Source organism: Pseudonaja textilis, chromosome 1, assembly GCF_049901715.1.
Source record: "Pseudonaja textilis isolate UNSWEBS1 chromosome 1, rPseTex1.2, whole genome shotgun sequence".
NCBI lineage: Eukaryota > Metazoa > Chordata > Lepidosauria > Squamata > Elapidae > Pseudonaja > Pseudonaja textilis.
In genome coordinates, this window is record NC_141990.1 from 111809124 (window position 1) to 111881212 (window position 72089).

The 72089-nt window shown below is 37.5% G+C and overlaps 1 protein-coding gene and 1 long non-coding RNA gene across 2 annotated transcripts; one reads left to right on the forward strand and one right to left on the reverse strand.

The window, feature by feature from the left end:
* Positions 1-8703: 8703 nt before the first annotated feature.
* On the forward strand, positions 8704-34613 carry TBX18 (T-box transcription factor 18). Its single transcript, XM_026726538.2, has 8 exons — positions 8704-9390; positions 12057-12234; positions 14870-14971; positions 20116-20287; positions 27953-28120; positions 29479-29543; positions 31381-31475; positions 33778-34613. The coding sequence occupies exons 1-8, from the start codon at positions 8967-8969 to the stop codon at positions 34500-34502; spliced, it is 1929 nt and encodes a 642-aa protein (XP_026582323.2). The 5' UTR covers positions 8704-8966; the 3' UTR covers positions 34503-34613.
* LOC148127772 (uncharacterized) lies at positions 15816-31459 on the reverse strand. Its single transcript, XR_015739776.1, has 3 exons — positions 31356-31459; positions 19004-19094; positions 15816-15938 (listed from the first exon to the last, which is right to left on the reverse strand). It is a non-coding gene; the product is annotated as an uncharacterized LOC148127772 (long non-coding RNA).
* Positions 34614-72089: the final 37476 nt, after the last annotated feature.

The window sequence follows — 72089 nt, forward strand, 5'->3', positions numbered from 1 at the left end:
TTCCTGCCTCCTATTTACTGCGGGAGATCTGTGCAAGGAGTTCAACGCGGCGAAAAAAACAAACAAACACGAAACCACTCACACCTGCCCTGTAAAGAGACACAGCCGTCATTCAATCAAAGGCCCGATGTTAACATTAAGCTACCGTGTATACTTGTGGCATGCATTATAGCCATACAGACCGGAGTGGGGAATGGGGACAAAACACTCGTGGGAAATGCCTAGAGGACACTTCAGGTCCTGAGCTGCAGGTGGAACTTTGCCGGAAACCAAGCGGGCTCCCTCCGCTATCTGGAGCTCTAAAAAATGACTTGGTTTGTGGGGAAGAGTTTGAATGTCAGAATAAGAAGGGCCAAGCTCTAGTCTGCATCACCCACCCACTCACCCCTTCACCCCACTTATCCGTGAAATTCACCGGGTGACTTTCGGCTTATCTGCAATAATTCCCAGGGTTTGTGTGAAATGAAAATGAGGAGAAAAGGTGGGGAGTGTAACCTTAAACCTTATCCCTTTATCTCTAAGCCACGTAAGACAGGGCTCTCCAACTTTGGCAACTTTAAGCCTGGCGGACTTCAACTCCCAGAATTCCCCAGCCAGCTTTGCTTTGCTGGCTGAGGCATTCTGGGAGTTGAAGTCCGCCAGGCTTAAAGTTGCCAAAGTTGGAGAGCCCTGGTTTAGGGCATGCCTGTTGGCTTGCTTTCCAATCAACTTAGGGCGACTGTTATCTAAATGGTGCTGCGCGTTCAGGCTGAGGTTTTAGACAACGCTTTCAAATGCATATACGGGTAGTCCTCGACTTACGACCACAGTGGAGCCGGGCATTTATGTGGCGAAGTGAGACATTCATCAAGTGAGCTCTGACCCCCCTTCAATGATTTTTCTTTGCCACCGTTGTTAAGTGAAGCACCGCAGTTGTTCAATGAGTAACATGCTGGTTAAGGGAATCTGGCTTCCCGGTTGACTCTGCTTGGCAGAAGGTTGCAAAAATGGGGATCCCGTGATTTGTGCAAATGTCATAAATGTGCATCGGTTGTCAAGCAGCTGAGTGTAAATCACATGACCATGCAGTGCTGCAATGGTCATAAGTGTGGGAAACTGTCATAAGTCACTTTTTTCAGTGCCGTTGTAACTTTGAATGGACACTAAGTGAACTGTTGCAATTCGAGGACAACCTGTAGAGCAATTTACATCCACACATCAAAAAGCAAAAGCTCTTTTAGAATTGCCTTAGCCAACAGACGGTATGGTGCAGCTTTTCTAAGCATGGTATTTAGCTGTTACGGGTATGAAATGCAGCCACCCATCCCACTCTGTTGCTGTGAATTATCTCTTTAGCAAAAAGCCATGTCTAGATGCTTGCTTGCTAATGGTCATGCAGCCTGAGACTGGTGGAAGTTGCTGTCAAAAATATGTGAAGGACACCAGATTACCTACTTCTTAAAGTTGGGTGGTGGGGGGGAGAAATTATTTATTTTCCTAATGAAACTTAATAGCCGATTCTCAACTGAGGTATGCCTAAGTAAATGTGTGCAAAAGCAACTGGATGTTGGATCACCTGGGGCAATATAGGATAGGATAGGATAGGATAGGATAGGATAGGATAGGATAGGATAGGATAGGACAGGACAGGACAGGACAGGACAGGACAGGATAGGATAGGATAGGATAGGATAGGATAGGATAGGATAGGATTCTTTATTGGCCAAGTGTGATTGGACACACAAGGAATTTGTCTTGGTGCAAATGCTTTCAGTGTACATGAAAGAAAAGATAAGATCAAGAGTCAAAAATCATAAGGTACTGCACTTAATAACAGTCATAGGGTACAATAAGCAATCAAATCATACTAGGAAACAGTCAATATCAATTGTAAGGATACAAGCGACAAAGTTACAGTCCTACAGTCACAACTGGGATGGGATGGGTGATAAGGAGTGATGAGAAGATTAACAGTAATAGTAGTGCAGACTTTGTAAATAGTTGGACAGTGTTGAGGGAATTATTTGTTTAGCAGAGTGATGACTTTTGGGGGAAAACTGTCCTTGTGTCTAGTTGTTCTGGTGTGCAGTGCTCTATAGCGTCGTTTTGGGGGAAGGAGTTGAAACAGTTTATGTCCGGGATGTGAGGGGGTCTTGTAAATATTTTCACAGCCCTCTATCTATCTTAACTCCTCTTGCGGAGGAGACGACTTGAGCCGAGGCAATGGTGACATTTCGGGAGTTCGCTTTTACTTCACCCACTTTAGTCAGAAACGGTCCAGTTTGGATTAAAACTTGCTCAAGTAAGAAGCCACCGCTACAGAGGAAGCCTTCTTTTTCCCTTCCCTCATCTTACTCTCTTCTCTCCCGAAGTAACATTGCAACCAATCCGCGCAGGGCGAAGGCCGAATTCCAGGGAAGCGAGGGGACGCCGATATAGAAACGAACCTGAAAGCGACGTTTTCCGGCGCTGCGCTGTCGAATACCGGGGACACTTTTCACTACCCAGGGAAATTTGCAGCGGGCGGTGCAGCTCGGATTTGGCTGCTCGGCGAGCCAGCGCAACTCAGCCAGACCTACAAGCTGGCTTGGGGTGAAGGGGGTAGGGTGGGGGGGTTAAACTGCGATCTAGCAACGAATGAAGATGCTCCACGCAGTTCTTGAATTGGGCGCTCCCCTCCGCTTGCCCCGTCTTTAGGGAGACAACAGTCCACCAGAGAGAACAAAAAATCGCTTTTCTGCCTCTTTTTCCTTTTTAAAACGTCGATCTCCTGCATTTTCCCCCAATACCTTTTAACTGAGGGGGGTTTAAATTGCTATTTTGGGGGGGGGAGCGGCGATAGGGACAGGAAAACAGACGAGATGGAGGGCAGGCGTTTCAGTGGTTGAGAAGGAACCATTTTCATATTTGCTTGAAAACAGGCTGAGATTTGGATGAGGTGGGCGGAAAAAACCCTCTGGTCGCCCGCTGAAAGCGTTTATCTCTTATCCTAGATTTTTGCTAGCAATACTTAGGGTGTGTCACAATGGGGCTTATTCCCAGGCATTCCGCGGCTAAATTTATTTTCCTACGGTAACAAACCGAGGGAACTAGAGAGCGATCTATATAAAAGAGTTCTCTCCATTTTGGGCTAAACTCAGAATAGATGGTGCTGATGTGGAATATTCTCATAAAAACCCTAAAGGCTACTACAGCGAGCGGTTTACCTGCAAGCCACCTCCGTGAAACACACGACTATCTTTTGAAGTGGTTTCTTCCCTTCCTACTTTCCTTCTGTCCTCCCTCCCTCTGAGTCCAGAGCGGCTTATTCTGTTACTCTAGAAATGCATCAGATGAACACAAATGTTGGTTTGAAGGTAAACTTCCCAAGATAAATCTACTTCCAAATGAATTTATATAGGATCAAAAACAGAAATCAATAATTATTCCCAAGAAATGGGAAGTAGAAGAAAAGGGATTGTTTTATTGTTTTACAAAGATTAATTTTAGTCCCCTGTCCTTCGCACAATTAGATGGTAGACAACTAAATAAAGGGGTCACTAAGGAGAGAAATTGCATTGGGTAGTTTTTTCCCAGGCAGAGAATCCTTGATGACAGCTGAACCAACTTTCAGATGAAATAAATGAATATATGTTTTGTATGGCCACTATCCCTTTGGGCAACCATTTAGAGCTCAGAGGTCCTTGATTTGGAGCAGTTTTTGCAATGGGTTCCACACCCCCAACAATGTACCTCTCTAGGGACATAAGAACATTAGTCTTTATTAGCAGAACAGAGATCAAGAATGAATTCTTAAAATATCTCTCCTATTGCCTTGACCGTGGGAAATTATTTTAAACCTGTGTGAAACTTTTTAATTCCCTCTTCATGAAATCCCATCAATAAATTTACAATGCTTTGATCCTAAATTCATTCCACAAATATCCTTTCTTGTTTATTTTCAACTACTATTATTTTAGCACTTTACACTTGCTTACTTAGAAGTGGTTGGAATTCACTTCTGTTGTGTGTGTAGAAAGTTGTGGCAATAACAATGCTTGACAAACACTCTTACTTTTCTTTCTTGACTGAAACAAAATCAAGGAGCAGTACAGACGTGCAGTTGCAAAGACCCGATGAAATCCAGACACACACAGGGAAACAAAATTTTTCCGTTGACACAAAGAAAATCTTTGTAATCCTCCCACAATTTGCCATTCAGAACTGACCTGATGGATCCAGAAGATTCCTTATATTGGATTAGGCTTGTTTTCAATTTATGCAAAGGCTTTCCAATTTTAGGTTTCTTTTTTCCTCTGGAAACAAAAGGAAATGTTTTTCTTTAATAGTCCTACCTTTTCTCTAGGGCATTTCCATAGTAAGACACAAACTGAAGAAACACATTTACTTAAGAAATCTATTTATTTATTGAGCATAACATGTTCTATTGCTTTTTCATAGAGATCCTCATGGAAATGTACAAGGTTGAAGAAGAAAACCAAAAGGAACACTGAAAGACATTTAATGGTGAAGTTGCAAAGATGATGAACATGAGTGGAACAGGGTATAATCTTTCCCAACTTGGTGCTTCAGATATGCTACACTACTAACCTCTTATTATAACCAACCTTCCTAACAGTCTTCATTACATTGAAGCTATTTTCTTAGACTACAAAGCCCATTGTGCTCAGTGACATGGTGGTTGGAGGTGATAAGAGTCAGAGTATACTGGATCCCAGATTGGTAAAGCTTAAATGTTAATGGAAGTAAATCCTCTCTCTTTCTCACTTGGCTTTGGTCCCCAAATAGTACAGACTGAGGTGGGGGTCACAGTTAAAATAAGGGAGGGTAAATAGATTGCACATATGCAGCAATTTCAAGAATGATAAATTCTTCTGGCCATTTAATTTAAAAAAAAAAACTGCACTCGCTTGCTCAGAAAGAAATCTATAGTAAGCAGATGGCTTGTACGAGAATAACTAAATTCAGCCGAGAATTTATTAGCAGAACAATCTTTCTTGTCAGCCATCTCTACATAGACAGAAGAGTATGGATAACTCATTGAAATTACCAAGAGAGAAGAGAATATTTGTAGCTCGGGTTGAAATTAGGAGTCCTTGGTACTTTCTGCTTTGTTGTTTTCGTGCAGATGTTTCATTACCTAGTTTGTCCACTGAAACATCTGCAAGAAAATAACCAAGCTCAGAGGGCACCAAGGAACCCTCACTGAAATTATCCTCATCCAAAGAGAAAATGTCCCTTTCTTTTTTAGGGGGTTGTAGGGAACCAACAGCTCACCTGAGAACAGGTCATCACATTTCTTAAATTCAATACCTGGCATCTCTGGAAGGGTCAGAGAAAGGGGGCCAGACTGTATAGAAGATTGTCTGTAAGGCTAAGGGAAAGTGCGAGGCAGGAAGAGCAGATAGCTGGAATGACTCCAGATGCTTCCTTCCCTTTTCTGTAAAATTTCCTAGCTTTGTGTGGTGGGATTCTGAATAGCTTTGAAATTTTTTGGGCAGAGTGGGGGGAGCAGCATTGGGGCTGGCTGGTCTGATTTTGGAGTCATACGTTGCTTTGTCCTTGTTGCCAAAATAGGAAGATGGGTTAAGAGCCACGAGTAAAATGAAAAGTAACACAAAAGCAATGGGCTTTAAAAAGTTGAACTTTTTTCTCTAGTACATTCCTTCTCTTAGTACACTTCTTAGTTCCATCACTGTTGCCACTGAAGCTGCAAATGCGTTGTGTTGGTGTTCAATGCTGTCCCTGAACTTTTAAAGTTCTCCTTTGCAGGATATTAGAAAAAGCACCTTTTTTTGCCAGAATCCCAAAGCAAAAAGCAAAACAGACATGTAAAACTTAGGAAATTTTACGGGTTACTGATTTTTAAATTAACCTTGCAAAGGGATTCCTTATTCAAAGAGAGTAAAATAAACCAATCAGTGATTTACAAAGGGGGCCGGCACTGAAACTAAATTGCAATATACAAATGAACAGTTACATTACAGAATAAAATGAATTTTAAGAGACTATTATTATATTCATATTTACAATGTCTTAGGGCACCATAAACTGCTAATTTTAATTGCTGTTAAATCTTTTGAGGTTTTTTTGGGTTTTTTGCTGCAATAAACTAAAACAAGTGACTCTTCCAAAAATGTTCACATTTATAGAATTTGAATTATGGTATTTATTTCAAAGTTCAACCAAATTGGGTATATTCAGGTTGGTTGTTTACAATCAGCAACCAGATTGCTTATTCAGGAATAATCTATTTCAAAGGGCTCTTTTTGGAATGACACCTCAGTATTTCAATTCCCTCAAAAATGTATTTTATTTGAAAAACAAAAATAAAGTATTAGGATGGGGTGAAATTATAAAATGGATATTGAGATGAAGCTTTTGTGAAAATCTTTTGTTAATGATAAGTAAACTTCATTTTCTGAACAAAATACAGAGCCCCTCAGAGCAAAGTTGGCAAGCCTGTATAATATTAGAAAGGGATGGTTTTTGTTTGTTCGTTTGTTGCTTTGGATCTGAGGAATTTCTTTCAAGGGATGCACCAGTTCATTAGGCAAATTAACTTGGCAACAGTTCCATAATATGTGCATGTTTATTTTGAGAACATTGCTGACATAATGAATTTGATTTCAAGCAAATATCAAAAACTCCATCATTCCATTTCAGCAAAAGTATTTACAATCCGGCACATTCAGGTTGGGCTTTTTTTTCCTCCTTGATATGCATCCCCATCACCTGGGAAATCATCATCGAAAAGTTTGCTATCAAAAGACACAAGTAGTGAAGGGAGATACTGAACATTCAGTTAAACAGACCAGCAATCAATGCTCCCTCCCAGCTGCGGAAATAGTTGCACAAAGTATGTCTTCTGAGCAACAGCTGGATTGTCTTGGACCCCCTGGTTGCTTCTACAGCATGTATCTGGATCATCTGGAGTCAAACAGGGCTTAGAAAGGGAGGACCTGAAACAGGGACAGTTTGGAAGTGATGTGAGCAAAAAATACATGCAATCACTGCGTGTACCCTATAAAAATAAATTTGCGTAGAGAGGCCTCTCCATCATGTTAATCTTTGCTAGCTGAATTGGATCTTCCGTGTACAGGAGCAGCTCTGGATTGACGCTGCAAAGCTGCTGGCCTCTTGAGTCATAAATGAGGTTGTTGCAAGCCTTACTAGGCTTAACAGCTTTTGCAAGCAGGTTGTCTAGGTAAATTCTGGTCCTAGTCAAGTCCCAGCCTTGGGTTAGGATATTGGAGGAAGTCACTTTTTATAGCCAGAGCTCATGCTTCCATGCCTTGGAAGGGCTCTTTTGGGGAGACGACCTTACCAGCATGGGACAGGGTTGGGTGCTGCGGAGGTTCTGGAAGGCTCAGTGAGCAGCCGTTCCTTACTGTTCCTAGTGTGGCTCTTAGAAGAAGCAGTGGCTTTTTTCAGTGATGGGTTGGGGTAGTGGGGGAAAGCATGGATGTTTCTCTGTTTATAGATACTGAAAGGAAGAGCTTTTTTGGGTACTGCAGGCCTGTAAAATTTTGGCTAGTTCCAACATCAAAGTTCTCCAGCTTGGACTGTCATATTTGGGGATCGATAAAAAGGGACCCTAATATATCTCTTTCGCATACACAGACGTGGAGATTCCTTACGTTTTCTCCTCAGCAGAAAAGTGGTTCTTGAGTGGACAGCTGCTCACAATACAGTACCCGAAGCTGACCCTCTGCTGCAGGGGTGAGGGAAGAAGCAAAGTGAGCTCAGATAGCAAGTCAGCAAGTTTCATGCACAAATATATAGGCGGGTTGGAGGGAAACATAGCCCCCAGTTATGATCTTAAGAGGAATACGTGCTTGGAAGGCCATGGCATCCTGTCCCTATTGCTTTGGGACACCTTGTCCACATTAGAGACCTGGAATGAAAGAAATGCCTATAGAAATAATGGGAAGAGGAACAACAGAGAACTAGGTGGCATCTTACTGTAAAACTTTAATTTGGCATACATTTAACGTCACCACTGTTAGTGGCTTTGGGTTCCAGGGAAAAGCTTTAATGTTCAGCCAGTCAGGATGAACGTTGTCTCAATACATACATATATATATACATACATACATACATACATACATACATACATGCATACACATATAGGTTAATATAGAGACAATGATATACTCTTATCATTTGGCATATGATAAATTGGCTTTGGAAACGAGTAAATAATTATTTTTAGGGGATACGTCTACTAAAATAGTTCATTTGCTCCTATGGAAAAAAATTATCCACAGCAACCTGTATTTCTTGGGTAGACAGGCAAACTAAAACTGGTCTCAGCTATTGATCAATGACCTATTTGAAATGTTTACTTCGTTTAAAACTATCGATATTTCTGTTTGCATCATTCCCATTTTAGAGAAAGAGAAAGAGCCAGGACTTGGTTTTCAGTTCTCCCGTCTGCCTGTCGTTTCGGTCGGGAGAAAGATGAAAAGGCTGTAACGGCCTGAAAGCGAAAGTCTTGCTCGGAGGGTCCAGTCAAAGAAGCACAAGAAGCCCACATTTCGGCCTCTCTAGTCAGGCACCTTTAGGACCCTCTAAGGAAGAAGCAACCGGGGGAAAGCGGTTGGTGAGGCTATTCCTAATTTCTGATTGGCCAAAATCTTCATCTTGACGTCTTGATTGACAGCCCTCCTCCTCGCTGGGCTCCGCCCCGTCCCAGCCACTTTACTGACACTAATGAGCAAATTCTTCCCACCGGTCTCCTGCCTGGAAGTGCTGACAGATCAAGGCAACAAATTTCAATTCCAAGCCCTAATTCGTGTCCGCAGAGCGTTTGTTACCCATGTCAGAGCTGTTCGGCCCTTCAGACGAGGCAGAGCTTGCGGGAGGAGAAGGAGGAGGGGAGGACGGGAAGCCCCGCTTTGGCACACCGGGATCGTCTGGGCTTGCAAAGGGAAGAAGAGGAGGGGGGAACGCTCGGCGACCCACTTCAGGCTGCTAGAAGGTGGATGCAAAAGGAGCGGCGAAGCCAAGCGAAGGCGAGCGGCGCGGCCTGGAACAGCAAAGCAGCCGAGAGAGAAGGCGGGAGGCTTCCAGTTGGCCGGTCCGACATGGCAGAGAAGCGGAGAGCCTCGCCTTGCACCGTGCTGAGCCTCAAGGCTCACGCGTTCTCCGTGGAGGCGTTGATCGGAGCCGAGAAACAACAGGAGCAGCCGCGGCAATCGCAGCAACATCCGCCGCCGCAGAAGCGACGAAAGCTGGCTGGAACCAACGGGGAAGAGACGCCGTCCGAAGGCGGCAGCCACGGGAATAGCTGCGGCACGGAGACCGGCGAAGGCGCCGGGCAGAGCGCCACTTCGCCCTCCAGCGCTGAGACCTGCTCGGCCGCGCCTGAAGCAGCGAAGACTTGTGGCGCCCGGGAGGTACCTCCCGGTAAGTTCTTGCGTCCTCTTGCCTTCACAGCCCGCTCTCCGCTTAAGAAAGACCTTCCCGCCCCCCAGTTTTCCCTTGCCTGGTCATAACTGAAAAATGGAGACGTTTTCCCTCCAAAAGACTTCCAGTGGTACCAATCCCCAGGCTGACCTCTCTTCTCTGACTGAGAGAAGGCTGTCATAGCTCGGCTCAGCGGCCTGTCCTTTCCCCTCAGTTTATCCCGAATAAATCAGACCGAGCTGTTCCTGGGTTTTCAGAAGCATCGGCAGAGTCTGGCCGTAGTAGCAGAAAATGCAGGATTTAAACAAAAACAAAAACCGGGCAAAGTTCTAATGCTCTGTTGCGTCTTTACGCTATAACAATAGTGAAGCACTGATAAAAGAAGTGAAGTGCAATTTTTATTCTATTTTGTTTTTTGTTTTTCTGGAAGGAATTGGTTTATGTGGGATTAATCCCAACTGAGTATACAATACTAGTATGTTTTAGTTCCAGTACCACTGCTTTGTAAATTCCTTTCCCCAATCTAAGAGTTCAGGGGACTTAGCCCCCAGGAGCTTTGCAGAAGGAAAAAAAGCATGTCCAATTGGAAATAAAGGGGACTAAAAATCACACAAGGATTGCCTTCACCCTAAAAATAAACCTGGTTATTGAATAAATCCATTTGCTTAAATTTGTACAATACAGACAACCAAACTTGAAGATATTGTACTGTCTAAGCTTAATATCTCTATCAATTCTTGTGGTTAAGCATTTTGCATATCAGAGCGAGTGAAATAGTTATATAATCATTACTGGTGGGTAGAGTTTTTAGGCTGCAGTCTTCTAAACTTATCTGATGGTGAATACCATTGAACTAAAAGGGAATAAGCTTTATTCAATACCCCATAACATGCCTTGAAAGGTCATTCACTTGTGGGTTTCTCAAGTGAACTACACATGATCTCAAACTGAATTAGTTCGACTTAAAACAAGATCATCTTTATATTTTGTGGACAGACATTACATTTTAATTTCCAAGAAAAATAATTCCATTTGCTCTAAATCGCTAGTAAGAAAAAACGATTTATATTAACTTAAGCATGGATGGGATGCACTTTTAACCAAATAATCTTTACTGCTTTTCAGCTTCTCTTTTAATTGGACTGAAATGTTTATGACAATGAGACTCATTTTTTTTCTCTTGTTAGTTAACTACATTACTTCAAAAATATAGATGTTAATATTTTAATGCCCCAACAACTGCATTGGATTTAATTAATTAGTGTCCAATTCAGGTATGTAAATCAAAATACACTGAATATATATTGTAATAATTTTTTTACACCCCTTTAAACTGATAAAATATATTTTCCTTCAAGTGAAAAAAAAATATGGGTGACCACAGATTTTCTTACAAACATGAATTTGGTATTTAAGCTAACTGAAATTTACAGATTTATTTTCAAATATACTTTGGATTGGATTGCCAAATTCATTTGCTTGGGCAACTAGTCGATGTAATCGGTCCCTGCAAAATAACGAAGTTCATCTTGGTGTTTTTGCTTATTTGTTTGGTGATGACATTTTTGTGGGACGCATCCAATAAAGAGGCCTAAAGCCCATGAACCTTTATTTTACAATATATCCGAAAATGAAATAATACTAAGGCTCTTTGTTGTCTCAATTTACTTCCAAGTCAGTACACCCAGGGTGGCCTTGCATGCCTGGTACTAGGCACAATCAATGCAGAAGCAGGTCTGGATTTCAGTTAATACTTCCTTTCTGCCGCCTTTTAAGTAGGATTTGGGCCTAAACAGTGAAGTCTCCAAAATCAGCTTCCAATCCATTCCAGAAAAAGAGCCCGCAATTAAGACATGTAAAGCATTCAGCATGGCGAAGCTGTCTTTCTTAAATTGAGGCCGACTTCAGTTCAAATGGCCTTGGAAAAAGGACGGCTGTCTATAATCGTTAAAAAATGAGTGAACGTGAAACCAACTAGACTGCTTCTGGTTGAAGGCGATTTATTATTTCTAGGAAGGACCTCCTAATTGACGTTTAAGCCACCGATGCCTTTTTGTTGCAAGGGCGAGACGACAGGTCGCACGTACGCGCCGCGGCTTTTTAAACATATCTCGCCGCCCCTGGTGGCCCTCGCACTATTTTCGCATAGGGACGCTCGCGGGGGCGGGAGAGGGGAGGGATGAATTCCCGCCTTTTCCCAGCAAGATTTAAAAAAAAAAAATTCCGAGCCTTTCACCTCGCTTCTTTTCCCCCCAATTGTTGCCCGTTTACAAATACCTGCGTGGAATTTAGGCTGAGGAGTTATGGCCGTAGCAAAAAAGCAATTTGGGGCGAGGGCGAAAAGCACGCGCCCTTTTCTAAGGGAGGCCCATGCGCATGAAGCGCGCGGGAGCGTTGTCAGGAAAGAACAAGCGAGTCATGCTTCAGGCGCCTTTTCCCATTGAAAAACAAAACAAAACAAAACAAGGCGCTGGTTTCGTGGTTAAGATTTATGTGGGATTATTATTATTGTTATTGTTGTTGTCCCTTTCCACACGGGAGCGTAGAGAGTAGCTACCGTAGTCGCCTCTCCCTTCGGATTAGGTTTAGCGTTTTTTAGGCTGTTTTATTTGCCCTAACCGCCCTCTCGTATCTTTCCTCCCCCCTCTCTGTTTTCATTCCTACAGGTGGGTGTGAAGAGGGTTTCTTAAACGGTACGTCGCCCACTCTGACTTCTGCAGGCCCCGCCAAGGCTGCCTCGCCTTCACTTGCCCCGCAAGTGCCTCGGGTGGACCTGCAAGGCGCGGAGCTCTGGAAACGTTTTCACGAGATCGGCACCGAGATGATTATTACCAAAGCGGGAAGGTAAAGGCAGGGAGAATCATTCCTCCGATTCAGTGGGGTTGGGGGGAAAAAAAGGCAGTGCCGCTAAATCTGAGAATCCCCGCAGCTCCGACATTTACTATGGGATTTCCGTTTGGGTAGAGGTTTTACGACCGAATTATATTTCCTTAGAATATTGGTGGTTACATGTTACTCTTCAACATGCGGTCCCAGAACCGACCCCGTTCCCCCCGAACGGTTTTTGCTGGTGGTTGAGTTTTCAAATAAATGGATAATCAATCATGGGGTGTTTTAAACGTTAGCGTCCATCCCCTCCGTGTTAATTTGGAAGTAAATCTTAAAGTCAGAATATGTTTTGGAATGACATACCAAATCGAAAGGCAAACTATCTCCACGCGCATATATTCAGTATTACAGTGATTGTATGTAAATCAGTTAGTTTCCATGTTCTTATGTGGCAAGATTTAGAGATACATTTTAAAATAAGGGGCACAGTTCTTTCTTCTTTTCCAGCTAATTCCTTGGAAAGGCTATTGGTTTGAAATTAAATTGTTTATTATCAATAATGATCAGTCTATTTTTAAAAAGCCTAATATTAGGTATGGCTTGAAATGTTATTATCTGTTGTATCTATTTTTTGTTTATAATAGTGAAAACATTTCAGGTACTGTTTCTAGCAATCTGAAGGATGAATAAAATTTCTCTAAATGTTTTCTGATAGAAAATCAAAATATTAGATCAGAAGCAAAATATTCAGGAGAGACCATTGGTTGCCTTTGGTTTTCTGCTTCAGATAATTTGTATTGTCTCAAGCATTTTTCATGTTCAAACTTTCACCATTATGCTAATTAAACAAACATTTACTGTTGTGAAAATAGGAAGTTTAAATTATCTCTAACATGTAATAATATTTAAGAATGGTGGGTATGGATTCAAATTGGTGATATGTCAAAATAATTTAGCAAATTATGGAGCTGGAGAAGCCATTAGAATTATAAATGAGGCAGAATGTGAAGAATGGTAGGTTTCCTGTCCATTATTTTAACAAAACTACATTCTCCTAAAAATAACTTTCTTATTTTCTAAAGAATGTATGCAATATGATAAAAGTCTGCATTGTAGAAATGTATCTGAATGCATTAAAATGACAGAAACACATTTTATTGAAGCCATATGTTACCTTCTTTATTTTCAGAGAGGTTTTGTTAATGATTGAAATGCAGTATTAAAAAAACACAAGGGAACGTTTGGCTTAACAATTTTCCTGTCATTTTTTCTTTATTTTACAGATTAAAAAATGTTAAAAACTAGTTAGCCACAGCTAGTTTTGCTTCTTGGTTTTTAAAAAAATGTTAATTTTATTATTTCTAGAATGTAATTTAGATTTCATATTTTTAGAAAAGACTGAGAATTTTAGGAAAGTAGAATATCTTTGCCCTTTATATGAAAATAAAAAAATGTTATGAAATTCCTTTAATGCTAGGACAGTTTTTACCCAAGAGTTAATTTGAGAAATACATTATAGTACGTCATAAATTTCTATGTAGTGATTTCAGTTAGACAGTAGCAAAATTGCTGCATGGATTTTTTTATTCTTTTAATGAAGTAATTTTTGAGGTAATTTTTGAAGTAATGTTTTCTCTCATTGAGGGAGATGGGCAGTTTAGAAATGTGAAATATAAATACATTTTATATACCTATTAAATACCTATTAAATACTATACTTAGTAAGTCTTTTTACTTACTTAGTAAGTCTTTTTACTTACTAAGGGAAGTTACTTACTGGGGGAAATAATTCATAATTGCCTTTATACAGAAGTAAATCCTATTTGTATATTGGAATTTGTTTCTAAATACACATTTAGAATTGTACCTTTATGGATAGATATGTGTCTATATACTATATGTATATAGTTCAGATGTAACCATGATTTGGAGGTTATACATATACACACTTGTGCATACATATGCGCCCCCCCCAATTATAAGTAATATAACCCTGTCCTGGGAAATTCACCTCTAAAACCATGCTTATTGTTTCTGTAACATATATTCACTGCTGAAAAGGTGACAGATGCTATAATCTCTCATTATGCTAATTATTAGAAGCAGCTGATAAAGACATAGATTTTTTTTTCTCTTGACAACTGCTAGTTTTGACAATCTGTTTACATATCAATTTAGGTATGTGTGCATGTATGCACGTAATGGTGGAGGGAAAATGTTTATGTTCAGGGCTCTAAGACATGAAAATGAGCTGTACCTATTTACTTTTGAGGAAACAAAATTGAGGACCAGAATGGCAAACTGAAAATCGTATTTCTGAGTGGCTGCAGCTGTTACTTCAGCCTGGGATATGAGTTTTAAAACAGCAACAAATTAAAGGCAAAAAATAAGCTTGCTAATTCACATCTATACTTAAATGGGATTGAGTTTGTTCTTTGAAGGAATTTCACTAACAAATGAAATACATGTAAAAGTTGTTGAGACAATGTGTTAGGATTGTTGTGTTTTAATGAATTGACTCTGATGATTTAAAAAGAAAAAAAGTCCTGCAGATAACTTTCAATGAGAAAGAATTTAGGGTTTTACTTCAATCATGTTCCTGATTTTGTGTCCAAATCTGTTTTTTATTAAATATTCTTTTTATATTCAGGCGGATGTTTCCTGCAATGAGAGTGAAAATTTCAGGCCTAGATCCACATCAGCAATATTACATTGCTATGGATATTGTCCCTGTAGACAGCAAAAGATACAGGTAAAGTAGCATTAATAATGGGATGAGGGAAATATAGTTTATCTGGAAAATAACAAAGATTGTGCTTAATTCCCTTCCAAATTCCTATCTTCTTTTCATCCATGAACAATCCCAAAGTTGGTGATTGTTTTTTGTGTTTGAGTTGCATTATACATTTGGTTCATATATTGAATATCCTCTGTTATCAATTTTTTTTTTCATCTTGAAAGTAACAGTCTTCAGCTCCTTACTTGCAGATAGGTTCACCATAAGTAGTAAGATTGAAATGAAATAGATTGTCTTTACTGTGTGCAAATCACTTTGCTAGCCCAATTAAGAACAACACTGTGCATGAATATGGAACTACTCAATAGCTAAAGTTACAAGCATACAAGGCAGCTGTAATTTTTCTGTGTCACCATGGAAATTATGTCTTTACCTAGTCAAGAGGCAAAGGTGATGTGGTATGTCTTATTGGGGTCTTGACATTTGATTAGCAGGTCCACTAGCGGGGACAGCACAGAAGCCTCTTCCAGCTAGTGGAAATCCTGGAGGACACCACAAAACTAAAAAAGGAAATGTACTTGCTTTGCTTTAGCCATAAAGAGTTGGTGGGATGGAGTTTGTTTCATGAAGCACTTATGATAAAGCATCACCTTTAAAGCTCATACCTGGTATTTTGCTCAAAAAGAGAAGGAAATAGAAGAAATACTCAGCAATTTTCATACCCTAGATCTTGAATTATTTCAAGATGGGATATTATTGCATACATTTTACTAGACTGAATACATTTTCAAGATGGATGCTACATGGCCATCATAGAATTATGATTATTCCACAGGATGTTGGTCGTCCTTCTCTCCTTGGTTATTTCTTTGTAGGATAGATGCATAGCAGTTGAATTTCATGCCACTTCCAGTAGCAAAGATGTAGCAAAAATAGTTGCTCAATTATTCCTGTGTATACTTCATGAAGCTAAACAAATGTCCTGAGATAGATATATAGATAGATTAGATTAGATTATTACATTAAATGAATGTTGAAGAGACGTTAATGAAACACTTGAGAAACTTCTATGGAATGTAGGACAGAAGCCTATTTTAAAAATATTCCATAAGAGAAATGAAACAAAGATAGTTTTCTTCTCCATTATCATAGTACGTGTACTAGTTAAGTAATGGACTTTTTGCTGGTATGCATAGGTCTATATTTGGGTTTTGAAAAAATGAGGCTGGCTCAGTAGATCACTACATCCAGTTAAACAAAGGATTTTGCAGATAAATTCATTCATACCCATTAGATTTGAATACTATCATTAATGGAGTTCTGTTCTCCAATTTTGATGGATATTTTTCAGTTTATATAGCCCAAAGTGAATAAAATTATGGGAAATTAGCATACACCATATGTATTCTTAAATGATTCAACCATATTCTCTTGGTTTATAAAACCTAATAGAAGGAAGCTAGCCTTGAATTCCATTATATTGTGTGATTTCCAGATTTTAGTAAAACATACATATAATGGCATGTAAAATACATTTCCCTCCTTGAGAATATTGTACAGCTTATTGAGATTCACTTGAATATGGGTTGATAGTTATTATGGAATCAAAACTATTTTGATTCCTCTGAGAATTGGACATTTGATAAGAGAATTTAAACAGCATAGCTTCCTTTTGAAGATTGTCCCTTGCTTTTCACCTTGGTGTTACCACAAATTGGATGATTCCTAGTTCTATCTGTCATAATCCAAAGATAATGTTGATTTTTTTTAAAACTACAGTTTGGTATGGATTGGATGAGAGCAAACAAAATGAAAGGATCTAACTGATCTTGGCTGGTAAAAAGATAAGCGAGTTGGAATTCAGATGCTTAGTTTGAGGATATCTCTAGATTTAATCATAGTTTGGCTACTTCCCTTTCATTGGTAGCCAGGAGTCTTCCTCGGCTCCAAATATGCCCGTTTAAGGTGTCTGACTTGGCATTGGTATAGTTACATCTGGATTAGATCACTTCCATACTATCGGAGGATTGCTTTTGAAGATTGGAAATTTCAGCTAACTTAAAATGCTGCAGTCAGGTTGTAGACTTAGACCAGTTATAAACAGAGTGTAACTTTTTGACTACAATATTTATATGATTGGTAGTTTGTCAATGGGTACAATTCAGAATGTTTGTTATAAATTCTTAGATAATATAAGGTCAGTTTATTGAAGAATTGTCTTCTCTGAGATGAGCTGCCCAAGCAGGCTCCTCCCCTCTCTTCCAAGTTTTATATGCATTTGTAATAAATTGGAGAGTCTTTTTTAATGGTTTGTAGCACATTTGGAAGTCATCAGTGTTATTCAAGCCAATATTTGATTTCATTCAAACAATTGTGTCTCTTTTGCTCCTCTGTATTTAAACTTTTATTTCATTTAATAATAATAATTTATCAGGCTCTTGTCTTTATGTTTTTATGTCATTGTACTGATTTTTAAATTGTTTTTTAATCAAGGAATGTAATAGTTAACCATATTGGATACATAATTAAATTACATAGCATTAATATTTCTGTTTATTATGGAAAAACCAGGCTAGATAGCAGGAGACTGAATTCTAGTTCCACTTTAGCCATGAAACCTGTTTGTTGGGTGACTTCGGGCGGGTTACTGGTAGACTTCAACTGGTTGCTTCGTGACTGTTTGAGGTTATGACAAAGCATAGTATAGAAAATGCTGGAAAAGTTTGGTTCGGCTATTTAATATGTGCTGTTATTTCTGTGCAATTGTTTGCAATCACTGAATGGCTATCAATAACATTTATTAAATATGTTAATGTAAGAGTTCAATCTTATAGATCTTTGCCAAAGTGGTATATATCTGCAATTCCCACTACAATTCCTAAATTTGTAGAAAGGGAAATATAATAAACGCTTTCAGAAAATTGTTCAGAATATCTTTACTATAAAATTAGATAAGTTTTACACATTCATTTCTCTGAGGAAAAGATTTGGGTTTTAATTTATTGGAAGTACTTCTAAAACCATTGTTCGAAAATCTGTCAATTCTTTTTTTTTAAAAAATCAAGTTATTGAATGTAATAAATACAACATCATTATATTCTCCTTTCTCCAATCCTGATTTACCTTTTGGATTTATAAAAAAAAGCCCAATTTGGCATCATATGTTCTGAAATGTTATCCTAATTGATTCTAGTGCATAATATTGTGATAATACTTTAATACATTGACGCAATGATTTATTAAAACAGATGAGAAACCTCAGTTATATAAGGGTCAAATAAATATAACGAAGTATGAATCTGAATTGCACTTGATCACCTTCCATTGCAAATCTTAAATAAATTTTCTAAATCTTATTCAATAGGATTTCTTTGTTTAAGATTGCTCTATTCATCATGAATGCAAATGTAATTGCAGGGGTTATACTAAAAAGCCATATTTCTACAATAATTTTTTATTTTTATTTTTAAAATATTTATTTTTTACTATTAGCTTTAGCGAAACTTAAAGTTATAACTCATGCAGATTATTTCTCATCTATATTTAATTCTGCACAGAAATAAGAATGTTAAATAGTGCATTACGAATAAACTTTCTGCTAAATGGTTACCTAAATGTATGGAAAGAAATGTTCTAAATATAGATGTAATATTTGGATACACCACCCAGAACCTTTCTCTAAGCGAGAGATGGGCAGTTTTAAAATAGGAAATATAAATAAATCATTTTACTTTTTTAGATAAGATAGATAGGTAGGTCGATAAGTAGGTAGGTACTTTGCATCAATAGTCTTTGATTGTGAGTTGATGATTCTGGTTTTTGGGGCAGAAGGAAGGGGTGTTCAGCTCAGTGATATGAAAACATACACAAATCATCCTCCTGGATTAGGCCAAAATTCACCTTCATCCAACATTTCATTTCTCAATACTGGATGCTCCTCTGCACTTATAGGCATGAAAGAGACATGCCACGGTCCTTTGTATCTGCTATCTGGAAGCTATTTTGCCCCAATTTTCTTGAAAACTAATAAGCATATGATAGCCTTACCTCCATGAATCCTCTTTTAAAGCTGCACAGATTAATGGCTTTCATCATATCTTGCTGTGGTGAATTGGTGGAGAATTCCTCAGGGTACAATCTGTTGTGAAATAAAGGTATTGTTGGATTGCAAGGAGAAGGGAGCATTGATAAAAGCTGTATCTGTCCTCCCTTCTCATTCACCAAGGAAAAGCATTGCTGGGTCAAAGCCTTTCCCATTAAAAAAAGACCTTTTCTTTTTGTGGGTTGCAGTTTTAACACCTTTACCTGGGATTAATTCTTATACAACACATAGTTTATTCTTGTATTAAGGACATATTTTTACCTCATAAGATAGCAAGCCTGATTGTTTTTCCAAGTAAAGTTTTTGTTTATATAAATTATAATTTTTGAATTGTTTTAATTATCAATGAGGGATTTGGAACAAATGTTTCTATCTGCAGTTCAATTTACTGATAGAAAAATACTGACTTAATTTATTCAGTAATGAATCTGTTCTATTAAAATATGACCACAAAGCTTAAATCATACAATAACAGTATTTTTCTTTACAGAAAAGAAGTAATGCTGACAAGGGAAACAGTCCGGCTCTTTTCTTTTCTGTAAATATGTTGCTGTGCCTAATTTTCTGGAACAGCATTGCATCCCTACCCACCCCAAGCCTGAAATGGCCCCAGTTCTGCTTTATTTAGGAAAGCCTTAAGACAGGACCCTTCTCGAAAACACTGGGCTTAGACAATGCCTGAACTCAATAGCAAGTAGCAGACTTTGAATCTGCCTTCCTTGGTGTAGTGGCTTTACTTCTGTAATGCTTTAGTGTTTTGTTTTTGGATGTTTTTAACCCTCTTGTAAGCCACCCAGAATCTCTTGGAGAGTAGGCAGCCTGAGAAAGTAAGTAAATATTTATTTATTTATTATATTGCTTTCCATGCCAAAGCATCTTGAAGCAATTTTCAGTAGGACCAGAAGTAAAATGCATAATTAACCCAATTTAAAAACAATATAAAGCAACCATTAAATAAAACCTAAAGGGGAGGGGGGGATTATAGAGTATACACTTATATTACAGCAAACTTGCAAAAGAATATTTTCATTGTGAATGTCATAAATCTTCCTCATAGGTATGTTTATCATAGTTCCAAATGGATGGTAGCTGGAAATGCTGACTCACCCGTTCCTGCCCGTGTGTACATTCATCCAGATTCACCTGCTTCAGGAGAGACTTGGATGCGGCAAGTGATTAGCTTTGACAAACTGAAGCTTACAAACAATGAACTGGATGACCAGGGTCATGTGAGTTATTTTTTTTTTAATGTATTTGTTTTTCAGCAACATTCACATAAGACAGCTACTCTTAAAAATAAATGAATAAACCTTTGGACTTAACACTAACAAAAATTGATTGATTTAGCAAAGCTTACGTCAGCTTTGTTAATGAATGTTTTCATATTTTGCCACATCAGTGAATTAGTAATAGTTTCCATCAGATGTTTCTTTGGGGCCTTTGGACACAAACAAAATTGAGCATATGAAAAATATCAAAACTGAAAGTACAGAACAAACAGTATACTTTTCCTTTCTCTCTGTAAGTGTTGGATTTTTTTAAAAAAAGTGAAAAAATATAGACTATAAATCCTTAAAATGTGTTCTCAACATATAGGAACCATAGGTGCACTAAAGAAAATGTATATCATAATTTGATAATTTTTGCAAAGTTCCCATGAGCTTTATGCTATTCTCAAAAGGAACAAAATGAGAGCTGAGAGAGAACAACTCTGATAATGATTTATTACCTATCTTACACAACAAGACCTTTTTACAGCTGAAGCTCGTTACATCTGCAAAACTGGAAGGGAATTGTATAGTTTAATTATTGTGTTTGAAAGCTCTAAATCGTTTAGTTATGATTCTAGCTCATTTGATAATATATGCTTTAGGAATATTTCCATTTTCAAACAAGAAAAAAGGAATACACTAGTATCTTTAAAAATGATTAAAATACATCTCAAGTTATATAATAACAATAACATACAAATAGTTCTGAGTATTTTTTTATAATTTTCATAAATTCAGAAATAGGTGGCTGCTTGGACTTAGAAAAACAGACTGAACTTTGGAGGCACGTAAGGGCCTTTTTAAGAATACAAAATACAATCTTTCTTTTTGTATGTTAACCTAACTCTACTTTTAGCTTGCAATTCTAGGTGAAATATGGTTTAGATTGAATATTACATTAAATATTCAAAATTGCATTTAAATTTTCTAGTTTTGCTTAGTAATTATCTAATCTGGAAAATCTTTACATAATTCTGGAAAATCTCTTATGAAAATTTGATATTCATTATGTTCATATTATGATTGTGTCTTGTTTTTCCTTTTATTATTGACAGATTACCTGTATCTTTATGTCAGTGTGTTAGGCAAGCTTAAATTGGCCCTACTAATTTTTAATTCTTTTGTAAATGATCTTTTAGATGGCAATGCATCTTTGTAAGACAGTTACAATTAAATCATTTTTAAGATAGTTTATTCCAAGATTAAGAAGTGTGATTCTGTGAGACCCTCAAAGGAATGAAGAGAATCAAATAAAAAGGGGATAAAATGCAATTATAGAAATTGCAATCATTTTGGAAAGACTGTTGGATTTCTGCATCTAATTTGAGCAAGAGTAGAGAGAGTGGCCTCTAATTTCAATTTCTTTTTTAGAAGAAAGCTGTGGTCTTATCAAACACTACTTTGCTATAGTCAGTTTAAATTATTCAGAAGCAGCTGGTATTCAAGCCTCTATGAGTTGGATAACACCTCATGAAAGATATAGAAAACAAATTTTCAATACCTTCTAAATCTTCTGTATGGATTTACTTAAATCCTCTCTTAATTAAAACTGTATAAACTTAGCTATTTATTATTCATTTTGTAGTTTAGAGTTATGGAAGTGCCCTGCATTAATTGAATACTTCAATTTTGAAGAAAGTCAAATAGCTGTCTTATCATTTGAAAAAATATACACCCAAGTGATTCAAAACTAGCAAATAAATTTGAGACAAAAGTTTATATTAAAAAAATAAGATTTAAATAGTCATTGATGGTTACCCAGTCAGAATTATAAAATGGAGAAAGATTATTCAAAAATATATTGTTTTGATTATTTAGCCACCAAGATTGAATAAGAAAGCATTTCAAAATAGTGGAATTATTGCACGTTGGACAAATCTCAAGGGATTATGTATCATATGTAAATCGATGAATATTGCTATAATATTGCCTATATTGATGTTATTGTAAGCTTTCAGATATACTAAATGTTATATAATTTTCCTGGAGCATTTAATTATATTATTTAAATAATAAAATATTTTATACCTTGTTATTATATGGAGTTAATGCCAAAATACTTCCATACAAAATGTTCAGATTTGTCAGGGAAACAAGATTGTTTGATAAATATATTCATATCATTTGTACTTTCAATGTCTATAATCATGCTGTGGACATTTAAGTGTATTGATATTGAAAGCTTCGAACAGTTTTTAATACATAAATAATTCTCAGTTTGAAAATATAAAAAATAGTAAATTTTGCCCGTTCCAAAACATGTGAAATTAAAAATAGTTCAAATTAAATTGCGTATTCAACTATTTACATTTTCCATGTACATCAATTTCATCTTGATGAAATTTTAATATTTTCAAGAGATATTTCCTAGTATTGGGAATAAGGACATTTTGCAGTGTCTTCCATAGATATTTTTGCAGAGGTCAAATCATTTATCTGTTTATATTTGAAATTCCTATTGATTGAGTTTAATAAAAATAATACTTACAAAGCAATCTAAGCCAACCAACTATAATAGCACCTTGGGATAGGTTTAGAAAATATAGTATAGTATCACATTTTAAAATCCCTGTATACCCATACATTATTCTATTTCTTTTATCTGGAATAAAATGCCAGCAGGATAGAATTTTAAACTGAATTTATTTCACGTTCATATAGACTGAAAACTATTTGTAACATCGATCATATTTCCTAAAATGTTCTCCAAATGACATTTCTGAAAATAATTTCCTCGTATAATTTTATAACTTCCATAAAATAAAAACCTGAAGCATTCTTAATAAAGTACATATTCATAGTTGGACTAATGGAAGTTAAAGGCGTATAAACTAGAGTAAATATTCTTATTCTTATTTTACTAAGCCAAAGGATACTATTGTTGTCTCTTTGTATACTTACTGATAAGGCTATTTTCATCTCTCAAATATACAAATAAATAAATTCAAGTTTGCCTTTATCTCCTGCTTTAATTTCTTTGTTAATTATCTTAAGATTTATTATATTCTTCCACCAACATAAAAACATTTTTCTGGTATTAAAAATCTGGCTTGTTTATTCAGTGTAATGTAAACAATTAACATGCTTACTACTAAAATAATGGTACCTGTTCTAGAAATATATTTCTGCATTCTGTTTGTTTCTTTAATAGTTTCCAAATTTTAACTCTAATCTTAATCTTAAGCGGGGGGAAAGCCCGTTTCAGTCATAATTATGAAATTATAAGTGAAAGCGTAAAAGAGTCACTGATTTAAAAAACAAAAACATAATACCAACATGCTAGTGTTTATTTAAATGATGCTTTTTCTTCGCTTGCAGTTATGAACAGTACCATCATGCTCTGGCAATCTCTTATCGTTGCCTTTCAGAAAATTAACCAGTTCCTGCTGTATCTCTGCAAATTTTACTGTGTTTCTCACTCTCAGACATTTTAGGGGAGATGTTTTCATGTGACCAATTCTGCCTTGATGCATCATTGACAAATTTCTGGCAGAAGTTTGGACAATTCATAACATTGCCTCTTCATACTAATTAGTATCTCAGAAGACAAGATGTTAACTAGATCCAGAACTGCATCTTGTTGTCCAAGTAAACTAGGGTGCCGGCAAATTAAGAGCTGGTTTGTTCTGAAATCCACTACTGAGGAAAGACTCAGATAAATCTTCAGTCCAACACATAATTAGGCAACTTAATGGCCTCTGGTTGAAAACATTTGAAAACAAATATTAATTTTCAATGGCATGAATTGTCTTAAAATGTATGTATGCATGTACTGTTTCAATGGATCTAAATATGGAATAATTACTAGTATTGATCCTGCAGATTTGCATATTTAGAAATTGCAGAGCAAGGATGAAATTATGTCTAGGATAAAAAGATTAAAATAGAATGCTATTAGATAAGACCAAAAAGTCCTCTAATGTAGTATTCTATTCCTCATAATCCCCAATTGAGATGTCTACCTCTACACTGTTTCGGCTACAGTAGAGATGTATAGATGAGTGTTCTATAGTTAATCATTTATAGCTGGATACATTTTATAGAAACCTAAAGTAATATTTATGATCCAGACTTAGCTGCAATCCTGATTTAATTCCTTGGAGTGAATCCAATTGAACTTTTTATTGCATAGTCCTGAATAATACTTTTGAATAAACACGCTTGCTAACACACCAAAATTATGGCAATAAAAATTAGAAGGAGGGACACAAATACAGGTTGTAAGTATAGTTTTTAAAAAATTATTGAAAGCTATAAAATTCCGCTCCGAAAATATCAACATACTGATCATTTTATTTTTGCAGAAAGGCTAGAAATTCCAGCAATTCATTTATTCTGTACAGACCCAGTGTCTTGAAATTCTAAATATGTGAGGGAGGACAGATATAACACAATTGTATAGTCTTTGTTGTCACAGGTATGTTGATTAAATCTGTTTTCTGGTTATGCTGGGTGTTTTACAAATACTTAAGTGCTGCTTACTTGAAAAAGATTTAGTGTGGTTTGGGATCTTTTACCAATCTATTTTTTTAGCTTGCTTTACAGTATTTAGATCACTAAAATTGTACTTTAGTTGGACTTTTTATCTCTGTGTTACCTTTTGGAGATACAACAAAATGATAATGTTTATTTATACCAATTTCTTTCTTTATCTGTATACATTTGTGTTTCATCTGCAGCACTTCTAAGCATGAGCAAACAAGAGTTTCAAGCATCCACGAACAGGGGAAAGGGAAAGCAGTAGGTTTGAAATACAATTAGTATTCAAGCTAGGATATAGTATTAAAAATCAAAAAATACTCGTAAGGCTTTTCATGGTGAAATATTATTTCACAGTCACAATTTTTTTTTTATCTCAGTCACATTCAGGAATGTACACATCCAGGAAAATATATTGAATTGAAATGAGAGATATTTATTTCTAATCTTGAATATTATTCTAATCCTGAGTGACTTTGTGTAATTGTAACAAACAGACCATTTACTGGCATGCCCAGTACTTTTTAGCATACGAAACAAACATAAGTCAGTTCATTCATTTCATCCAGAAGGCTTTGACATGAAAGTAAGTTCAAAGTCTAAGCCATACTTGTTTTGTTGAAGCTTGTATCCAAGGAATTGCCTTCATGAAAATGAAAGGAGAAGTTCTACAGTAATTTTTTAGGTTTTAGGTTTTTTTTCTTTGTAATAATAGTCTACAGTGCATTTACCTCTCCTTGTTAAAGGGAAGATTATATCTTTACTTCTAATTTCTCCAACCAGTCCCAGAATTCTCTTGTGCTGAGAAGAAATCATTCATCAATGTTGCATTATTTGAAGACACTGGGTTATTAGCATTGTTTTTTCAAGTCAAAATCTTTGGCCAGTTATTTCTGTAAGACTAGTGGTGATATTTTTTGCGGAAGTCCATTGGCAAATGAGTAACAACAAAAAATAATTCCTCATTGTGTGAAAGAGTCTAGCTGGAAAAATAAATAAATAACTTTCCATATGGATAGTACCAAAAGCATTCACACTCACTCATTCACTCTACTCTCTCACACAAAAAGAAGTGTATTAACATTTTCAGAATTATGGAGTGATTTCTTCTTCAGTGTGATTTTACCAAAGCAGTACAAAGTGTCCAAAATATCTAATATACTTTTGAAATGTTTGCTTCAGCAGAATGATTGTTGATATCTTGTTCTGATAAAAATGCAGATGTTGGAGAAAGTACTTGGGGGAAACTTATCTAAGCATATTTGGTGTGCATCTGATAAAACTGTCAAAAATCAGAGTTCAGTATAATGGAAGTTTATGTATGTGGAATTTTGCTTATCCAAAAGACTGTCACTTTCCCAAGTGTGGAATGATTTCACTTAAAAGTGTCCTAATGATAGCCAAGACTTTTATTTTTTTCAAATATAAAATCATTCCATTTTGGGGCACAGTAAGATTTTATGAAATTTGGCATTCAATAAAGTATCATGAAATAGGAACTAGGGAATGATGACATACAGAGCTGAATTTAATATTTTGTGGCCAATAATGAAACAGGAAATTAAAAATTGTATTCATTTTAAATTGACAGACTGTTGGCTGATAGCCATGAAACTTCGAAACAAAACAATTTTCAAAAGTAATATATTTTTTATTTGAAACAAATTCAGGTGCATCCTAAAACTGATGCAATATTTTCTCCAGAAATCTTTGAAAATTATGGTTTTTAAGATATTATGAAAACATTCCCATGTTCATTCTAGAAGTTTCACATGAACAATTTTGAATTTGGGAAGCAACAAAAAGAAATGACATTTCAGAGATGTAGTAGACTTTGCACAATCTGATGGAGAGTGTGTTTTACAACTCCTTTTCAGATATATTTTTCTTCCGAGGGAGATGGGTGGTTAAAAAAGTACAACAAACAAACTAAATAGCAGTTGAGAATCTATTTGGACTAAATTAAATTTTTCTAGTGCCCTTGGATGCCTGTTGTACTTTCAGTTTTTAACTAGATCATTGAGCTTTTACTTTTGCCACTCTAATTGCATTTATTTTTGTTTTGCCCAAGGTCAGAATTCACATTGTTAATCAGTGTGTTAACGATGAATCCACATATGTAGGTATATGAACAGTGGCTATTCTAATCTTTTACAACAATTTTCCCAAGTCAGTAGTCTATAAGTATTTTATACCTGAACTCCAACAATTCTTAAACGTGGACTGGGAATTATGAACGCTGAGATTGAACACTTCTGTGATATTAGATGGAGAAATTGCTGCATTGTGAAGGAAACATAATATAGAAAGGCCACCTCAGGGCTTTAAGATTTGTTTTAAAAACTTGCTATCAGGATGAATACGTTGAGATTCTATGAATTCTTAGGAGACAGAATGAACAAGTAGAATAGGAGAAGAACAATGGGTATACAAAGATAAATCCTCTTTGAATACTGGCAAGGAAGATTGGCATGTTCAACACTGTATTCTTTGACAAGCTTCTCAGCACCAATTGGGCATCCTTCTGTTTTGGTTTGTAAACACTCTATCTTTTGGAGTTACGTGAAAATCATTTGTACTATTTTTGGACTGGTGACTATAGTGTATAGTGTAACAGTGACATAACTTTGATTCAGGTTAAATTAAAGTCTAAGATTTCCTTTGCTGTGGTCTAGGTTATGCTATTCTGATGTAAAGATTTTTAGAATGACATAGTTTGCTATCATATCCTTATAAAGTAATATTTTTTTAAAAAAAATGTTTATATGGTATAATAAATAAAAGATTAAATTACTCCTTGTAAACTGGGTATGTTCAGTAGCTGATTAATACATGATTTCTTCATGATTCAGAAAACAAAGTTCGAGAGTATTTCTGAAATATTTTAGTCTGAACTGAACAGAATCAGCTTTAGTCCAACAACTCGTTTTTAAAACTTTGATAATTGCTTCTGTTAGCTTAAAAATTATCATCCAAAGCCATTCTATTGAACTAAAGCTGGGTAGTTTTTAGATTCAATACAATATATTTGCTTCTCTCAGAATAAAGCAGGATGGGCAATTCATACTATTATATTTAAAATAAATATAATAGAAACAGGAAGAAAATTAGAATGTTTTTCTTTCTTTCTCTTTTTCAATATAGATAATTCTTCATTCTATGCACAAATACCAGCCACGTGTCCATGTCATTCGAAAAGATTGTGGGGACGATCTCTCCCCAGTCAAACCCATTCCTTTTGGGGATGGCGTGAAGGCATTCACTTTTCCCGAAACTGTTTTCACTACTGTCACAGCATACCAGAACCAACAGGTAACTTTTGTTTTATTTTGTTTTAATGCCGATGGCTTAGTAGGATGGGCATTAAAGTCTATCAAAAGTTAAACAAAAGAAATACTGGCAAACATCAAAAACTATACCATAGCTTTACAATAAAAGCAGTACTGACCTACATAATATTGAATTCCTAGCCTGATCTATTTTGAAGGGCTAATTAGAAAGAGAAGATTGAAAACTACAGAATAAACACCACACTGCCTCCTTCAAGGCTGGTGGTACCTATTCATTTCCCCCCCAAAAAATCATTAATCACTTCTTGAATCAATTCTTCACCTATTTCCTGACTACCCAGAGGAAGCAGATGGAAAACATATCCAACCTGCTAGTAATAGAAATTATGCCACAGAAGTTCTTATCATCTTGTACATTCTTTCCCACCCAGCTATGAGCCACCATGCTCAGAGCTATTAGATAATATCTGCAGGTAGTATAAGAATAAAGGTAAAGGTTCCCCTCGCACATACGTGCTAGTCATTTCTGCCTCTAGGGGGAGATGCTCATATCTATTACAAAGCCGAAGAGCCAGCACTGTCCGAAGCCATCTCATGTCTCCGAAGATCATGTGCCGGCATGACTAAAACACCGAAGGAGCACGGAACGCTGTTACCTTCCCACCAAAGTGGTCCCTATTTTTCTACTTGCAGCTTACACACTTTCGAACTGCTAGATTGACAGAAGCTGGAACAAGTAACAGGAGTTCACTCAGTTACGTGGTGCTAGGGATTCAAACCACCAAACTGCTGACCTTTCTGATCAACAAGCTCAGCGTCTTAGCTACTGAGCCACTGTGTCTCTCTACTATAAGAATAGGTAGATACAAAAGTTTTGTTGCCCTTTCCACAACCCTTTTAACCTGGATATGGCTAGGTTTTATTTACACAATATAACAATGTGCTTTTGAACATAATATTAGATGTTAATTATTTAAAATAACTGGCTGAAATGTCAGAAGGCTGCATTAATTTTTGTTGATAAATGTACATGCCCAGGGCATTATCCACCTACCAATGCATCTATGTGGCCTCCCAAGAAGCAGGATGGTAGAAAAGCTATTGGATAGAAAAAGCAATTCAATAAAAATGAGATTTGCTACTGGTGTTTAGATATTTTCCCACATGATTTTTACAGGAATTAAATTTTCATTGGACTCTGTCCAATTAGTTTCACTGAACAAATAATAACTTGATATATGTAATATATAGGCGGGGGGGTGGCATGTATTTACAAAATATGCTTGCATTATTATTTAATGGTGGTAATTCAGTTTTTATGTAGACTTTCTGTGTGTGACTTTAAAAACTTTGCACATTTTCTATGTATTATCTTTACAGATCACCAGACTCAAGATTGATAGAAATCCTTTTGCAAAAGGATTTAGAGATTCAGGGCGCAACAGGTAAATGTTCAGACATTTATTGTAAAAACTGCAAGTTATTTATGAAAATGCATAAGTATTTGGAGCAAAAGTAGCATATCTAAGTTGTATGTCATTTGGAAATTAAAATTTAGTATAGATTCATAAAGTTGGAAGAAGCCATCCTTGCTTGGTATATAAAGCAGAATAAAGCATATTGTATGTGCTTGAAACCACGCAATGAAATGTCGTGTTTTTGCTCATATTATTTTACAGACGTTGTATATAAAAATCAGATTTGTGTATGAGAAATATACTGTGTATGACTGACAGTCTTATGAAGTAAAATAGGCTTTATTGAAAACAGAATTCTTTGGAAAAGAATATTATAAAAAAATTTACTCCAGGAAGTAAAACATATATTTTCTTTCTTTCTCAGAAAAAAAATATGATACAGTTAATAAAATTAGCCATTTGGATGTATAAATTATGATGGTGATAAAACAAGTAGGACAATCCTCAAAAGCATCTTGTATAAATTATCACATTGGCATCACTTCTTCAGGAGATGGGCTTTTATCTGTACTTTAGCAAAAAATGAAAACTCTCCTATTACCACAGGGATAAAAAAAATTAAAGTTATTTTTGAAATTCACATATCATACTATTTCTTAATTCTTTCCTACAGTGTTTTGGGGATCAGTCTGGCACCACTGTCTTAGAGAAGCAATGTCATGGGAGAATACTGGTGTTTCAAATTGCTAAGCTAAATTGCAATTCTGGTTTGATTGTGTCTCCAAAGAAAGTGAATTCCATAAGTTAATTATGTTTACGATAAAAGAAGTACTTTGTCTTTTCTCTCCAGATTCTATTGCCAGTCAATTTAATTAGTTGACTTCAAGTTCTAGTGGTATGAGACAAACTAAAAAATGTATCTTTCTGCCTATCACTTATCATTTTGCAAACTGCTACCACATTTTTTTTCTAAATTAAAAGGACCTAGCTATTTTAGTATTTTCTCAGGGATAATTTTGGTTCAAATTTTCCATATCTTTCCCATATGTGATTCTTTTTTAGTTCTATGCGATGAACAGAGTAATGAAATTATAATTATATGTAGGCTTAAATGTTATATCTTTGGTAGTAATATGTAGTTTAAGAGAAAATATATCTGTATTTCAGGAATATGCTGATAATTGTTATCATGAAAGTTCATCCCAAAATGGAATCCCTGACCCACTTACTTATATGACTGGGTCATTGCATACATTTAAGCAGTAAAAAATTTGAAGCAAATTAATATTTCAGCAATTGCAGAACTGTTCACACTGAAAATCCCAATAGTTGGAATTGACAAGTGTAATGATACATATATCGTTAACAAATTTTTTAAAAAAATCAAGTAAACATTGCTTGAAAGCCTTATTCCCCATTTTTCACGATGAGGTGGGATGTTGTAGGAAATCCTAATTCAGATGTTTATAAAAGTACAATCCTTCACTGGCTAAAGCACATACATTTCTCCCCTGGAGTCATATAATAATTCTTTTAGTTATACCCATGCCCTAAAATCTACAATTTGGGAAATTTGAAGAGAATAAGAATGCATCATTACGTGCAGCTGTCAGTCCAGGATCATATTAATAAATCTATAGATAATAGGGCAATATGTAACAGTAATACGACAAAATGAAACCATGAGTTACATTCCATATCCTGAGTTGCATCTCCAACACTTGTAATTTGCCTTTATTCCTTATTTGCTGCAATGCACTTCAGCTTTATCTGTGAATCATGCTTAATGAAATTATACCATGCTGAAAATGTGAAAAACTTTTAGGTAATTCAACTCACAAAATATTCTTGTTGTGTTGTCTAGGATGGGACTGGAAGCTTTAGTAGAATCTTACGCATTCTGGAGGCCTTCACTGAGAACACTTACATTTGAAGATATACCTGGAATTGCAAAACAAGGTAACTCTTGTTTATAGATTGAATTATGCTAAATATAATCAAAGTGTTGTTTTTGTCATTGAGGTAATAACTTTTGTTTATTTAAATATTTGGCTATATAATCTTGTGTTTGTTTTAAAAGTTAGACTGATAGACTGAACCCATTTTTCTATTAACAGGAAATCAAACAAAGCTAATAAAAATATATTAGAGAATCTCAGCAAGAGCTATTAAGGAAAAAATAATTATTAGTAAATATATAGTACTCCACTTTATCAGATACTGAAAAGGATGAAAAAATATAGCCCATGCCACATTTAGAAGTGATCTGGGAGGAATCAAAAGGTTCCTTCATTGTAATTTAAGAATAAGACTTTTCCTTGCTACCAGTCCTCCTGTAGATTCTCTAGCAAAAACAAAAAAGTGGTGAATTGTCATCCACCAGATTGAATATCCCAATACATTCACTGGTTAGTAAAGCAATAACATTTTTCTTCTAACTTATTTTCATACGAATATGTAGATTCATTTAATCCAGAAGTTCCAGAGTTCCTGAAATTAAGAATACGAGCGTCAAAACTTAAGAGTTGATTCAGTTTATGCAGAATAACATGAAACTGTTATGTGTGAGAAATATTTATGGAGAAGTAAGTTCTGAAGTTAAAATTCAATTTTAAAGATCAAATCTTATTCCAATTCTACAGGAAAAGAAAAAAAAACTTTTGATATCATATTATGGGACAGTCTAGATACAGAATTAACAAGAAAAACATGTTCAATATAATTGGTTTTAAATGTTATATGTGATTTGTATAGTTAATGTATAACAGCTAGCCAGAAGTAGATGTGAGCAGATCTTGCTTGTAATTATAACAACTAATAATTACAATAATAATAACAGTTGCTACATCAATTATCATTAAATCATTAAAATTCCTTCCCTCCCATCCACATTTGCTACATTAAAAAAGTTATAATTTTTTTGAGATACCAACTGTATTCTAGCTTTTGTCCAGGACTTTTCTACTTTTTTTTCCTGTCCTTTCTGACAGTATGCTCTTCAACATATTATTACAAACTATACTGTGCACATTGTAAATCACCCAGAGTTACTGTATGCTAACAGATTCTAATCTGGGTTCTGTCAATCTGATCTAAGATTAAGGAAGATTTTTTGTGAAAGCTACAGACTTGGCTGTTCAAATACAGTAGTGCATGCCTTTCCACAGTGAAGCAAATTAGTTCTATAAATGCACAATGGTTATATAGTGTGAAGACTTCAGTTAATATAAGCACAAGTCCAACTGCTCTCTTATTCAGCAAGAGGTAGGCTCTGGATAAGACGCTGAGTTTGTCGATCAGAAAGGTCGGCAGTTCGAATCCCTAGCACCGCATAACAGAGTGAGCTCCTGTTACTTGTCCCAGCTTCTGCCAACCTAGGAGTTCAAAAGCATGTAAAAATGCAAGTAGAAAAATAGGGACCACTTTGGTGGGAAGGTAACAGCCTTCGGCGTATAGTCATGCCACATGACCACGGAGACCTTCGAACAGCACTGGCTCTTCGGCTTTGTAATAGAGATGAGTACCGCCCCCCTAGAGCCAAAAATGACAAGCACGTATGTGCAAGGTGAACCTTTACCTTAGGCAGCTCAACCTCCCTTCTAATTAATGATCCAATATGAATGTTGTATTTATTTAATTCCCAACGCTCATGTCCTAGATGTTTTATTTATTTCTTAAATTTCTACACCACCCATCTCACCTGTTATATTGTTTATAGAATTCCGGTCATGATGTTGCAATGCATGTTTCATTACTTCTTCTCCTTTCTACTTGTAATGCCTTTTGAAGATTATTCTATAAAATATATGGGGTGGTACAACTGGAAGTTAATGCCCGTGATAAATAAAAATTTAAGCTATAATATAAATAAAATTCTTTCTTTAGAACTGTCTTTAACTAAGAATCTCAAACAATTATTTAATTTTTAATATAACCTACAAACTGATGTAAGATGGCAAAGGCTAAACGGGCAGAATAAGTCTTCCCTCTCCATTCTGCCTGGTCATTACTTCCTAATGAAGGAAGAGTTACATTCTTGCATTTAATGTTGGCTGCCTGTCCTCAGATGTGGCAGTAGATGTTATCTTGCACTCTTGAAGTACAGTAATTGAACCACTAGTCTGTTCATTTTTGATCATGGTAGCATCAAAAAAAGCCATTTTTGTGCTAACCTACTGTAATCTTACTTTGGCCATTTTAGGGCAATATGCAACAGTAATAGATAAATGCCATTCTGTAATATTCCGATATTTCCTTTCAGGAAACACTGGTTCTTCCAGCCTGCTCCAGGGATCTGCCAATGGGGTACCATCTACTCATCCACATCTCCTTCCTGGGTCACCTTGTTCTTCTCCTGCTTTTCACCTCACTCCCAATACTAGCCAATTCTGCAGCCTTGCTTCAGCTGACTATACAGCCTGTGCTCGCTCAGGTCTAACCCTTAACAGGTACAGTACTTCCTTGACTGAAACCTACAACAGGCTTGCCAATCAAACCAGTGAGACCTTTGCAACCCCAGCAACTCCCTCTTACGTTGGTGTATCAAATGGTTCAGCTGTGAATATGCCTGTGGCAGGTAGTGATGGTGATGCATTCAGTTGTCCGCAGGCGGGATTATCAATGCAAATTTCAGGGATGTCTCCACAACTCCAGTACATTATACCTCCTCCATCTGGCAATGCCTTTCCAGGAAATCAGACCCATCCAAACTCTTACAACACTTTCAGGCTGCATAGTCCTTGTGCTCTGTATGGATACAACTTCTCCACTTCCCACAAACTGGCTGCAAGTCCTGAGAAAATTGTTTCTTCCCAAGGAACTTTTTTGGGGTCATCACCAAGTGGAACCATGACTGATCGACAGATGTTGCCCCCTGTAGAAGGAGTGCACTTACTTAGCAGTGGGGGGCAGCAAAATTTCTTTGACTCTAGGACCCTAGGAAGCTTAACACTGTCATCATCTCAAGTATCTGCACATATGGTTTGATAAATACTTCTATAATTAAAAGTACAGTGCATTTCTTTTTATAATGTACCTTCCCCCCTTTTGGGAATAATGCCAAGGTGATTAATATGACTTGTAATTGTATGAATAACAACAAAAGAAATTAGATTGAATCTTTTGATTTGCTTGTGGGCAAACATTTGGACAGATTCTGGCATCTGAGTTAATCTGATTTAGTTATCAGAATAGTCCATTTAGTTTCTGAGTAGCATGCACTTCATTTTATAACACGTTTGGCCATATGCAACAAATTAAGCAGGACTTCTTCCAGCACTCTTTCCCACGTTTTTCCTTCTTTAAGGAATAAAACAACACTCAACTCTGATATAGATGAAACAAAAAACACTTCACCATGTATACGTTGTACTTGTGTATTATGTTTGTGTTCAAACTATTCTGAATACAGTGAGCCAGTGCCATAATGTTTACATTTCTTCTCTGTTTTAAGAGAGATAACTAACGTGTGCCTTCATTAGACTTAATCTAGACATCTAGCTGCATCATGCTTTCAAAACAAAGAGACAGGATCATTTTCTTTCAGCATTTATGATGTACCAGTTGATTCTGTGCTGTGCTCTTGTCCTTATGATGCATTGCTAACATAGGACTATCTGCTGGCTTTGCATCAAATTGCAGATGTAGTGGTGACAAGCTAAATTATAGAGTGAAAAGAGCAATATGTAATGTTTTGTACAAAATAAATTTAAAGGAGACTTACTCCATGTGAAGAGAGTATAAAGATTTTCTATATAGATTTTCTATTTGTTAATTATTGAACCCACAACTACAAACACAATAAGGCAAGACTTCTAAACCTTTCTATATCTTTCTTGTTGAGGATAATGTTTCAAGATGCTAAGGCAGTGGATATATTTTCACACCATTCTGTAAAATTGCAAAAAATTGCCCACAGTATAAGTGATTAGACTTGAATGCTAACTTTTGAATTTACCAAAAACAGAACATGGTTTTTAGTAATTGTGATCATCTGAATTTTATTCCAGTGTCAACATCTTGCACTGAATTAATAAGTTGTTTCCAAATTTTGACTGGGATATTAAAATAAGGCATAATACAAAAAGCTGCACATCTCAGTAGATTTGATAGTTCCTAAAAATTATGTATATGACCTTTAAAATTACAATATTGTGAAGCAAATAACTGCAGTATGTCCATTTCCTTTTCCATTTTTATGGCTAGCAGATCTTCCATTCACCAACCTGTCAATATTTTTATATTAAGAACATGTCCTACTAGAGATTTAATTCCAAAAAGATTCTCCAGAATATGTAAGTGGCACAAATGTAGTATATTTCAGCAGCTATGTAAAGTATCTATCTTTTTCTAGGACCATACAGTTGCTATCTGATCCCAGGAAAAGATGTAGTTCCTTTTAAATACTGCAGACGGGCCTACCATAGTCCATGCCCCTATGTGTTCTGGAGCACTTTTTGAAATCAAATTTAAAACTTTGCCCAGCACTTAATTTTTCTTCTCTTTCAGTGTGCAAATCCTTAAGACTTTTATCCCAAAATATAACTTTGTTGGATTAAATTATATTGCCCTGTATAAACACAATTGGTTTTATTTTTTTCTGAAATATTTATTTGAATAATTACAACTCATAATAAAATAAAAAACCAGAGTACTGATGTTCCAGAAAGCAATCCTTACAATTTTGGGAAAAAATCAAGAGAAAATTCAAAATTATTATGTTATTTGTTTACCAGTATACTACACGGAACAAGGAGACCTAATCTGGGCCAATAGGTACAATGACTGGCCATTTGTATCAGTTCTCTAATAAGCAAAATAAAGGCTTTTTGTCTTAGTTATCAATCTTGCTAAGTGCTTTCTGCATCTGTTACTCTGGTTTTGCTTCTTTATTTTGAATCTAAATTCCAAACTCCGACTAGAGTAATTCGGATTCTCAGGACAGTCTGCTATACAGGTTCAGGTCCAAACATATTGCCCTTGATTTCTATATGAACATAGGTTTGTCAAAAAAAATTGTTTTTCAATGTTTCTTCCATACTTCTGTCCCACTTTGGATATTAGTGTTCAACAATGCCTTTTTGGTGAATGGGAGGCATCTAGAGCCCTTCTTTGAGGGAGATGGACTATTTAGAAATACGAAATACAAACAAACTACAATAGAATTGGTGTTGGACCTTACATGGAGTCTTATACACAATGATGCTTCAAAGTTTGTAAACTCTTGGATTTCCAATATTTCTGCATAAATGTGACCTAAAATATGATCTGTTCTCCACACAAATTAAATAAACAAATCAACAAATGAATCAAAACCACTATTTATTTATTGAGCAAAGTAATTCCAAGCTACATATTATAGGACAGCAAAAGTGTGTGAACCTCTCTACAATTATCAGTTTATTTCAGGGGTCTTCAAACTTGACAGCTTTAAGACTTGTGGACTTCAACTCCCAGAATTCCTCCTCTAGTCATGTTAGCTTGGGAATTCTGGGAGTTGAAGTCCACAAGTCTTAAACTTGCCAAATTTGAACACCCTTGGTTTATTTGATGGGGGAGTTACAGTCAGGTGTTTCAATCAATGGGATGTTAAAGGTGTGAGTGTGGGAGGTTGTGCCTTATGTATCCAAAATATGGATATTCACTGTTAAAGTCTGATCTTTTCAACACAGCTCTGTGGAAATGTATTATGGTTTGAAAGGAGATTTCTGTGGACCTTTGAAAAACAAGTTGTTGCTCACTAGGCTGGAAAGTGTTCCTTATCTCTAGAGTGTTTGGATTACACAAATCCAATGTTGGGCAGATTGTATACAGATGGAGGCAATTCAACACCACTTTTACCTTCTCTAGAAATGGTCAACCAATCAGAATCACAGTAAGATCAGTAATATTCTTGGTGGTCTCATAGAAATTCAGGGTAACATCCAAGGGACTAATGGCCTCTTTTGCATAGATAAATGTCAATATTAATGAGACCAGCATCAAGAGAATACTGAATAATGGTGTCCATGGCATGGTCGCTAGGAGAAATCACTGCTTTTCAAAAGAACATTGTTACCTGTCTACAATTTGCAAAAGTCCGTGTGGATAAACCGGAAGATTATTGGAAGAATGTTGTATGGATAGATAAAACTGAACAAGAACTTTCTGCCTTGAATAAAAAGTATGATGGAATTCCAGCATAAAAACCTTATTCCATCTGTGAAAAATGGTGGCGATATCATGGGCCTGCTTTGCTGTCTGGACTAGGACACCTTGCCATCGACTGAATTAGAATTGTACCAGTAATTATACAGGAAAATGATTATATCCGTCTGTGATCTGGAGCTCAAGAGAAAATGGGTCATGCAGGAATACAACAACCCAAAATATGCAATTGTATAACAAAGAATGCTTAAAGCAGAAGAAAGTTAATGTTTTGATCAAAGTCCTGACCAAAAGCAACAGAAATGTAGAAAGACGTGCAATGGGTAGTTCATATAAGGAAGTTCACCAGCATCCCCGAATTGAAGCTGTCCTATAAGGATGAATGGTTAAAATTCTAAGCTAAAGTGCAGGATTTAACCAACAATTACTGGAAATGTTTTGTTACAGTTATTGCTGCCTCAAAGGATGAGTGGGGTGATGGCACACCAGTTACTGAAAGCAAAGGTTCACGTGTTTTTACCACACATAAATACATAGTTTGGGATCATTTTCCTCAAATGAACAAGGGTGATGTTTTTCACACATTGGTTCAATTATGTTCCCTTTACAGTATATAGTTGTAGGACTTGTTCAGAGAGCTGATCATGTTTTATGTCATAGTTATGCTGAAATATTGAAAATTCAAGATATTTACAAACTTTCAAAAATCGCTATGGCTATTGGCCAATATTGTGCACACTCTTGATCCAAATCTTACATAATTGTTTGAAAAAGTTTGCTTCTTATGTTGGAAAGTCTATTCTGTTGCCCACTTATTTGTAAATCCAGGAATTATTAAAGAGTGTAACTGTAAAACAATGAAATGGACAATTTGGCTTGTACCCTTTCTGTATTGTTTTTATTTCCGTGGGATTCCTCTGAAGCTTCTATAATATGCTGCTGTAACACAAGTTTTAATGCCAGTACTTAGAATCATAAACACAACATAGCAAACCTAATATTGTCAAGTATATTTTTTCTTTCAGTAAAGATTTGGGGCTTCTGGGTGTAATTCTGAAAATGTTGCTGTGTTTTCTCATCCTTTTTAACTGATTTGGAAGTTAAAAGTTTTCAACTATCCTAAAAGATATTGATGAATAATTTGTAAAAGATCTTAATGAAGTGAAAATTTGAATCAATTTGGAAAAGCTTAGAATTAATACAATTAAAATAAAGTCAGAATTTATGTTCCCATATTAAGGAACATTTCAGGTGAAAAGCCACTATTTCAGCAAATGAAGTCTTGCAGTCATACTGCCCAGTAATACAAAATGTGATACAACTGAACTTGCTGAGGTTCTATGCATTGGTAATAACAGTAGCTCTTGGATAGTCATTATCCTGCCTAGCAGTAGTTTTTCAAATAATAGAAAAGTTTGTATTGTATTAAAACAGCTTTTTCTTAAAATGCAATTCCTTTTGTACTTAAAATATCGTTACATAATTATAAAGTCCAATTTTATGGAATACAGTGTCAAATAAGCAGCATATCTATAATTACATATTGCTGTATTTTTTCTTTTTTTAAAGCTACAGAATGGATATTAAAGCATATATCTAAAACACTTTTATTAAATTTTTAAAATAAAATACTTTTAGAAAAAAACATTCATGGTAATGTCATCAAAATGTTTATGTGTTGCATTTACTGTATACCAGCATAAGTTCTCAGATATATCTGGCATGGTGAAGGTTTGAAATAGAAGTTTCATTTAGAAATATATTTGGCATCAAATTCATGCATATTTCTGACCTGTGGGATTTTTCTACAATTTGATTTTCAACAGCCTGCGACCAGGTTTCTAGTACTGTTTATTTTTTCAAGAGGGACAGAGAAAACACATGGACAATTAGACAAATTATTCACTCAATATCTCTTTGTCACCCTTTCTTAGAGAAATTTACATTAGAAAGTAAATTATTTAAATAATATTAACATCAATAAAACTCTCTTTGAAGGAATGTACAAATACTAAAAGATAAAAGCTCAGCTGGGAATAAGATTATTTGAATTGTGTCCATAGAATCCCTTAACATGCTATGGAGGGAAAATAAAGACTTATTTGATGTTAATGTGTGTCTATTTTAGGATATAAGTGTAAGCCATCTGTAAATTACAAGGACTGGAGATAGGGCCAGGGGATGGTTGCAAAGAGGCAAGGCAATCTAGCACCAGAAACCCTTCAGACTGAGGTTACTGGTATCACTTTTTTGTTTGAATGTCTATCCCAGCCCTTTTCTATTTTTTTTTTTTAAGGAATAAAAGATGCTGAAATAACAAACTAGCACCTGACTTGAATGATACTTGGAGACATTTCAGTATCAGACACAAATGAGAAATAAGTGATTTTCTTAATGTTGCTATCTGTCCCCTGGTGTCATTTGAAGGTGAAGTCTATGATGGATGTTGGGCATATGAAGAGCCAAATGTTGACAGCCAATCAGCAAGGTTTTTATTTGGAGCACAGGAATGAATGGCTTGCAGGGCTGCACTAGCTCTCGACAGACCCCTGCTATTTGCCACATGTCTGAACTCATTCCAAAAGATGTGATGATAGGTTGAAATCTGTCTATCGGTCCAAACTTGAAAATTAACGCTTATGCATGCTTCTTTCACTTGGACATGAGTCTTTCCCCAATAGTGTGTGTAATTACCACTATACTACAACCACAATGCAAGTGTTACAAGACAGATAGCTTTGAAAAGAGATGCTATCACAGTTTAGAATAGAACTGGCTTTTAAAAATGATGTAGGGACATTTAAGCTGTCAATTTCTGTGGGAACAACCAAGAATCTTCATTCTACCGGGCTGTTTTAAACATTTTAAGTTCTGTGACGAAAACATCAGTAATCCCAAAACAGCAGACAAAATCAAATAAGTTATCCATGTAATAGAAGTACGTCAGCATACCTGTCACAATGTTGGGGTTTTTTTAAGCTTTAATTACCGGTAGCTCCAATTTTATTTTTTTGTTTCTAGTATTTATTTGCAAGATGCATGTTCAGTTAATTACTGTGGCCTTTTTATGTGTCTTCTTAAGATGGTTGCACAATTCTTTCATAATATTACTAAAATCCATTAATCTTTCCTGTTTCATACTTCTGTCCTTTAACTTTTGTTTTGTCTTCTTTCCAACCCTTTTTTGTTTAATCCCATCTTTTTGGTTTGGTTCTTTACTCTTATCTCTTATATCTCCTCTATTTTCTTCTGTTCTTTTTACTTCAAAGTTTATTACTTATCTTGATCTTTTAAATCTAGTGTATCCCTATTTCTCTCTTCCAAATATTCTTTCTTCAGAGATCAGGCCTTCGGCAAATGGGAGCTTCTCCGATTATTCATCCTGTATTTCATCCTGTTTGGATTTTGCACTAAATGACCGTTGCTGTCATTTTCCTTCTTTGTCTCCCACCACTTACAAACAAACACATTGATCCTATTCTATTTTCATGTTTTCAATTATGTCATTATTAACATATCTCTTAGAATGTATTTTAAGTGCATCTTAGTCTGATTCTTCATTTATCTCTTAGACTTTCATGGAATCCTGTGGGATTCCTTCACAAAAAAAATACTTTTTTATCTTTCCTCTTCTGTTATTGTATGCTTTTATGTGGTTAATCACCAGCTATAACTTCATGTTTCTGATACGTACTTTATTCTGTTTATTTTTTTCTCTTTTCCCATAGATTTCTTCCCAGTTCAAACTCAGTCGAAAAACAATTCTTTCTATTAAGTGTTTCCAATTTTCTTGCCCAACATTATTCTTCTTTATAACTCCTCTGCTTGAGGAAAATTCTTGCAACCAGATACTATGGATTTATTTAATAAATCTAGAAAAACTGAATCAGAAAAATAGTTTAAGTATATTAATTTTTTAAAATTATTAACCCCCCAAATCTTCAAAGGAAAACATGAATATTGAAAAATATGAATATAGTAAATATGAATAAAGTGAAACACTATATTTTAGCATAGCAAGAAAAGGGTTCCCTTCCTGATGGCCTATTTATTTATTTTAATTTATTTAGCATATGGCATATCATACATGGATTAGCAATATATATGAACATTTCACCTAGATTGGTAAAACAATAAAATATAAATGTTAAAAAGATACCAATGTCTAGACCACCTACCCATTGAAGCGTACTTCGTTTACATGAAAAAAACAATCAGATACTGGACTGGTATGTGCCCTCAGATTGCAGCTGATCAAAATGTGATCTACAGTTTGACATGCAGTCACACTGAGGAAAGGATACTATGCCAAATTTATTTTGTGAGTCCCAGAAGACTCCATATGAGGTACGAATCCTATTCAGGATTGCCTATTGCTGGCGTGGTAGTTCATCCCCCTTTTTTGGGGGTCATTTATGTGTCTTCCTATGTCTGGGCATTCAGTGACTCATTTATCAATCAAGCATTTATTGTCGATACACAACGTGTATAATGAAATTGAAAAATTGGCTTTCCATTGGAAACCAATATTAAAGTTGTTGGGTGGATGTTGTGCAAGTGCCAACAAATACATGGCAACGAAATGCATGGTGGGCTGATAAAGACAATCCTGCCATCAAGCTGATCAGATCAGCCCAAATTCTTATTATTTAAATTGTATTCATAAAAGAGTGTCAGTTTGGTGTAGTGGTTAAGGCATCAAACTAGAAAACAGTAGAGTAAAAGTTCTAATCTGCTTTAAGCACAAAGCAGCTGATTGACCTTGGGCCAGTCACTCTCTCTCAATCCTAGATTGGAGGCAATGGCAGATCACTTCCAAAAAACCTTGTCAAGAAAATTGCATGGAGTTGTCCAAGAATTGGACACTATTGAACTGACTAATATTTTAGTTTTTTCTTTATTTATTTTCAGATCTGCAACTTCTCCATATTCCTCTATTTTTCCTATTAGTCTGGGGCTAACCTTACAGATAAGCAGAAAAACGAATTGACAAAGAAGATAGATCTTCAGATAGTAAAGGAAGTAAAATATTTAGGAATTTACTTAACAGCTAGATGTGCATCAATTAAAGGTGACAACTATATAAAGTTAATGCAACAAATTAAACTGGTTCTGGAGAAATGGAAGAATCTACAACGCTCAATGGTAGGGAGAATAGCTACTATAAAAATGAATATACTGCCAAAACTACTTTTCTTGTTTCAAACAATGCCGATAAAACTAGAGAAGAAACTATTTTGAGGAATTGAACAAAATAATTTTGAAATATATCTGGCAAGGGAAGAAAGCAAGAATAAGATGGAGAATGTTGCGGGAGTCTAAATGTAACAGGGTTTGGGGGTTACCGGATTGGGAATTGAATTACATGAGTGAAAGAATGGATAAACTTGAGACATAGACGATTATTATTACTGGAGGGCCACAGTCTTCAATTAGGGTGGCATGCTTTTCTGTGGTATGGAAAGAACACAGTATATAGATATTTCCAAAGACACCACTACTTTTAGTATGGGAAAAAGTTAAATCACAAAACTATATAATACCAGTCTGGCTTTCTACAATAGAAGCATTGACATCCAAATATTGTCAATTTAGAAAAAATTGTATCCTACAAAGACTTCTTAAACAAGGAAGGGGAACTTAAAACCAGACAGGAATTACAAAATCAAGGGGTGGACTTAGCATGATGGCCACACCTGCAAATATAATTGAGATATGAGAAAAATACAAAAACATGGAGTTTCTATAAAGAACGAACAACACTTGAGATACTAATAGGGACAGATGAAAAACTGATAAGAAAATTATATAGTTAGCTACCAAGTTTGTACAAAACAGACAACAAACATCCACTTACAAAGTTAATATGCAATGACTGCTCACAGCTGTTTACACGGCAATGCACAGCAGCTCATACAAATGTTCTGCCCAACGTGGAATTTTAACTACTTAAAGGTGTACAAATATATGCAGATATTCCCACAAGATAGGATATACCTGTGCACAATTCTCCTTTTAAGCATGCCCAAAGCTGTTTATAGAGCTGAATAGCAGAGAAGCAGGATGCATAGCTGTATGTGGAATATCCGTTCTCCACTAAAACAAACCCACACAAAGCATTTATTCATACAGTTGCAACACAGGTACACAGCACAATGTCTCTGGTGAGAAACTATCCAGATACAGGTAGAACCCATACAATGATCTTGTTAATGGTAAACTGTTTTTCAGACCCATTGTGGATTCTGTTTTTTAATTTATATTTGTGCTGTTTATATGTTTCAAAACTCTTCTGTTTACAGATTTTATGTTGTAAACTACCCAGAGTCATGCATTTGAAACAGGTAGTGATATAAATCAAATAAATACATATTATAAGCTGTTGTCTTGAATATTCAATTGTTTAATAAACTGTTCTTAATTGGCCAGTTGCTTTGTAAAGATAACATCAGGATGAATTATAAATGCCCGTATATAATTCATAATAAGTTTTCAGTTCATTATCAATACTGAAATAATCTTTTTTTCTTCTTCCACAGAGAAGAAAAATGAACATATCACAATATACAATATAAATCCTGTCCTGGATGTGTTTAATTTGGAAGGAAGGTAAATATAGATAAACTTTGAATTCCTTTAGTCACAAATAAGTTATTAAATTTAGACTGTAACAGATCCCATTTAGGAAAGCCAACAAAAGAGATTTTCTCTGACTTAACCGTGAGCCAATCAGTATCTAATATTCTATTTAGCACATGCAGAAACAACCCAACCAGTGGATTTTTCTCTAATGAACAGTGAAAGGTCAATTAAATGAGTTGTTTTGCATATGCAAATAGCATGTTGTATGGGTGCTTCTTCAGCAATTAAAATGACAACTGAAATCTGAAATTCCCCTGGAGCTTTTCCAAAGTATGCTATCAGCCATATGTTGCTCCACCAATGGAGTCCAATTGAAACTCATGTACTTGGATGACTTACACTGTTCCTGTAGTCTGTTCCCAATTGGCTTTGACTGACATTTTTTGCTAGTCATTCCAGAACTCATTTCTTTGAAGTTTTGTGTATTGCTTGCTGGTGGTGGGAGGCGTTCAAAGATGTGCCCCAACTCTGTTTTGAATAAATAGAAATTTCATAACATATGTCCTATGCTTTCATTTTCCACTGAAACCTATCTTGTTCAATAACAATCAATAACAACACAAATATTGCTCTTCATGGTTTTCCCGATGCCACATTGATAAATAACAGTCAAGGTGTTTTGGTATTCAGAATGAATGCAGTAGGCAAAGAATGAAATTGAAAGTGAAGCTGAACCTAAAGCTAAAATGCAAAAAAAAGTAAAAACAGAAAATTTCTGTAGATATATACAAAATCATATCCCAAAAACTTCTGGAATATTTTCCTGAGAAGACATTTGTAGCATCTTTGCTTGATTATGTTACAGTCCAAGGAAGAGAAATATCTGAAACAAAATTCTGGTAAATCCTTTTCTGGTTCACAGAAATAGGACATGGATCTGACCAGGTGCAGCTTATTCAACAATGAATTCCATAGTCCAGTGTACCATGAAATGATTATATGTAGCAAATTTTACATTCAAGCAAACAAGTCTCATTCCATTTCTACTGAAGTCAGCTATGTTCCTCAACGGTTGCAATAAACAGGCTTAAACTATATTTGCAATTTATCATGGCTTTAGAGATTAAAGAGGATGATGGCCTTGAGGAAGAAAGAATAACTGTTACCTCAGAGTCAAGAAGAAAAACATAGATTAAATCCAGGACATGTAGAAAGCCTGAGAAAATATCTCAGACACCTTTAATTCACATGATTATAGAAAGAGAGGAGAGAGAGCACAATCAGATTTGCAAGATTGTGTTACTACAACAAATCTACATTAAATAATCTTTAGTCTTCTGTGGAGTTTATTTCTTGGTCTGGTCAGTCTCATAGAAGCAACATTATTTTAGTTCAGAAAAATACAACAACAACAACAATCAAATCCTGACTAGCAAAATATTGGAAAATACCTGTGCTGTTGGATTGATGCCAGACAGGTCCATGTCTATTTTCAAGCATGGAAGACTCTCATTCCACAGGATAAAAAATAATAATATGGAAAATATCATTTGATCTACTGAAAAGAAGTTGGAAGATTAAAGATACAGACAGATATGCTAGTGATATATGCAACCATTTCCCCTAAGTTTGGAGGCAGACCTATAGTATATTAGTATTTAATATCTGAAACATTTTAAAGGATATAATAGAATATTGATTACTAGGGCAAGGTTAAGGACTCTTGTCAAATTCTCCTGCCTCTTCTTTATACTTAATATTAACTGTTCTAACTCTTCTGTTAGTTTGTCCAATGTATGTGGTAGGGCAGGCAGTGCAGGGGATTTCGTATACTCCTTGGTTTTCTAATTTGATTTTGTCTTTGGGGTTTCTTAGGATGGTGGATATTTTTCTGTTTGTGCAGAATGCTGTTTTAATGTTGTGTTTTTGGAGGATCTTGCTGATTTTGTCTGTAGTGCCTTTTATATATGGGAGGAGGGCTTAAGTGCTATAAGGGCTTAAGAATAGGTGCACGCATTGAAGAACATAAGAACTCAATCAAAAAAGAAGAAATGACCTCTTCCCTGGTCCAACACCTCAAAGCCACAGGACATGAAATTGACTTTAAAAATACCAGAACTATCGCCAAAACCGAACACTTCAACAGCAGAATAATCAGAGAAGCCATAGAGATAGAAAAACGCCCACACAGCATGAACAAACGAGATGACACCTCCCGCCTTCCAGCCATTTGGAAACCCGCCATCATGAACAGACGAGTACCTAACATGAAGAATGACACCAGACCCACACCCATGAGAGCCACACAAGATGCCACCACCACATTTCCATGTAGAAAACAGACTCACACCCACTCAGAAGATGAGACACGACCATGGACCAGAAGCTGCACTGCAGCTGCATCACTACCCACTTCAAACCCCTCCGAGCCATACATGAAGCAAACCGACACCCACTATGAAGATGCAGCATGACCACGAACTCGAAGCCAAACAGCAAGATCACAGCTCACCAACTCAAATCCCCCAGCAACTAAGACTCCTGAGCACAACCAAGCCCCCACCTGAACAGAACACGCCTCCAACCAATCAGAACACGGCCAACCCCCAACCAATCAGAACACAGCCAAACCCCCTACCAATGAGAACACACCCCACCCAATCAGAACACAGCCAAGCCCCCACCCAATCAAGTCCCACCCCACTAGCAGTTAAAAGGAAGAAGCAGCTGCAATCTCACATCACTCTGAGAAGCACAGAGCCAAAGACAGAAGCCTGAAGATGATGAATGAGACTTCATCGAAACGTTGCCTAGATACTGCGAATCTTACGCGGGAGAAAACCCGAACAACCAAAGATCCACATACAAATACCCGCGAGAACCTCAGAAAACTATATGTGTGTGTGTGTGTGTGTGTGTGTGTGTGTGTGTGTGAATATGATGTGCTTATAATGAGACTGTTGTGGTTTTTTGCAAACTATGTGCCTTCCAGTTTTCTTGTTTAAAGAAATGCAAGAGCTTTACCACGTGGTGAAAGCCACAGGTATCCCATTTAGGCTTTTGCATTGGAACTGGGGCAATCTTGATGCCTTCCATGAGCTAGTCCAGTGGCAATTAGGCCTGGACTTTTTTTTGAGGGGCGGGGTAAGACTTGAATAAGAAATAGATTGGCCTTGTTCCAGTGTTTGCAACAAAAGGAAAACCCCACTTCCCATCTGACAAGCACAAGAAAGCAGAGCTGTTGAAATGACAGACAGGATCACTAAAGTCTGCTAAAGAGATAACAACACTTCCACATGAGGAGGAGGAGGAGGAGAGGGAGGGGAGGGGGGAAATAGGGGAGAAGGAAAAAACAGCTGTGAGCCACAAAGGCCTGTTTGGCAGCAATAAAGGATTTCTCAGCAGGCAGATAATTAGACAGAATCCAGGCACTGCACCATTGGATGTCCAGGAATTAAATTTAGGGAGGACTTATCTGGGGCTATGAGGTATTTTATTGTCCTTCTTGTGTTACCTTTAGTTTGAAGCATGCACTCCTGGCATATTCTTACATAGCAAGTCCACTATACCAAAATCAGTGATACACGCTGCTAATATACCACAGGTGGTCCTTAACTTAGGACCACAGCTGAACCCAGACTTTCTGTTACTAAACGAACTGTTCTTAAGTGAGTTTTGCCCCATTTTACGACCTTGCTTGTCACGGCTGTTAAGTGAATCACTGAGGGAGTCTGTCTTCCCCATAGACTTTGTATCAGGGTTCCAAGTAATACATCCCATTCAATAAGAACAGTGAAGCAGGCAAGTTCCTCAAAGAACATTTTTATTAGGACATATCACATTGGCATATTCCTGAGGGAAAACCGGTCTAAGTTGGTGCCAGTTTTCCCCCAATTAAAAGTAAAACTTTATCACTTCCCCTCAGAGCCTCAGTCACATGGTCCAAACACATACAGCCCAGCTGCACGAACATCCTTGATTACTAGGGGAAAGAATTTTATTTAGGCTACAACACCCCCAGCTAATCTCTACATTCCCCTCCCTCACCCCTTCACTCCAGGCTGTGTCAGCCCTGAAGCAGTGAGAAAAGAAACCTCCGTAGAAACTACAAAAAAGAAAAATGGCTACAGTTCAGCCAACTTCAGGGTTGACACTTTGCTTGTCAGAAAGTCCTGGGACACTGCAACTGTCATACATATGAGTCAATTGCCAAATGGCTAAATCTTTATCACGTGGCCATGGGGATGCTGCAATGGCTGTATGTGTGAAAAATGGTCATGTCCCTTTTTTCAGTGCCATTATAATTTCGAACAGTCACTAAACAAATGGTTGTACATTGAGGACTGCCTGTATTCCTGAATGCTCAGGCCTTTGAAAGATTATATAGCGTGTTTGTATAATATATAATAATTGTTACTATTCCACTGCTTAAGTAGTCTCCCCATCCCAAGTTTTCTGGAAGCAGGGCTTGTATCCTAACCCACTTGGTGGGGCCAAGCTACAATTTCTTAAGCCGTCAATTTAAAAAGATATTGGTCAGACTTTTTAACTTCTAGGATAGTTTGCACAAGATAATCAGAGACACACTTCCTTATAATCTAAAGCAGTGAACCCAAAACCAAACTATGTGTATAAGCCAGAAGTCTCTGGTTTATAGATACATTTGAAATTCAAAGGCATCCTTTGGACCTTTTAAAATTCAGATGTTGTTTTGACAGCTCCTTTGGACCATATGTCTCTGTCTCTCTCTCTCTCTCTTTCTGTCTCTCTCTCTCTCCCTCCCTCCCTCCCTCCCCCCTCCCTCTCTCTCTCCTCTCTCCTCTCTGTCTGTCTGTCTGACTCTCTCTCTCTCTTTCTCTCTTTCTCTCTCTTTCTAACACCTCAGATAATGTTTGTATTTGCTAACAACACATCAAACTTAGGGGAGAGATCAGGTTCATGTTCCTGATGGGAATGCTTTGTGCCTGCCTGCTGAGAGATCCCGCTAATGTTGCTCCCTGCCATCCTTCAAGCACATTGACATTTGCTGAAAACTCCAGGCATAGCTTGAGGCAGCTCCATTGCTGATCGAATTTCCTGTGTATGCTTTTTTTTTCCTTTCCTTTTTTTTTAATATGAATGTGTTCAACGTGTTTGTTGCTTCTGCGCTTTTTTTGCTGTGCACTGCTGAGAGTCACTTCTTGAGAAATGGGCAGCCATATAATTCAGATAGATAAATAAATAAAAATAAATAGCTGGTATGATTTGTGATGGGCTGTTTAGCCAGCTGAGGAAGAGAGTTCACTGAGCTGGAGAACCTCCTGACTAGAATTAGAAACTTATGTAAGCAACCCTCTTCTTCCCTTCTTCTGCCATCACTTTTTTTTAGTGCAGGTCACAGGGAGAGACAATGGAGAAGGTAGATATGCCAAGGAATTCCTGCCTGAATAGTATCATTTTAATATTTGGTTCTAACAGTTTGTTTCTGAGCGAAACAGTAGTTGTGATTATTATCTATGTATATTTTCAAGAAGTTAACTTGTGTCAATTTTCTTTTTCTGAGTCCTTCCTTCCTTCCTCCCTCCCTCCACTCAATTTCCAGGTTGAAGCTAAAGTTATGTCAAAAGACATGTTAATAATACTTATTTCCACTACAAATAAATTTAATTGTCCTGCTTTCACAAAACATTCTGGTGGACAGACTACTGTCTACTACAATTTGTCTTTCTCCAATATAAATCTGCAAACAAACCAAACAATACAATGTATTTTTCTTGTTAAAGATTTTTAACCATTTTTAAATAGTTTAAAAGAGGCATATAGATTTGAAGAACCACCATCAAGAAAATGTATATGTTCAGAAAAAACATCAGTTTGACTTGTATTTATAAATAGTTAGATATTCTTGTATTAATAGTTTTGTACCTTATAGATATAAGGGAAATAGCTTATATATGTTATATATTTGCATAAGTTATGACAACATTTATTAGCTCAAAAAATATTGGGAAAACACCAGTTAGAGTACTTTCCTGGAAATGAGCAAATTAAGAAATGAAGATTTTCAAGATTTCTTTTTAGCTAGGCTAAAGAGCAAATAATTCAATGCATAGATTATGCAAAAAATGTTTACCTAATCATGAAGCCAAAGATGTGTAATCAAAGATGATTGAAAAGTAAGTCAACAAAAGATCAAGTGATGAGATACTCTGCAACTAGATGGCAGCAAAGAAGACTTTTCTATATCTCTCTGCTGCCATCTAGTGGCCAAAAATTGTAGTTGAGATTTTGTAGCTCTATTTGAGGAGAGCCAGATCTCTAGATTATACTATTGCAGTGGCCTCCAACCTTTGGGACACCAAGGACCAGTTCCATGGAGAGAGGTTTTTCTGGGACTGGAGGAGACATGGTTTAGTGTGCTGCTGCATCCCGTGGATGAAGCTTCACTTGTTTGTGCGGTCTGGTATCTGGCATGCTGCGGCCCAGTGCCAGTCCACAGACCAGGGGTTGGGGACCCCTGCTCTATTGAGTCTACTATTATGAGCTGAATACCAAATTTTGCAGAAGTTATTCCAGAGTACATTGTATTCTTCCATTAGCAAAACCGCATGATCTTCATGCAGATAGAAAAGTGTATTAAATGCACCCTTTGTCTTCTCCCTCTGCAAAATATCATTTTTATATATTCAAAGTCACAATAATTCTTTGCAATTAACATAGACAGCTGTTACATCTGTCTGCCAATCAAGAACAAAACGTATGAACTTGAAAAGGGCAGAAATCCTCTACAGTTTAGACACTCATATAGAGAAAAGTAATTTTAAACTTGGGATGCTGTGAAGAATTATTGTCAGGCACTGATCCAAAGCACAGTCAGATTTGAAGCAATCAAGTGGGTAACAACTACATAAATACAAAATGGGCCAAGTTTGTAATAAGAGTTGTCACAGATTATTTGATGTGAGAGGCTACTCCATCCACTGTTTTAATTATCATTCCAGCTTAGAGATCTAGCTTGCTGAAAAGCAATATTTGCCTTTAGTTGTTTCTGGGATTCTATGCTTTTGTAAAGCTACCTTCTTCTCCTCATTTATTCTTAAATAGGCCTAATTTTCCAGTTTATTGTTGTTTGTTGTTGTTAGTCATGAAGTCGTGTCTGATCCATCATGACCCCATGTACAACATTCCTCCAGGCCTTCCTGTCCTCTACCATCTTCTGGAGTCCATTTAATCTCACAATGACTATTTCAGTGACTCCATCCAGCCACCTTATTCTCTGTTGTCCCATTCTTCTTTTGCCCTCAATCTTTCCCAGCATTAAGCTCTTCTCCAGTGAGTCCTTCCTTCTCATTAGATGTCCAAAGTATTTGAGTTTCATTTTCAGGATCTGGCCTTCTAAAGAGCAGTCAGGGTTGATCTCCTCTAGGACTGACCGGTTGGATTGCTTTAAGGCCCAGGCCCCCCCCCCCCCTCCAGCACCAAGTTCAAAGGACTCCCAGGAGTCTTCGTCCAAGCCATACTATCCTTGACTATATGTATTTGTTCAAAGGCCTGCTTTTAATGTTGTCATTTAGCGCGCTCAGTCTTCATCTGCGGTGTTCTTGGAGCCCAGGAAAGTAAAATCTGTCACTACCCCCATTTCTTCCCCATCTATTTGCCAAGAATTGAGATGGCCGTATGCCATGACCTTAGTTTTCTTAATGTTGGATTTCTAGCCAATTTTTGCACTCTCCTCCTTCACCCGCATCAGGAGGCTCTTTAGTTCCTCTTCAGTTTCTGCCATTAGAGTTTATTTCAGTTTATTAGTTGCTATCAAATCATTGTCAACTCTTAATCACCAAACAATGGTTAATTTTAATCCTGTCAAGCCCCTGAGAAATTAGGATATTGAGGTAGTTCAAATGAATTTAAAGATTTATTGCAAGCTTAAGCTCTCTACAGGAATCTGGCCAACAAACCATGAAGGGAAATGTGCAGGAGATAAGAGAGGCATTTAAGGTGGGCTGGACTTAAATTTCTTGCAGGAAAGCAGGGTCCCATTATGACACGTTTGACCTCTCACTGGGGCTCAGCCTTGTTATCTCCTACAAATCCATTTTTATGGTAGTCTATTATAACTGAAAGACTGTTGAAAATCATCTCCAGTAGCAATATTGGTCAACTTCAATAGTATCAGATACTTTAGAGCATTTCCAACAGGGGTGGGATTCTACCGGTACGGCCCGGTTTGGCCGAACCAATAGCTCTGAAGATCATCTGGGAGAAAACCAATTCCCTCTGCCGCTCTGCTGTTGGGCCCACCTGCCTGCCCGAGCTCCCATCCTGACCTTTATTTCCTGGTTTTGAAGTGCAGCTGCTTTGTGCGGCACAGCAGATTACCTCACGTCAGCTGTTGAAGAGACAGGGAGAGTACAGGATTGCAGGAGGTGAGTAGGAAAGCCTCTGCGCCTGTGCAAAGCATGCATATGGCGCACACGCACATGCAAAGTTTGTGTGCGCACACAAAATGCTCCCACCAAGCCACACCCACCGAACTGGCGGTAAACCACTTTGAAAGCCACCACTGATTTCCGAATGTTCCAAGGGCTTTGCATGAGGTAACCAGTTGCATCTTTCAAGTGACCTAAATGTCAGATGGCACTAGTATTCCTTAGAATGGAGAAATTTAGACAAAGGGGTTAGTCCCAGGCCACCAGCTAAAGTTTTGGGCCAGAAACTTCCGGATCCATGATAGTCTCTGAATTGGGAATACTTATGCTTCCTGACCCACTATCAAATTCAAAGACACCCTTTAGGCAAAATGAGGCAATTGCAGCAGATACTGAGAGGAAGCATCATGAAGGTTCTAGCAGAGAATGGTTATACCCAAGAAAGCCAGCTGCCTTCAAGGAGGATGGAACTATTACAGTACTGTACTCTCCATGTTGGAGAAAGATTTGACTAACAGTTCAGCTGGATTTTATCAATGGGATGGGAGAGAAAAAATATTTTGTTTGTAGTTATGAGTACAATGAGGCTTGGCCATGTGATATCATTATTTTGGGAGCTGCATTGGCTCCCAGTTAATGGGCGGCTGTTGAGTAAAATTCAAGGTGTCACCTTTAAAACCTTACATGGCTCAGGGTCTGGATGATTCTAACAGTGGTGGGATTCAAATTTGTTTACTACTGGTTCTGTGGGCATGGCTTGGTTGCCGTGGCAGGGGAAGGTTAGTGTAAAATCTCCAATCAGAGGTGGTATTTGCCAGTTCTCCGAACTACTCAAAATTTCTGCTACTAGTTCTCCAGAACTGGTCAGAATCTGCTGAATACCACCTCTGATTCTACCCATCCAATGAGGTCAAGGAGATGCAGGTTTCTGAGAGTCCTATCACTGAAACAATGTGTGATGGCCCCTAGCAGTCACATCCCTATGAAGCCAGATAATCCCTTCCTTACAGTACTATGCTTTCAGACACATACAAAAACTTTGACTTTGGGACAAGTGCTTAGGGATGAGTAAAATGCTGCTGCACTTAAATGATATTCTGTTGGTTTGGATGGAATGTTTTGTGCTTTATGATTTTTTAAATATTTTAGTCCTACCTGTCTTGGTCTGTTGTAAATTACTGAGAGTCTTAGGAAGAAAGACTAACACACAAACTGAAAGCAAATGATGAATTAACTTAAACACATAAATCTCCTCAAATTACAACAGTCTGTGTTAGCTAACACACACACAAACACATATACCAATCAGGAGTCTACATGGACACACTTATGTAGGTGCTATGCATATGTTTCATCTCTGTGATCCAGCTGTGTTGGATGTGCCCATGAAGTCTACTTTAGAAATAACTAACACCAGCCATCTAGTGGGGACTGAAGCCACTATTTATCTTCTCCATAGTTCAGCATTTTCATTTTTCACTTCGGTACACAACCTGGAAAGGGACATTTCCCTCAGTGAGGATATAGCAATCCTTTCAAGTAAGTCTACTTATACAGAAGCCTGCTTTTCATTCAGAGTGCTGATAGCTGGATCCAAGTGAACATCTACATTTGCGCTGTAATCTATCCTGGGAACATTTTGTTATGAAGGGCAGTGTGCATGAAGAGTTTTCTTGCTGAATGGGGCCCCAGTATGAATTTTGGTGGTTGTAATCCAAGACCTTTGGAGGACACCATGTCGAGGAAGACTGCATGATCATCTAATTTGATTTGTTTTATACCGATCACTCTGACAGGTGTGAAAAAATGTCTACGAACACAAGAACTGCAGAACACACTTCAATACATAGTCAGGAACAGCAGAAGAATCCTCAAAATTCTTCCCCCAAATCTCTGCCCTTGTTTTCTAGTTTTCTCTCATAGTACAGTATAGTACTAATGTGTATACAAAGTCTGCTATTTTAACTGTAATCTGCCACTGAGATGCGGTTTTGAATCAGAAAGGGAAAACAGAAATTATACACCAGGAGCAGACGATATTTCGTGACTGCGGGGTGTACTTAAAAAAAAATAGGGGGGATGGCGGGTTGACATCTGAAAGCAGAAAGGCTTAGAGAAGGAATGGCATAATTTTGGGGATTGTTTTGTATTTTGGGGGTTTTGGCTGGTTTTTAAAGGCCTCGAAGCCTCTCAGATTCTTAATATATATTTATTTAAATGTTTTCTTTAAAAAAAAATTACACCACCCTTCTCCAGATGGTTGGTGCCAGATTTTAGTGGTTCAGACTTGATGGACTTGAGACTAAAGGAAGCAGACGCTAAAGATGTCTATTGGGCTATAGGCTCCCGATTAAAAGCAAATAAATCTACCGAACAGGCCCCTCACATACACACCTCTGCAATATTTTGCTGACTGAGGCAGACCTTCAAATGATGCCATCCCACTGACACACACAGATGTCAAATGTTACTTTGATGCCCCTGGTAAAAAATTTCTAGTCACGAATGTATAACTATAAATATATTATATTATTTTGCATCTATGTTATGATACCAAACATCTATTGCCCAAAGCTTCTGTTCATTCTACCTAGCTGGAGAATTAGCCTTGGACCAGAAGGTGGCCATTAGCATGTGCATGTATGCATAGTCTGTGAATGTGCAATAGATTCAATGCTCAGGAGCTGCATTTTTTTTTCCTGGACACTACCAGTTAGGACAGCAGAGTAATTCATGAGGAAGAAATGTGTACACATCTCCCTTTTCCTTAAGAATATCACCACATAAAAGCCCTCAGGGGAAAAAAAGTATTTTGAATAGAATTTGGCCTCCTGTTGTTTACATGGAACATTTCACTCCAAATTAGAAAAAGGAATACCATCAAGATTATACCCCCCGCCCCTTAATAATGCTTAGGCATTTGTTTATGATGCAAACTTATTCTGCCCTCATGACTACTTTAGATTTCCCTTGCCCCTGAAGATTAATAATTAATCTAAACCCTCCAGAAATATTTAGGCCCCAGAATCAACCAACTGATCTCACTGAAGATGGTGTTATGAGATGTATGAAAGCAGCCAAATCCTGGATAAGTTATGCCCAGGCATCATACTTAAGAGGAATACCATAATTCTCCTTGGCTACCATCAAAATACAGTAACCGACACAGGTTGAGTAACATCTACATATTCTTTGAAGTGGAGCTGTTATTCCCATGGCAATTTCCCTATTCTCTGGTGCAAGTAGAACAACTGTCTTTTGTATGAGATTCAATCCTGATAAACTTCTCTCACTTGAAGTGCTGGACAAAAACCCCTGAAATGCATGAAATCCACAAAATTATTTAGTGCTCTCCATGGATTTTTCCCCCCTCCATCATATTTGGCACACATAAATTTGGGAAGTGGGCCTAAAAGCAGTACAATGGATGTTTTTGTCTCACAATCCCTTTGTGAAAGATTATGGATTTAAGTGCTTACTTTCATTTCATGCAATACTGGCAAACAGATGGAGACATACAAAGGAACCAATTTAGGTTTACTTGCTGCAGTGATTTGGATATATTCCCAGCTCACTGCTAGGGCCCGGAAGTCTGTGGAAAAGAGGCACAAAAATATTTACTGGCTTGCTATCCTAAGTATCATGATAGTTCATGCAGCATTCAGCATTTGGTTAGTTAACCTCAGTTACATCTGAGTTGAGAATCTAACTGATGAATCACACCTTAGTTCTCTAGTCAAGTTTAAATTGGTACAAATAAAAGTTCCTTTGTCTCTGTCTTTTTCTCTCATTGTTTTTATTGCAGCAAATCCATCTGACCTGTACATCTGCAAAAGGAAATGGCTGTTCCAAGATACTCGAAGATAAAGGTAATGAAAAAAGTAAGGGCCTGCCTTTTCTCTTACCAGAACGAACCTTTCAAAAAAGCCTTGTTGGTGTGCTAGAAAGAGTGCACGTTAATTCCATGCACAGCAAGAAATCTGGGTTAAAGCTGTTACTAGAAATTGCAAGTTCTGGAATGTAATTGTAACCAGGCAGAAGAAAAATGTACTTTAATTTTTAACAGGAAACTTCTGGAGATAAAGAATCTCATAGAAATTATTTTGGGAACATCCTACACCATTCACAACCATCACATTCTTCCTAAGGGTGTGCAGATTGTTCTAAATTATGGATATGCAGCCATTTCTATATGCAGCTATTTCAGTAGTAGAAGGATGCTATGGAGAGAGTATGGGTGTATTTGTGCCACCTGTTGCTTCCTTAAAGTTGGTGTCATCCTCAGGATTTAGTAGCTGTGCAGTCCATGAAGAATATACATTTAAATTAAGGAGCTGACAACTGGAAGCAACTATGTTGTTATCATTTCCTTAAAGCCTTGTTACTCAAATATTTATTTCTCTAGGAGTGACCAGCTACTTCGCAAACTCAGAGGAATAGATTATTCTAATCCAACAGGAGGATTTTTCAAGCACCTGCATAACTCTACTTTGGCCGTGCTGTTTGCCTTTCCGTTGAGCTTGCAATAAGAACATGGCATATGTATATACCATCCCTTTCCTACCCCAGTACTTGCACTGAGCTGCCTTGGAGAAACACAGATCCTTTCCCAAAAAATGACATCAATAATGCAATTTTTTCTAATGTCTTTATTTTAATGTACCTGTCCTCTTATTTAATATTCAGCTATTCCAGATATCCCTAATGTATATGCCTTTCTTCAATGCATTCAATTTTCCTAAATAAGTGTCTATTTTCAGTTAATTAAATTATGTACCCAAAATTTACTGCAAAATGACAGACACTGTCAGGCATTATACAGCTCAAGTCAATTTTAGAGCCTCATATAGATTCACTCCTGTAGAAAACAGAGACGGGTTTCTTCTACACTTCATATGGCTTAAACAAAAACCCATAATTATTATTAATCTGAATTGCATTATTGTTCAAATAAATTCTCTGACATTCAGGAGGAGGATGAATCCATGAGCATGCCTCTGAAAACTTCCAGCAGTCTCAAAAAGCATCTCCCAGGAAAAGTTTCCATGATTCCAAAAAGGATGTTCCTATGTCACAACAAGAGTTTTGGAAACCAAGACACTCCTCTTTAATGTTTGTTCTTATTATGTCCTTGATCTTGGGTAACCTATGTGGCAAAATGCAGTTTTGAGTTGAGAACCACTCACCCCTCACCCCCACAGATAAGAGGACTGCCCTTTGGCAGTTAGTATATCTGTGATTTACAAGAACACACAGATCTGTATCCTCAGTGTCAAAGCTCCCCCAGTATAAACTGCAGCAAATGGGGTTTTTATCTCTCAGTGGGAAACATAGCGGGTGCATAGATAGGATACATTTCTTGGGCTGCATGCAATCAATCTAATGTAAACCATTATCTTCAGGACAGGAGACTGCATCTCCAATTGCTTTTACGCAGGCTGGTATCTGAAATATGTTTGAAGGACACAGCAACCATGATTTCCAATAAGCTGTGTGGGATCATTCCAAGATGTTCAACTTTCTTTGCAGCTTGAAACAGATACTGGTTTGAAGAGGGGGGAAAGTTCCGGTGATAAGGTCTAGCAAGCTAATTTTTTAATTTGTATTTAAGTTTTTTAGTTTGTATTTAAAGCACTTTTGAAACGTTTTCTGCTTTTATCCTTTGAAAGAAGGGTTTGGATGTTTTAATTCTCCTTCTCTATGTCTCTCATATACATCTCAACAATGACTAAAAGGCACTACATAGTCACACACACACACTCGCACACACACACACACACACAGACGTAGAGTTTTAAAGTTCAGCATAAACCAAAAAACACTTTTCCACTTGAGCACTGGGGTGGGAAAAGTTTCAGATACATGTAAAGCCACCCAGAGTCACATTTTTGTGAGACAGGCAGCCATATAAATACAATGAATAAATATAATAAAGCCACAAAAACTGTACTTCAGTTTGAGGGATCATGGCATGATTGATTTTAAAACAGGCAGGTACAGAAATACTGCATGACACATCACCCCACCCCCACCCCCCAATGGGAATCTGTTTCCCAAATGCTAAGATAAGCCACTGTCTGCCTCCCAGAGATTCAACAAAGGCTTATGCAGGAATTTGTCACAAAAGTTGTTGGATAGAACAATCTCTGGCTGTCATGAATTCCCCATCTCCTACATCAAAGAAATCAAGTTGTTTTTACTGAGTTGATGTTCTGTCCCAAGTTTTCGGTGGCTCTCAAATGGAGACAAGAGTATGAGGGAGTTACGTTTGATTTGTATCATTTTGAATTATATTTTCCAGTCAACATTTGATGAGATGACAGGTCTGTGTTTAATGTGAGTAAGAGGTCATCAGTGATCTCTCACTCATTATTTTTGCAGCACCCAAGACCTTCTGAGAGGTTTATGATTTTACCTTTGACCCTGGCAGTAAATACACAGTACCAGGGGATTATGGGATACATTCATTAGGTGTCATGCCCCCCTCCATGCTTTAAAAGGAATTGGGAAAAATATAATGGCTACATTAAGTGTGACTCTATTGAATGACAAATCAATGCAGCGGAATTACAGATTACTGTACAATGCTATAGGGAAAATAGCAAAAACTATTTTCAAAGATGAAAGTCTACATCTATGACAGCCTTTGTGCACTTTTTCCCTGACTTCATAATTAATAATTATAAATAATCCCCTCAATACTGTTCAACTATTACAAAGTCTGCACTATTACTGTTAATCTTCTCATCACACCTTATCACCCATCCCCTTCCACTTGTGACTGTATGACTGTAACTTTGTCGCTTGTATCCTTACAATTTATATTGACTGTTTCCTAGTATGATTTGATTGCTTATTGTACCCTATAACCATCATTAATGTTGTACCTGATGATTTTTGACTCTTGACGAATGTATCTTTTCTTTTATGTATACTGAGACTTTTTCACCAAGACAAATTCCTTGTGTGTCCAATCACACTTGGCCAATAAAGTATTCTATTGATTCTATTGATTCAGGAAATGTATTTCTGGGTAAACTGAATAAATTAAAGTTTGTCTATTAAACTCAAGGCTCCTCAAATTTAGGCAGCAGGGTTATGATTTGGAAGTGTTCTTATGAAATGGCTGGCACAGATAGACATAGTCAAAATACCCAGAAGGCATGCTGATGAGGAACAAGCTGATGTTACTCCATTTAATTAACTAATTCTTAATGAATGTACCTTTTCTTTATGTATACTGAGAGTATTTACACCAAGACAAATACCTTGTGTGTCCAATCACACTTGACCAATAAAGTATTCTAGATTCTAATTAATTTTTAAAGAAATAAACTTTATAAAACCAATTGAGGCATGGAATCTGGTGGGTGTGCATTTACAGAGATCAGTTATATATATATATATAATACTAAATACTTCAGAGAAGCATAAAATTTGATTCATGTGCTATAGCTGGTAAACTTTGTACATATAATAAACTTTATATTGATTTTAAGGGGATGGTTGATGAGTTTGAAACAAAACACTCCTATTCTTGCAAAATATGAACATAACATGAATCGCATAAGTTTTTTGCACCCAGTTTTGTGGGTTCCTGTTCTTGGTCAGTACTTCAGGTACAACTGTAAAAACTTCATGGAGTTCTTGTTCCTTGTTTAGAATTGCATCCAACACCATATTTTCTGATTCATATTAAGCACATTAGATTTAGATTTTAAAAATCTGAATGAAATCTCTGCTTTTTGTAATATAGACTAACTTTCGTTTTCCTACAATTGCTTTTTAAGTTTAACTGTAAAATTTGACTGTTTATAGAACTTTTATTGTACAACCAGCAACACTCATCAAATTGCATGAGTAGTGTTTTTTATTTGCAGCATTTAGTTCCTAAATATAGAAGACGAGAGAAAAACAGAGAAACTATAACAAATCAATTGATTGGTAGCATAGGAGCCATCCATAGCAAACTATCCTGTGTGTAGTTATATGGATAATCCTTAGATTAATTGGTTTGGAGCTTTCCAAGTTTAATTATGCTTTTGTTTTATTGTGCATCTTCCATGCAGCAAAGACAGACCATCTTTCCATAGTCATAAGCTATTTGTTAATCAGGGCAACAAAAATGTGCCTGTAGACTGCAATCTATAATTTCTGCTCTCTGGATTTTTTTCTAACAGTGCCAGTCAAATGATTGTCCTCTATTTTGAGGAAGAAAATATGCAATAGTTGTATTCTAAACTCCCTAGTGGGATTTTGTATCATTAACAAAAGGGAAAGAAGAAACTTCTTTTTTTCCCAAACCCAAGTCAAAGGGGAAATCCCTCCCATACCGTGATGCAACTCTCTCCATTTTGGATTTTTACCCCACCACTAAGAAGCACGGTGCATTGCATTGTCAGGACGTTGGGTAGGCAAGCTCACAGGGTGGGACAGGGTGAGCTCCGTCCTTTACTCCAGCTCCTGTTGGGGATATGACAGGAGCCCCCAACTGGGCACCCCCCCCCCCCCAGGTAATAGTAACAGCCTTTCAATGGTGATAATCCTTTCAACTTGGAAATGCCTTGGTGCTTCTGACATGAGTGTGATGTGACCCCACCACTAAGGTTCGTGTTGCTCCCAAATGTAAAGTGCTCTTCCACCACCAAAAGATTTCTGGGCCCTGGTTTGATTCAGAGAATGACTGTCCTCAACCATCTGCATGCACAGACCAGGAAATTCACAGAGCAATATCCTGTCCTTTTTGGAGTATTAACAGCTGTTCTTAATAATAGAGTAGTACATGATCCTCTGGATTTTTAGTGATGTGAAAGTCCATGCTATAAGACAGGGATGTCAAACTCATGGCCCGTGGGCTGGATGCCCTCATGTGCTGGCCATGCCCACACCCGGTTTAGCAAAGGGGGGGGGGAGTCACAATATTTCACGTGACGACACCGTGATGACATGAGTTTGACACCCCTGCTGTAGGAAAAGGTGTTTTCCTGATTGAAGAGAAATAATTATTCTGCTTTTTAAACAAGTAGGGAGGTAATGCTTTCAGTATATAACAAGAAGTTAACATAAGCACAACACTCAGTCTTCAGCATTTCTGTCCATTCTTCTGGTGCGCTGAGAAAAAGGAACTATTTTTGGCAGGGAAAATAATGGGCAGAGGGAGAAAAAACTCGGGTGTTAGTCACCTGCCTATCATTCGAAGGGTGGAAGGCCAAGAGTTCTATTAACTGATGACACCTGTGAGACTCTCTTAGCAATTAACAAGTCAGTAAAAGACACTGGAAAAACAAGCATGTCATTTTCTGTTCTTTAATGAAAACAAAATCAACCCTTTCACTGAAATGTGTTGAAATTGTTCTTTCCATTCCATTTTGCCTCTTCTTCTCCAGAGCAATTAACAGGTTGCTTAGTTGGCATTTTTACAGCACAAAACATGAAAAATTACTACTACCATGAAAAAAAAAAGGGGGGGGGGAGCACAGATGGTCCATTGCTGGAAATGCGGCTGTATGAAAAGCACAATTTTAATGTGGTTACATAGAGTTTAGAAATTTTTAAAAAATCCTTCCTGATCCACTTCCACTGAGTTAACAAATATCTCCCATAGTTTTAGTCTTACAGTTTACATAATCCCCAGTAATTGGATAGGTAGTGGTGACAATGGGTTTACCCCATCAAGATTGAGGCTTTCTTAAGCTTTTCCTTCAGATAGCAAGTGAAAACTAGCCCTCTAAATATAATTTAACTTACCAAACATCACTATCTTGGCCTGAAGTCTTTAGGGCAGGGGTGTCAAACTTGCATTGTCACAGTGTTGTATCGGGACCGTTTCCCCCTTCACTTAAACAGGGTGGGGGTGGCACAGCATGGGTCGCATCCAGCCATGGGTTGCATCCAGCCCAAGGCCCTCAAGTTTGATACCCCTGCCTTAGGGTTTTGCTCTCAAGAAGTTGCATTTAATGGGTAGTTGATAGCGATGTTTTGAGCTGAAAACTTTCACAGATCACTAGAATTTGAAAGGGACAAAAGGATAAAGGAAGAAAGGGACAACTTCTTTAAAAAGCAGGACATTATTCACTGCAGGGGATTTGGAGAGTCCTCCTTCCTTGTGACTAGGTTCATACATGGCAAAGAATGATCTTTTTCATTTATACATGATTAAACAATGAGATGAACAAATAGGTAACAAATCTAAAATACTGTGTTATTTTGATGGTTTTCAGTAAAATAATTCAGGTATAATGTTCAGCACTCAAACTGAGTTAGTGCTAAATTACCATAAAAAAATGTATTTAAAATATACCTTAATCATTGAAAACATGGAAATATGTTTTCACTACTCTTTTCCTCTTCTCTGAATCTTTGATCTCTTTGAAATTCATGCATAAATCTGATGAGCAAAGAATGGGAAATGCATGGACCTTACAGAATTAGAGACTTAACTGTTGTCAGGAAATCCAACATATCTGTTGAATTTGCCTTACAGAAGACTTGAACACAAATGCAAGACAAATGAGATGGTCATTTCTTCATAGGCTTTTGAGATTTTTGCCTATGAAGAATATTCATAGTATTTGAAACGTGATGCATATACATGTTATTTACATCAAGTGAATCTCTTCCATATTATACAGAATGTTTAACCAAGCAAAATGGTGCTCTTAAAAATCTTTAAAAACATGGTTAAAGGGATTGGAATATGAATTTAATGAGGCCCCTTAGAACTTGATACAATATAAAATATTGTTTAAAGCCATTTTAGCAAATGATCCACAATTGACTGTGAGATAATATCTTGCATTTGCTTAAACGGAGTGGCTATAATTAGCTGTTATGTTTCTCCTTTTGGTTGGAAGATTCTGAGGAAATGTAAACATTACTTGGACTTTGCAGTACTATGAAGGCTTGTTGTATTTCAGTGAAGACCAGAGGTGGGTATTCAGCAGGTTCTGACCAGTTCTGGAGAACCGGTACTGGAAATTTTGAGTAGTTCAGAGAACCGGCAAATACCACCTCTGACTGGAGATTTTACAGTGTCCTTCCCCTGCCACGCCCACCAAGCCACGTCCACAGAACCGATAGTAAAAAAAATTGAATCTCACCACTGGTGAAGACATGTACAAAATACATCCATAAAGCATCCCAGCTCCCTTGTTTCTAAGTACAAAATGATTAGACCAGGTAGTTTCACATTTCCCCTTTCCTCTTTCAGCAGCATTTCTCAAAGTCCAGCAAAGCTTCGCTTGCACTGAAGTTGTTTCTGATGCTTCTAAGACTGCTTTAAACACTGGAAGGGGTTCTTGCACATCTGCAAGACATGTGGATAAGTTTCTTCTGGCTAGTGCAAATGCTGGTGGAGACTTCCAGGGGATGCCAAGGACCCCGTGGAGATGGATCATGTCATATCTTCTCCTGAACAGGAAATGCATTACCCCTATGAGCTCCTCATTAAGATAAATCCTACTCGCTTCTCACAGGGCCCTCAAATTACACAAACTTTAATGGGACCTCTTTTACCCATTTTCTCTAAAATAGCATGATATTAAGAAAAGACTTCAGTTTTCATTCTTAGCTGCTCAGTCTGCTCCAGGAAAATACTGGACAACTAAAATACATTCATGTATTTGGAAATATGGAAAATAATATTCATTGGTTGAAAAGCATTAGTTGAACCAGGCAAACTGTATCAACTGAACAGTGCTGCGTTGCAAATATGCAGAAACCTTTTCTGAACTTTCTGATCCACTCTTGGACATAGTTCAGCAAAGATACTATTGTAAAGTAACTACTGTAAAACCCTGCATCTGAATTCATCAAGTCCAGTGGTAGGATTTAAATTTTTTTACTACTGGTTCTGTGGGCGTGGCTTGGTGGGCGTGGCTTGGTTGGCATAGCAGGGGAAGGATACAGTAAAATCTGCATTCCCTCCCTACTCCTGGAAAAGAGTACTGTAAAATCTCCATTCCCACTCCACTGCTGGGGGAAGACTACTGCAAAATCCCCATTCCCTCCCCACCCCACTAACTGCTTTCCAGCTCCTTTCTCCTGTGCAGGACAACAAAAGAAGACCCAGCCAATCAGCTGGGACTCAGGAGGCAAATAATAGATGGGGGCGGGGCCAGTCAGAGGTGGTATTTGCTATCTGTCTGAACTACTCAAAATTTCCACTGCCGGGTTCTCCAGAACTGGTCAGAACCTGCTGAATACCAACCAGGTCACTTTCTGCTCATGGTTTCATTGATCTGCTCTTGACAGCAAAAGTTCCAGCAAACATGTCTTGCATGCATGCTCAGACTACACCTGAAGGCTGTTAAAACAGCCTTGCTGAGCCCTCAGAAGAAGATCTTACTGATATTTTGGAAAGCATTGTGCTGATGGCAGGACTAAAGCATCCCTTTGAATGATTTGCAAAGGCTAACAAACACAGAGACCATACTAAGAGACAGAAAGAGAAAAAGTGGGAGGGAGGGAGAGAGGGAGGGAGGAAGGAAGGGAGAGAGAGAGAGAGAGAGAGGGACATACACACAGAGAGAAATGTATTTTCTAAATTTCTTTCCAGTCAACTTCATTAGATGATCCATAGCTTTAGTGTTTTGAAAGATGTGAGATAAAAAAAAAACACCCTCTCCATTTTCTCTGTTTCATTTATGATTTTATACACTTAAACCATGTTTCCTATTATTGCTTTTTTTTCTAATCTAGAGTCCCAAAAATTCAAGGATGGTTTCTAGCTGGTTTGGTCCTGGTAAGTATTGTTAATTTTTTTTCTAAGTTGCATCTAAACTTTTGTCATTCACATTGACCAGAGACTCAGTAGACAGGAATGGGCTGGTGGGGGGGGGAGAAGCTGAGAAAATAGGGGGGAAGGGCTGGCAGGATGATGCTAGAAAGGTGGGGGGGGGGTGCAGCCAATCCATTTCTTGTCTACATTAGATAATTCCATAGCAGAGATTGTTGCCTTTTCTCAAAATAGGTGTTTAAGCTTCCTGATTATGTCTATTGTCTGAACTGGTAATACTGTTTTGCTAACTAAGGCATTCAAAACCTTTGCTAGACCAATACTTGAATTCAGCTGTGCTGTCTGGAATCCACACTGTATATCTGACATAAATACAATTCAGCAAGTCCAGAAGTATTTTACCAGAAGAGTACCACATTCCTCTGTTCACAACAGAATACCCTACACCATCAGACTTGAGATTCTAGGCTTAGACAACCTTGAACTACACCAACTGTGCTGTCCAGCCAGTTATAGTTAATGGGAATTGGCATAGTTAGTTAGGAATTGAGAGCTGTCCCCTTAAGGGAATGCATCATGGTAAATGTAGTTAAGGTATCCTGGGAAATGTAGTTCATGTCATGTGGCCACATCTGTAATCCTGATTGGTCACTGAATTGACCCTTTGTGAATCAAAGGACAGAATACCAACTAAGATTAGACTTAAGCATAGTACATAAAATCATATGTTACAACATCTTACCAGTTAATGGATATTTCAGCTTTAACAACAACATTAGAGTGCACAACCCCAATAAAAGTGTTACCCTATTGATGTTTTAATTTTTTTATATTCTATTATTTAATAAAGTTAGGAAATATTTTCCTCTTATTTCTCATTCACCACTATCACTCTTCCAAATGAGGGCTCTTTCTTTCCACTTTTCGGGGTTATCAAGAAAAATATTCAAAGTCTTTTATCCAGTTACACACCACTCACTACTTTCACTCTCCAGCATGAAACTTGTGTCCCGGCAGCTTCCTGTCTTCAGGGCAGCCATTAAAAGACTTCTGCTTCTCCCTGTCTTCTGGGGGAGTTTGCCAAGCCAGGGAGGGGAGGCGCGGCTCCCCTCAACCTAGCTGGTGGTCTCCCCCTCTTCCACCCACCCCTACGAAGTGGGTCAGATGGATCCAGTCCTTTAAGGACCCCTCCAACAGGGTAAGCACTGATCAAAGCCACGCACAATCGTGGTCTTTGATCCTTCGTCGACCAGAACGCCACCGGAAGTCAGAGACTTTTGACAAGGACTATAACAGAAAAATTTGATTTTTAATAAAATAAAGAATAACTTGATAGACCAAAGAAATGGAAGAAATAAGCAAAGAATTTAAGTTGGAGCTCCAAAATGTGAGAGAGATGTTTAAAGAAGGAATTAGGTTGGTGGAGTTAATGCTGAATAAAGTAATGGCATCACAGCTTACGGAAGAACAAAGGAAGCCCAGAGAGGACAATTAAAAGAGGGAAATAATAGCCTCGATGAGCATGAAGAACAAGGACCATTGTCAAAGGACATAAAAGGACTTAAAACAGAGACATCGACATTAGAGTCAATAAATAAAAGTGATAAGACATTCAAGATTAAGAAGAAGAGAATACATAAGAAGAAATCCCAAAAAAGAGAATTGAAAAGGGGGGTGGACATGACCGACAGGCAGAGGGAAATAAAAATAAAATTAGAAGGAAAAAAGAAGAAAGATTGGGTAAACTTAGAAAACGGAAACCTAGTCAAAATTAGAAGGGACGATAAAGTTTCAAGATTTAGAGATAAGGGTTGGGGATCGTATAAGGGGGATATAACATGAGATATTGAAACAACATGTATCATTGGCATTTAGTTTAAAACTTGTTGGAAATTATTTTAGGATTAATTATAATTCATATATATTTATACTGTATATGAATTATGCTGTTATGAACTCTTACATTGGAGGATTAAAACAGGGGAATGGAAACATATTAAAACATATAGATAAATTTTGGATAAATTTTAGCGATTTCAGGGGGAGATGTCTTAAAATATATATGTTTTAAAATATACAGTTGATTATTTAATGTGAATATGTTTAAAGCTGGGGAATGAATTATTAAATTAGATAGATTGAGGGGATTTTCCATGTGGATCCTAAATATATTGGTTTTTATTTTAATTTTTTTTAGATTGTTTATTATATAATTGGCTTAGGGAAAATTAAAGATAATAATGATGTGCAATGTTAAATAAAATAGGTGGTAAGCTGAAAACAGAAATAATAGGGGATAAAGAACTGTGAATCTATATATGGATGAAATGATATTGATATTGAATTAATGAATTGAAATATGAAATGGAAATTTATTTAAAGATGAGCGAAATGGATAATGATATGAGATCACATCATATAAGATTGGTGGAAATGAAAGTATGATTACGTACAAGTGTTATAATCTGGAATCATGTTGCTCACGCAAAGAGATGTGTAAAAATTAAAAAATAAATAACTTTTTGAAAAAAAAGAATAAATCTAATTAGTTTAGCATTTTCTCCCTTCCACAAGTGGTCACTCTTTAAAACAACATACCATATACCCTAAGCACACATTTCTCACTGTAGACCATGAAAAGAGACCACATTTCCCCACCCAACACAACTGCAAATTAAATCTCCATCTTGTGCAATGTTCTGAACTTTTATCTAGTAATTTGTGATTGTAAGTAGCCACACCACAGATACATGCAATACAACCTGTACATGAAAAGCATAATACGTTATAATTTTGTAAATAAGCTTGCTTTGCTTTGTTTGGATGACATGAATGACATTGATAGGTTGAGTGGTAATAATAGGAAGTCCCTTCCCAAAATTAAGAAGATTTTTGTTTAAAACAATTAAGACCCTTGGGTGCAATAGTTACACATATTTAGGGTGAGACAATTGCTTTTGCTAAGCTCTTTTTGGCTGTAGAACGTGGCCACATTGTTGGATGCTTTCCAAATGCTAATCCTTTCAATCCAGGCTGCAATAATTGAATTAAAAGCTACTTTTTCTTATCAGTGCACTGAGATAACTGAGTGACAGTTGTGGGTTTTTTTTTTAAAAAAAAACTATTATTAATGGAAACCTGTTTCTGATAGAAAGAATAATTATGCTAAAAGCGAAGTCCATTTATCTAGAGAATGTTGACATAAATATGGTTTGGAATTATCAAGTCAAGGGTAGAGTGTGAAAATGAAAGACCGTGAGGTGTAACACTGAAAATAATGACTTTATAATCTCATTATAACTGATATTTTGTACTGCAAAAGATAATATAATGAACCGGACCTTGGCAAGTTGGGGGCTTTATACCACTTCATTTATTCTGTCCCAGGTGTTTGCCAGCAATGCTGTCCTTTTTAGCATGCCATATAGTATTTGCCTACAACAATTTTTAACTCACAGACAAGTTCAGAATTAAATAAGTTCATAATGACAATGTGAAATAGACAAAATGATATGGTCTCTTACAAATAAGAAAGTAAAATGGTAAGAAAGCTGACCGATAGATGAATGGATATTTAATCCCTGAAGAAACATCTCGGAATAACAGAATAGTAGAATTGGAAGGGTCCTTGGAGGTCTTCTAGTCCAATTCCCTACTCAAGAATGAAACCCTATACCCATGATGACGAACCTATGGCACACATGCCACAGGTGGCATGCAGAGCCATTTGTGCTGGCATGCGAGCTGCAGGCAAACTTATCTCACTGTGCATGTACGTGCCTCACAGCTGAATTTCGGCCTGTTTGAGGGCTTTTTTGGCCCCCCAAAGGCTTGAGGAAGGCTTCTTCAAGCTTCTACAAGCTTTGTAAGCCGAAATCTAGTCCCGTTTCATCACTTCCTATTTTTCCGAAAAAACAGGAGGTGATGAAATGGAGCTAGATTTTGGCCTACAAAGCTAGAAGCCTGAAGAATCCTTTCTCAAACCCTTGGGAGGCCGAAAGAGGCCTCAAACCAGCTAAAAATCAGCTGTGAGGCACAGTGCAGGTAATGGGGCGGCAAGGGGTGGGGTGGAATTGCACGCGCATGTGTAGGGGGTTGGGGGGCATGCACTGCCTTCTGGGTGCTGGCATGTGAGCACAAGGTTCAAGCATGCGCACAATTTTTGGCATAGGAGCCCCAAAAGATTAGCCACCACTGCCCTATACCATTTCAGACAAATTGGTGGCCCAATCTCTTCTTAAAAACTTCCAGTGTTGGAACTGTTATGTCCTGAGAACTCTAGGAGTTCTCACTCAGGTCCATTCACTTTGAGTGGGCGTTCTCCCCCTTTCCTCATTGGCTGGTTCCCTCCCAGCAGCCGGCTATAAAAGCAGGCTGCGGGGTCCAACCAGTTGCTGATTGCTGCGAGCCAGTTCCAGGCGTGGCAAGCACGATCAGCCCTTTATTGTATAATAAAGTATTGTTGCACTCATGCTCTGGTTCAGCCTCTCTTTTCCCAAACTTAACACTGGCGACGAGGATGGGATGGCTACCAGAAGCACCATGCAACCGCTGAGTCACTAGCCGCCGATCTGCAGCCAGAGAGAGCGATCGGTCGGCGATAGAGCAACGCTGATCCGCATGCCAGAGAGCGGTCAGCAAACAAAAAGAGCAAACAAAAGAGCAAACGCTGATCCGCTGACAGAGAAAGCGGCCAGCAAGCGATAAGTAGTGAACGCTGATCCGCAGCCAGAGAGAGCGGTCAGAATCGATAGTTAGAAGCGTCTGTAGCCGCTTGTTAGCCAAGCTACAGGGAAAGTGAAGCGCTGCGAGCCGCAGCCGCTCAGTATTAGGCGCGAAATTCAAACGGCTGCCATTTGAATTTCAACCCTAAGGGCACAGCACAGCGCTGTAGCCAAGTCACTGACACCCACACAGGCGTGAATCCAAACGCCGCCAACGGCTAACAGCCAAACGTGGTTAACCCAGAGAGAAAGAGAGGACTGCGAAAAGCCTCTCCGGAGCTGAAATCACTTGCCTGCCACAGGCACTAAAACATTGTCTGCTGCCCCAGAGAGATTTTTTCCACAGGAAGTTCTACCGGTCCCAGCACCATGAATTCCAATCCAGTCTTCCCAGCGTTCAAACCAGATGAGGAGAAGTGGGAATCATATAAGAACCGCTTTAATCATTATATCGATGCAATTGGCCTGACGGATGCTGGAGAACATCGGAAAAAATCGTATTTCCTGATCTACTGTGGAGCCACCATTTTCGATACTGCCACGGCCCTCGTGGCCCTCGTGAGTTGAAAAACGTTCCGTGGTCTGAGTTACTTGAAATCCTCACTAACCACTATTCTCCCAGGCCCTCACAGATTGCCAGGAGATTCACCTTCCGTATGAGGAAGCAAGCGGACAAGGAGACCATCAATCAGTATATGGCCGCCCTCAGAACAGCAGCACTGCATTGTGGGTTTGGAACCTACCTGGAGGACATGCTCCTCGATCAATTAGTCTGCGGGGTCAAGGACCTCCACCTGCAAAGGCGCCTTCTCGCAAAAGAGACCTCAACCTCGCACAAGCAGTCGAGGAGGCCTTGGCAGCTGAGCTGGCAGCACACTCAGCCACCGAAATCCATGGCCCTAGTGCCAAGCTGACATCGCTTCAGTCCACTCCGAGGAGGTGGTAGCAGAGGAAACCATCAGTGATGAAAACGACATCCACCGCCTCTCCAACAACAGACGACCGCAGGTAGGAGCCAAACAAGAAAACATCGGTCCACCCAAGCACATCACCCTGTGCCTAGCCTGCGGGGATCTCATCAGAGGGCCACCTGCAAGTTTAAAGGAGCTACCTGCAATAACTGTCATAAAGGGGACACATCGCGAGAGTCTGCCAGGCCCCTCAAAGCTCAGCACAAAGGCACCCCCTCGCACTCGGGACCACAGAGGCAAGTATTGAACTGTCGCACGCACCGTCATGCCAAGCACACTTGCCACACTGTTAGTAAAATTTCTTTATCCGTTTCCTTAGAAGGTAAACCGTGCCGTATGGAGGTTGACACTGGGTCAGCGCTCTCAATTATCTCGTGGAACACCCTCAAGAGGCTCCAACCTAGCCTGTCCACTAGCCGGCTCCAGAGATGCCAGTTCAGCCTGAAGGACTACCAGGGAAGACCATTCCTGTAATCGGCAGAGGCAAGTTCCTTGTCAGTTTTAAAGCTTTTAAAGGTCACCTACCTCTAGTGGTAGTTAACGGCAATCTCCCCACCTTATTGGGGCTCGATTGGTTTCCCCATCTCGGCCTAGGGCTAACAGGAGTCCATGCTGTCTCAACCTCAGACACTGACTCCTTATTCGCTGATTACGCAGATGTGTTCAGCGAAGAGCTGGGGTGTTATAACGGTACCCCCATCTCATTCTCAGTTGACCCCCAGGCGGTCCCAATCAGGCTAAAGCCGCGTGAGGGTCCCATTCATTATTCGGCCAAAACTAGATGCGGAATTGGATAAACTGTTAAAACAAGGGGTCATTGAGCCAACAGATTTCGCCAAATGGGAGACGCCCATTGTCACACCCCTCAAAAAGACGGTAGCCTGAGAATTTGCTCGGACTACAAGGCGACAATCAATAAGTTTCTACAAGTTAGCGCTTATCCTGTGCCTGTCATTCAGCATCTATTACACACATTCGAACCAGGCAGCATTTTTGCTAAATTAGAC

Coding starts and splice junctions, on each gene's coding strand:
- TBX18 (XM_026726538.2), top strand. CDS start 8,967: ATGCAAAAGGAGCGGCGAAGCCAAGCGAAGGCGAGCGGCGCGGCCTGG. Junction 12,235..14,869: donor ATTATTACCAAAGCGGGAAG/GTAAAGGCAGGG, acceptor TTTTATATTCAG/GCGGATGTTTCCTGCAATGA. Junction 20,288..27,952: donor AACTGGATGACCAGGGTCAT/GTGAGTTATTTT, acceptor TTTTCAATATAG/ATAATTCTTCATTCTATGCA.